This window comes from Lolium rigidum, chromosome 1, assembly GCF_022539505.1.
Source record: "Lolium rigidum isolate FL_2022 chromosome 1, APGP_CSIRO_Lrig_0.1, whole genome shotgun sequence".
NCBI classification, from domain to species: domain Eukaryota; kingdom Viridiplantae; phylum Streptophyta; class Magnoliopsida; order Poales; family Poaceae; genus Lolium; species Lolium rigidum.
Window position 1 is genome coordinate 356,868,915 of NC_061508.1, and position 72,089 is coordinate 356,941,003.

At 44.4% G+C, this 72,089-nt stretch overlaps 2 protein-coding genes, 1 long non-coding RNA gene and 6 other non-coding genes across 9 annotated transcripts; 1 reads left to right on the top strand and 8 right to left on the bottom strand.

The window, feature by feature from the left end:
* Positions 1-18,105: 18,105 nt before the first annotated feature.
* On the bottom strand, positions 18,106-20,813 carry LOC124665675. The gene is made up of 2 exons (XM_047203068.1): positions 19,059-20,813; positions 18,106-18,531 (listed from the first exon to the last, which is right to left on the bottom strand). Exons 1-2 carry the CDS (start codon positions 20,811-20,813, stop codon positions 18,106-18,108), a joined length of 2,181 nt encoding a protein of 726 aa, XP_047059024.1.
* A 15,882-nt stretch (positions 20,814-36,695) lies between these two features.
* On the bottom strand, positions 36,696-36,785 carry LOC124685546. The gene has a single exon (XR_006997529.1). It is a non-coding gene; the product is annotated as a small nucleolar RNA snoR20a (small nucleolar RNA).
* Positions 36,786-36,855: 70 nt separating this feature from the next.
* Positions 36,856-36,948, bottom strand: LOC124685505. The gene has a single exon (XR_006997491.1). It is a non-coding gene; the product is annotated as a small nucleolar RNA R38 (small nucleolar RNA).
* A 176-nt stretch (positions 36,949-37,124) lies between these two features.
* Positions 37,125-37,252, bottom strand: LOC124685548. The gene has a single exon (XR_006997531.1). It is a non-coding gene; the product is annotated as a small nucleolar RNA snoR80 (small nucleolar RNA).
* Positions 37,253-37,309: 57 nt separating this feature from the next.
* Positions 37,310-37,404, bottom strand: LOC124685527. Its single transcript, XR_006997514.1, has one exon. It is a non-coding gene; the product is annotated as a small nucleolar RNA Z157/R69/R10 (small nucleolar RNA).
* A 124-nt stretch (positions 37,405-37,528) lies between these two features.
* On the bottom strand, positions 37,529-37,619 carry LOC124685529. Its single transcript, XR_006997517.1, has one exon. It is a non-coding gene; the product is annotated as a small nucleolar RNA Z157/R69/R10 (small nucleolar RNA).
* Positions 37,620-37,672: 53 nt separating this feature from the next.
* Positions 37,673-37,767, bottom strand: LOC124685528. The gene has a single exon (XR_006997516.1). It is a non-coding gene; the product is annotated as a small nucleolar RNA Z157/R69/R10 (small nucleolar RNA).
* Positions 37,768-49,723: 11,956 nt separating this feature from the next.
* On the bottom strand, positions 49,724-52,183 carry LOC124684678 (uncharacterized vacuolar membrane protein YML018C-like). The gene is made up of 4 exons (XM_047218949.1): positions 52,032-52,183; positions 51,054-51,652; positions 50,525-50,945; positions 49,724-50,309 (listed from the first exon to the last, which is right to left on the bottom strand). Exons 1-4 carry the CDS (start codon positions 52,069-52,071, stop codon positions 50,023-50,025), a joined length of 1,347 nt encoding a protein of 448 aa, XP_047074905.1. The 5' UTR covers positions 52,072-52,183; the 3' UTR covers positions 49,724-50,022.
* Positions 52,184-63,490: 11,307 nt separating this feature from the next.
* On the top strand, positions 63,491-64,051 carry LOC124684679. Its single transcript, XR_006997109.1, has 2 exons — positions 63,491-63,581; positions 63,675-64,051. It is a non-coding gene; the product is annotated as an uncharacterized LOC124684679 (long non-coding RNA).
* Positions 64,052-72,089: the final 8,038 nt, after the last annotated feature.

Sequence of the window (72,089 nt, forward strand, 5' to 3'; positions counted from 1 at the left end):
TGAGTTTCCTACAGAGAAATAAACCCAGATTCGTGACAGATAGAAATCTGTTTCTGCGCAGAAATCCAAATCTAGTATCAACCTTTGATTAGAGACTTCACTTGGCACAACAAAACACAAAACTAAGATAAGGAGAGGTTGCTACAATAGTAAACAACTTCCAAGACACAAATATAAAACAAAGTACTGTAGCAAAATAACACATGGGTTATCTCCCAAGAAGTTCTTTTCTTTATAGCCATTAAGTTGGGCTCAGCAGTTTTAATGATGCACTCGCAAGAAATAGTATTTGAAGCAAAAGAGAGCATCAAGAGGCAAATTCAAAACACATTTAAGCCTAACATGCTTCCTATGAAAAGGAATCTTGTAAATAAACAAGTTCATGAAGAGCAAAGTAACAAGCAAAGGAAGATAGAACAAGTGTAGCTTCAAAAATTTCAGCACATAGAGAGGTGTATTAGTACCATGAAAATTTCTACTACCATATTTTCCTCTCTCATAATAATTTTCAGTAGCTTCATGAACAAACTCAACAATATAACTATCACATGCAGCATACTTTTCATGATTTCCAAACACATAATTTTTATCAAGTTCAAGAATAGTGGAATTAAAACTTTCAAACTTACTTTTATTAATAATATAACAAGGTAGTTGATCAATCTCAATAGATATGGGACTCATAGAATAAGTCAAGAACTCTCCAATCCCATTTTCATTAGTAGTACAATTAATATTATCAAGTAACATAGGACCATCATCTAGAGCTTTATCATAGACATTTGCCAAACAAAATTCTTTAGTACCATGCATTTCGACATCGAGGCACAAACAAAGCATTATCATAAGATTTATCAAAGTAGCATGGATTATCATATATAACAGACAGCATAATTATTCTCACAAGTTTTACTTATAGGAAATATTTCAAGAGAATCCACAGGAACATAACATTCAACCTCTTTCGGTAAGCATGGAGGACAATCAAATAGTGTAAGAGATAAAGAGTTACTCTCATTAGAAGGTCGGCATGGGTAGCTAATCCATTCTTCCTCCTTTTGTTCATCACTCTCCTCTTCTTTTTCATCCAATGAGCTTTCAGGTTCATCAATTTCCTCCTCTTTTTCATCCAATGAGCTTTCAGGTTCATCAATTTCTTCTTCCACCGGTTCCTGCAAATTGTGAGTGCATTCTTGTGCATTAATGTGTCTCTCTTTATAATCAAGGATATAAGGATTCCTACTGTAGCATTCTATGCAAGAATTAAGGATAGTAGAGACATAATCTTTAAGGCCCTTACAAACAACACAAGTTTCATAATTCTCAACCATGAAGGATTCTATCTCGGAGGCTCCCATAAATAAGACAAATTGTTCTACCTCTTCGAACCCATAATGAATATAGCAATTCCGATTATAGTTCTTAATTAAAAATTCCTCACTAAAGCCACATTGAAATTTAAGATGTTTAGTATCCTGTTGAGAGCAACGAGTTCATATTATGGCGTTCAAGCAAGATTTCAGCAATTGTATTCAATTTTTCTATCATAGCACTCATTATTTTACCAGTTCTTGATTCTCTATAATTATTATAACATTCTATAAGCTCCAAGTAGGTTGTAGGTTCTCCCATAACAGCAGTTTTTAATTTTTAGGTTTTTCAAATTTTTATGGATTTTCGGGTATATAGGAAAAATAAAACAAGACAAAAATAAACTAGACAAAAGTAAACTAAGCAAAGTAAAACTAGACAGAAATAAACTAGCAAGACAAAATAAAATAAAAGCGGAGAGAGAGGTAGAGTGTACTCCCCAGGTGAACTTATGAGTAGAGCTATGCCTCCCCGGCAACGGCGCCGGAAAATAGTCTTGATGACCCACAAGTATAGGGGATCGCAACAGTCTTCGAGGGAAGTAAAACCCAAATTTATTGATTCGACACAAGGGGAGGTAAAGAATACTTGATAAGCCTTAACAACCGAGTTGTCAATTCAGCTGCACCTGGAAAAGCACTAGTAACAGGGGTGATGTGAAAGTAGCAGTAATATGAGAGCAGAAGTAACAGTAACACAGCAGCAGTAATAGCAATATGAGAGCAATGGTACCAGAAAATAGTTGATACTACTTCCAATGACATGTAGAACGAGTATATGATGATGCGAGATGGACCGGGGTTCCCAACTATCTACACTAGTGGTAACTCTCCAATAACAAGTGTCGGGTGAACAAATTACAGTTGGGCAATTGATAGGATTGAAATAGCATTAAGACAGAATATCAAGATCATTAATCATGTAGGCATGTTTTCCAATTATAGTCATACGTGCTCGCAATGAGAAACTTGTACAACATCTTTTGTCCTACCGGCCGGTGGCAGCCGGGCCTCAAGGGAAACTACTGGATATTAAGGTACTCCTTTTAATAGAGCACCGGAGCAAAGCATTAACACTCCGTGAAAACATGTGTCCCTCACATCACCGCCATCCCCTCCGGTTGTCCCGATTTCGTCACTTCGGGGCCTTTGGTTCCGGACGAGTGACATGTGCATACAACTTGTAGATACAATCTAAGCAATAAGTATAGAGCTCAAATCTAAGATCATTCCACTCGGGCCCTAGTGACAAGCATTAAGCATAACAAGATTGCAGCAACAATAACTTCATAAACTTTGTAGATAGACAATCATAATGTAACAATCCATCGGATCCCGAAAAACACAACACCGATTACATCGGATGAATCTCAATCATGTAAGGCAGCTCATGAGATCATTTTATTGAAGTACATGGGGGAGAGAATACCAACTAGCTACGGCTAGAACCCGTAGTCCATGGGGGAACTACTCACGGAGCATGATGGAGGCGGTGGCGTTGATGGAGATGGCTTCCGGGGGCACTTCCCCGTCCCGGCAGGTGCCGGGACGGAGACTTCGTCCCCCGAATTGGAGTTTCGCGATGGTGGCGGCGCCCACGGAGTCCTTCCGGAGTTTCGTCGTGTGGTACGGTGTTTTTAGGTCGAAAGGGCTTAAATAGGCGAAGAGGCGGCGTCGAGAGGGCACCGGGCGCCCTCCTCATAGGCCGGCGCGGCCGAGGGCCTGCCCGCGCGGCCGTGTGGTGTCGGGGCCCCGGGCCTCCTCTCCGTCTCCCCTTCGGTGTTCGGAGCCTCCCGGGAAAAATAGGAGGTTTGGTCTTCGTTTCGTCGAATTCCGAGAATATTGCCCGAACAGCCTTTACGGAACCAAAAACAGCGAGAAACGAGAACCGGCACTGTGACATCTTGTTAATAGGTTAGTTCCGGAAAACGCATAAAAACATCATAAAGTGCAAGCAAAACATGTAAGTATTGTCATAAAACAAGCATGGAACGATAGAAATTATGGATACGTCGGGGACGTATCAACTGTCAAATAAGGGATACAATGCATGCACGCACTGCTTACATGAGACTGAAAGTGTACATTTGCAAAATTGTAAGAAGAAAGTGTACCTTGGGCATCGTCGATTTCTTCCGAAAATTCATCCAGTAAGAAAGAAAGGCAAGCATTAAAACGGCAAGGCAGATCACCGGCCAAAGCCTGCGGAACGTACTTGAGTGCTTGAGGTATTTGATATGGTCAAGGATTTGAAAGTCATCTTTGGAAAGGGTCTCGGCGGACAATCGGTTCCGAAGGGAGCCGACGGGCACGCAGCCATGTGGAAGAAGAAATCTATATTCGGGAGCTAGAATATTGGAAAGTCCTAGAAGTCCGCTCTGCAATCGACGTGATGCACGTTACGAAGAATATTTGCGTGAACCTCCTAAGCTTCTTGGGCGTGTATGGGAAGACAAATGATACAAAGGAAGCACGGCAGGACCAGCAACGTTTGAAAGACCACGATAACCGGCATCCGGAATGGTTTCAAGGTCGTGCCGGCTACGCTCCGACCAAAGAAGAGAAGGTCATCTTTTTTGAATGCCCGAGCGATATGAAGGTCCCGTCCGGATTCTCGTCCAATATAAAGGGAATAATAAACATGGCGGAGAAAAAGTTCCAAAACACGAAGTCTCACGACCGCCACGTGATTATGACGCAATTGCTTCCGATTGCTTTGAGGGGCTCTGCGGGAAAATGTTCGAGTAGCCATTGTGAAGCTATGTGCATTCCTCAATGCAATCTCTCGGAAGGTAATCAATCCGGAAGTTCTACCACGGTTACGAACGATGTGATTCAATGTCTTGTCAGTTTCGAGTTGGTGTTCCCGCCATCCTTCTTCAACATTATGACGCACCTCCTGGTTCACCTAGTCGAAGAGATTTCCATTCTCGGTCCTGTATTTCTACACAATATGTTCCCCTTCGAGAGGTTCATGGGAATATTAAAGAAATATGTTCGTAACCGTGCTAGGCCAGAAGGAAGCATCGCCAAGGGCTATGGAAATGAGGAGGTAATTGAGTTTTGTGTTGACTTTGTTCCTGACCTTAAGCCGATTGGTCTTCCTCGATCGCGGCACGAGGGGACTAAGTGGAAAAGGCACGATCGGAAGGAAATCAACGATATGTATGGACGGCCATTCTCTGATGAAGCACACCACACGGTTCGACCAATTCCGGCTTGGTGGATCCGTACTTTGAGAAACACAAGAATATTTTACGCTCGGACAACCGGGGAAGCCCGAATCCTGGATTAGGAAGGCCCACATGGAGACTTTCGGCGGTTGGTTGAGAAAACATTTAATGAGTGACAATAAGGTTGTAGATCAGTTGTACATGTTGGCCAAGACACCATCTTCGACTATAACGACTTTCCAAGGGTACGAGATAAATGGGAATACATTTTACACGATCGCCCAAGATAAAAAGAGCACCAACCAAAACAGTGGTGTCCGCTTTGATGCAGACAACCGAGAATGGGCAAAAGGTCACATATTATGGTTACATAGAGGAGATATGGGAACTTGACTATGGACCCTCCTTCAAGGTCCCTTTGTTCGGTGCAAATGGTTCAAGCTAACAGGAGGTGGGGTAAAGGTGGACCAGCAATACGGAATGACAATGGTGGATTTCAACAATCTTGGTTACCTTGACGAACCATTCGTCCTAGCGAAAGATGTCGCTCAGGTTTTCTATGTCAAGGACATGAGTAGCAAACCGAGGAAACGGAAAGATAAGAAAACGATCAGTACATCATGCGATGATCCAAAGCGCCACATTGTTCTTTCGGGGAAAAGAAACATCGTGGGAGTGGAGGACAAGACGGACATGTCGGAAGATTATAATATGTTTGGTGAAATTCCGCCCTTCAAAGTGAACACCGACCCAAGCATTAAGTTAAATGATGAGGATGCTCCATGGATACGGCCCAATCGTAAGCAAGCAGGGACACAAGGGAAGAAATGATGTGTAATAATTTATTGTACCAAACTATGTTGAATGGATCATGTGAATTATGTTATCCGTGATGTGTTCTGGTGTCCATTTTCGAATGATTTGATTGATTCGAGATAGCACTGATGATACATGAAATTTGGAGTGATTTAGTCATACTCCTGCCTAGGCGTATAATATGCATACTCGTAGTCTTCATAGTCGCCGCCGTTGTACCGGTAGTCGTCGCCTTCTAGGTTGCCGCCGTCGTCGTCGCTGCTGTCGTCGCTGTCGTCGGGCGGCGCTCGTGGCTCGAAGCGAGGGTAGCGCGGGCGGGGGATATCGCCGGCCGTGATGTAGTCCATGACGCTCTGCGCAGTCCGGCCGTACCACCATAGCCGACGGCCGGCCTCGTGGAAGTTCCCGAGAGGCAGACCGTCCTCCTCATACCTGGCGAGCGCCCTCTCACGCCGATTGTTGAAGAAGGCGTCCCAAGTATGCTGGTTATCGGGATGCCAGCGGGGATTCATCCGCTGCTCCGGCGTGAGGTCGAGGTAGTAGTGGTTCATGATGGCCGCCCGGCGCGCAGTACCCTGAGGGACGGGAGGGACCGGCACGCCGCCGGCGCTTAGGCTCCAGCCGGCGGGAACGCAGTAGACCGGTTGGCAAGGGTAGTTCGAGGCGCAAAGCTCCTCCACCTGCTGGTAGGTTAGAGTGGGTGCGGTGGAAGCCATGAGAGATTGATGAGAAATTGTAGAGATTATAATGCTGGCCAAGTCGGGCTACATATATGTAGTGACAAATGGCGGGAAAAATGGGAGCGGGAAGACAGGAGGCGGGAAGAAAGTGGCGGGAAGAAAGAGGCGGGAAGAAAGTGGCGGGAAGAAAGAGGCGGGAAGAAAGAGGCGGGAAAGAACTGGCGGGAAGAAAGTGGCGGGAAATGAATTAGTTTTATTTTTCCCAGTTTTTTGATATATTATTTGTATTTTTAACATTTTGAATTGAATTAGTTTTGTTTTTCTGAATTTTTTGATATATTATTTGTATTTTATGATTTTGAAATGAATTAGTTTTATTTTTCTGAATTTATTGATATATTATTTGTATTTTTAACATTTTGAATTGAATTAGTTTTGTTTTTCTGAATTTTTTGATATATTATTTGTATTTTATGATTTTGAAATGAATTAGTTTTATTTTTCTGAATTTATTGATATATTATTTGTATTTTTAACATTTTGAATTGAATTAGTTTTATTTTTCTGAATTTTTTGATATATTATTTGTATTTTATGATTTTGAAATGAATTAGTTTTATTTTTCTGAGTTTTTCTGTATTTTTAACATTTTGAAAAACAAAAAAGTAATTTGAAAAATACCTTTAGTCGCGGTTGGCCTCGCCAACCGCGACTAAAGGTCTGTGCGCGCGGGAACGAAAAACCCGGCGAAAAAAGCCAGTCGCGGTTGGTCTGGCCAACCGCGACTAAAGGGTGCCCTTTAGTCGCGGGTCGGCTCCCCAACCGCGACTAAAGGGGGGGCTATAAATACTTTGGCCCGAACCGTCGCCTCCACATCGTCTTCTCCGCGCGAACACTCGTCTCGCCTCCGTCTCTGCCGATCGAGCGCCGCCGTCAGGCTGCCGCGCCTCGCCGTAGCCGCAGACGCCGTCGCCGCCGCACTCTCGCCGTCGCCGCAGACGCCGTCGCCGCCGCCCTCTCGTCGCGTGCGCCATCTCCCGTATGTCGCCGCTCCGCCCCTACCGTTACGTGCGCCGCGCGCGCGCTGCGCGGCGCCGTGTTCTTCCCCACCGCCGCCGGACGCCGCCCTGCGCGCCTCCCGCACGCGCCTCCGCACGCGCCGCCGTGCCGCCGCGACGCGCGCGCCGCCGCCCGCACGCACGCGCCGACGCCGCCCGCTAGACGCCGCCCGCGCGCCAGAAAGGAGAGAGAGGGCCGGGCCGGATTTTTTTCTTTTTTTGTTTTTTTTTTGTTCTTTTTAATTTTAACTAGTTAATTAGTTTAACAAAAACGGTAAATTAACAAAAAAAAGTAAAACTTGATAATTTGTAACTAAAATTTTGTATACTTAACAAAAATTTGCAACTAAAATTTTGTATATTTAACAAAAATTTGTAACTAAAATTTTGTATACTAACAAAATTTTGTATACTTAACAAAATCTTGACTTAACAAAATTTTGTAACTAAAATTTTGTATACTAACAAAATTTTGTATACTTAATTAACAAAATCTTGACTTAACAAAATTTTGACATAACAAAAATTTAACTTAACAAAAATTTTACTTAACAAAATTTTGACTTAAGAAAAATTTTACTTAACAAAATTTAGACTTAACAAAATTTTAACTTAACAAAATTTAGACTTAACAAAATTTTAACTTAACAAATTTTTTAACTTAATTAACAAGAATTATTTTATTTTGGGTTATGTGTCCTCGGCACCGCCACCGCCCTCTCGGTCACCGCCACCGGTCTCTCGGTCACGCGCGCGGTCACTGCGTCCCCCTTTCGCCACCGCCCTCTCGGTCACCGCCACCGGTCTCTCTCTTTATATGTAGAAGAGATGTGATAATGCATATACACAATTAATTTGTTTTTACTACATGTTTTCAAGACTGACATATGGCGGACGATAGAGCTGACCCGATTATGGACAACTATGATCCGGACGTTGAAGACCATATGTTCGGCATCATAAACAGCGATATTCAATATGTGCCGACCGGACAAGAAGAAGATGATATCTCTTCTTATCTGAACCTTGACGGTGAAGATGAAGGGCGCCGTCAGCAAGATGATGCCGAAGAAACGTCGATAAACGACGATCTTCAATTGGAAGTAGCAACCACCTCCGACGCCGAGGTATATATATACATTGAGCCTCTGGTGATACAAACTAACTGATTTGAATAAATATGTGTGTGTACTAACGCGCGCGACTCTCTTTCTTATTTTAGCCCTCGGCCGGATCATCGAAACAATCGAGTACGTCGTCAAAGCGTGGCGCAACCAAGACGCTGAAACAAGGAGAAATATATACCATCGAGGTTGTCGACAGTGCAACCGGCAAGCCGCTGGAGCCCGAGAAGAACACCACCAAGTTTATCAACCAATGCGGAGCCGTTGTTAGAGACAACGTCTCGATCACCGTTCAGGAGTGGAATGAGCCAAAGAAGGCACGTCTTGGTTTCACTTTTGTCGAGAAGAGAACAAAAAAAGATTTCTTGCAAAAGCTTATGGAACATGTCGTCCTACCTCCGGAATACCGCAAATTCGATGAGGAGGGTAACAAGATTGAGGAAAACAAGAAGAGGAGGAAGTTACTCAAACAGTTCGCTCTTCAAAAGATGGCCAGTGCATTCCGGAAATTCAAGCAAAATCTTGCCCGTGACTATGTCAACCAGAACAAGACTCCGGATTTCAAAGGACAATATGAGAAACTGAAACATGATTGGCCAGAATTTGTGAAGCAAAAGAAATCGGAGCAGTTCCTTGAACTATCGAAAAAAATAAGGAAAATGCGGCTAAGAAGGAGTACAATCATATTATGGGGCCAGGAGGGTATCGCCTTTGGGAGCCTAGGTGGGAGAAGATGGAGAACGAGCTGAGGGCGCGAGGAATCCGTCCAGGTACGGAGGGATGGGACCCAAGGGCCAAAAGCTGGTGGTACGGGCATGGGGGATCGCCGAACCCGGAGACAGGAGAGTGTGTTTACCGGGGCAAAATAATTAAACCCACCGAAAAGCTTATTGAGGCAATGAGGGATGCTCAAGAGGGGAAGATCAAGTTCAACGAGAGAACGACGCGCCGACAAAAGCCCTCGGGAATCCCGAACACGGAGGACGTGTACGAGGCATGGGGCACATTCCGTGGAAAATAGGGTTCCCCTGAATGATGACCCGTACGGTTACGTGAAGCCGTAAGAGAAAGATGGATCGGGATGCGAGATGTTGTGGTGCGGTTGGCATCGGAAATGGATGTGATGAAGAAAACCGTGAGTGTACTAGTAGCCGAAAGAGATGCAGCTCGGGCGCAGCATGAAGATCATCCAATGGATCTCGGAAGCCAGGAGCAGAGAAGAAGCAGTGTGGCTTCCACGGAGGCCCCACCGGCTGGTGCACCGACGATCGAAATTACTGCACCGGAGCCTCTGGTGGTCGAAATTACTGCACCGGAGCCTCCTCGCTACCCCGTGGACGATATAAAGGAAATGAAAGAATGTCATCCGTATTATCCTATCGGGAACATGTCCATGAAGGTAGCCATCGCCAGTGCTTTACCATGTTTACCTGGAGCACTCCACCACAACAACCCCATTCAAGATGGCTATGCTCGTGTCACGGTGGAGGACATAGTCCAAGGGTTTGAGGACCTGGACATTGACATTGCTACACCTGAAGGGGCGAGAAGACTTGGAGATGTTAAGCGCCAGTTCATTCTATGGCAAAAGAAGTTTATCAAGTTTCCAGGCGAGGCGCCAAGGCGAACAAGTCCACCCCCCTCCGGTGGTGGTGGCGGCGGCGGCGGTGGTGGTGGTTCACCTACACCTCCTTCACGTCAGCCGACGCCGCCCCCCAATTCACCTCCGGCGGGTAAGCAGACGCCGCCCCCCAGTCCTCGTCCGGCGGGTGATCAGACGCCACCCCCCAATCCACCTCCGGCGAAGAAGCGTGAAGCAGTCTTGGGTTATTAACCCGGAGCCTTATGTACCTGCAACCACAAAGATACCAGAGCCATCACTAAAGCCTCTCACCCCGAGGCCTTGGGAACTTAGTGTCGAGGAAAATGCAGCGGTCGTGGCTGCTCAGCATGAGAAATGGAAGGCGGACTGCAAGAAGAAAAGAGAGCCCGAGCCCAAGCAAGTATTTTCTGAGAAGGAAAAGAGCTGGGCTAAGTCATTTTTGAACACACCGTCCCAAGCCGCGAAGAATCTTCCTGACGACTATGAACGTGAACTTCGTAGTCAAGCACTCGCGGTCAAGGGGAAACAAGTTGCTCAGCTCGGGGAACAAAGTAAACAGTCGATCGCCCCGCTCATAGTGAAAGCCGCCGGTCCGGACGATGCCCCCGATATCATAGCAGCTGCGGCAGCACAGGGATTGACTGTAGCGAGTGCCACAGAACAAGCGGCCAACTTAGGTCTGACTCTTCGTGCAGTGTTAGGCCTTGATGAGGCGCCAATGAAGGACGTAGTATTTACATATGTGCGGAATGGGCCTCTCGTCGAGCCTGCGCAGGAAGAGGATCTACCTCGACAAATGACAGGTCTGCTAAATTGGTACAAGGCTTACATACAACTTAAAAACGCCAAAGACTATATTTATGCGGAAGTTAGACCTGAGCATCACTTCAAACATTACTATATAACAATTCAACGGAGTGAATTGTTCCAGCTGTTCAATCTGCGCGAGCTCGACAAATCTATCATCAGTTGCTATGTTCTGTAAGTGATTTATTAATTTCTACCCCATCTCGTTCATTGCCTGCACTATAAATATATATATATATATATTGTCCTAACTATCTTGTTGTGTACGCTATTATGCAGAATGAAGAAGCGGGAAATGCGAATAAGGCGCATCCATGATGTTGGGTTCATTGACCCACAAATCGTTAATTCATATGTGTTAGAACACCACCCCACCGACGTGGAGGATGACCTGTGGCGGTTTCTTATAAAACAGGAACTCAAAAGTGATATTCTATTTCCTTACCATTTTGGGTGAGTGTTTCTGTCTTGAGCACATTCTCTTTTGTTTACTCCATGCATGGTATGTGGCTAATCGATGAGTTATGCATGACCGTGCATGTATCGTGTCCGCAGGTTCCACCGGATTCTCGCTAGTAATTCAAATTCAGAACTCCACGGTTCTCGTCCACGACTCTCCGAATATGGATCCGAAGCATTGGGCCGACATGAGAAAAATGATGCAAAAGTAATTATTTTCATTCGTTTGCGCTCTATATCGATCGGCCTATTTCGTTCATCATTTCCTAATATCAAGTAACTAATTAATAACTCTCTTGTTCATTTAATTTTCCTTGCCTCGTAGGGTTTGGAGACGGTTCGTAGATCAAAAGGTCGGTGAATTCAAAAAAGAGCTACATTTTAAAAGGGCAAAGACTCGCGACCGGGGATATTCAGCCACCGGGGACCAATCTATGTGGATACTATGTTTGTGAGAGGATCCGGAGATACACCACCGAGCGGCAGCCGTCTGAGAACAACATCAGGAGGAATAACCTCCGGACGACGCTTAGTCCAGAAGCTCGCTTCCGACCACTTCAAGAGGAACTAGCTGGATGGTTCGCGAGGGAAGTCATCGATCCTAGAGGAGAACACTATGTAGAGGACGTAGAACTTTATATGCACTAAATATGTATGGAAACTTGTTCAAAATTGTATATGGTCATCCGATATTGAATATATATTGTATATTCCTCTTGAATTCTTTTTGGTTCTAATTTCAAATTTGTTTGAAATTGTACATTCATATGCATGTATGTAGTACGGTAGAATATGTGAAACTCCTTCAAAATTAAAACCCAAAAGAAATAAAACAATACAAATTAAAAAGAAACCAGATTTAGGGGAGGGGGGCTAAACCCTAAACCCCTGCGGAGGCCTTTAGTCGCGGTTGGCCGGAAGAACCGCGACTAAAGGTCCTCTCGCCCCGGCGCCGCCTGCCGCCCACGTGGACGGGCCTTTAGTCGCGGTTCGTAAGGAACCACGACTAAAGGGGGGGCCTTTAGTCGCGCCTAATTGGTCGCGGTTGCGCAACCGCGACCAATGGCAGTTGCGAACCACGACCAATGGCCATTTTTCTACCAGTGAGAGGTGCCTCTGACAGTAGGTGGTCCTGCTATGAGCTATCAGTAGAGGTGTAGTAAGACGGCATTGGGATTGCAGAGAGGTTCTGCAACTCGATGGGGGTGCTGCTAGAAGGCTATATGGTAGTGTTGCAAAGTGTTTTCTGCGATCAGCGGAGATGCTACGAGCGTTGGGCTGGCCTGCTACAAACGGTCACGGGAGATGCTGGAAGGCGACGCCAGCAGTGCTGCCTGCCATGGACAGACGACAATGCTACCATTGTGCGAAGCTACGATGATGTTGCTGCATACTCTTTTACTCTTTGCTACATTAATGTCTCCAGTATGCTACCACTGGCGTCGTGTGGATTTGCTAAGATTTTTTTTTTACTAAAACCTTCTGCAATCTTCCTAGATTAGCATAAAACTTTTGCTACGAAATCTTCGACGATGTCTTTGACTATATTGGTTTTGCTATAATAGCATAATTGTTTGCTACGAGGTCTCCGACGAGGTTACTATTTTTTTTGTATTGTGGGGCAAAATAATTTTTGCTACGTCAAAGAAAAACACGTGCCGTGAGGAGGACCGGGGGTTGGGGTTTTGATCCTGGGAGAGAGACGCCCAGTGGTTTGCTTCTACTAGTATGCTACTAGCGAAATACTAGTTAAGCACAGAGTTTTGGAGATGGGGTGCGTCTGTTCTCAAAATCTCAACCACTAGACTAGTTCACGGTTCGAGCGAGCAGCTTGTTGGAAGGAAAGCCGCACTCAGCCTACTCCAAAAATTAACAAAAATCTTAGAAAGCGAACGATTTGTTTTAATGCTTAAATTCTAACGTTTGTTATTTTCTCACCCTCAAAAAATCTTATAAGTTCTTTTTTTTTGCAACTGGGTCCAAGCCGATAAATTATCATATTATTTGTGAAAAATTTATAAGGGTAAGTTTCTACTTAGACGGATCCAAGCCGCACCCTTAGGTCGTGGCTGTGAGGTTGCTAGATCGTTCAACAACACAGGCGTGGCATATGGCGATAAAAAGAAGCGTGACAGGGTAAGGCGTTGCATCCAACATGCCCGGAGCACCCCTAGCGGGCTAGCGGCAAGATCGGGGCGCATATATATGTTAATTATACAGATAGAGTGCGCTCAAAAAAGAAGTACTACATTCGTTTTAAAATAACTGTCTCAGTTTTTATCTAGATAAGAATGTATAGTCACATTTTAATTGTACATATATGAATATATAAATAAAAGTGTGAAAGAACTGACATGGTAGTCACAGAGGACACTTTTCATTTCTTCGTTTCATGTTATTTAGATCCAAATAAGCAAGAACCAAAATAGATTGAAAAAATAGGGAATATATGTGGCGTTTCCAGGATCAGCGGGCACCAAGCACGCCACCAATCAGGATAATAAACAAGAAATCTATCGATGAAGCTATGCACACGAAACATGGTCAATAAATCTTCCAATCTCTATTTAAGATGCAAGTTATGGCGGCATTGCCGTGTGAAATGTCTTGGCTAGACCGAGTGAGAAATTTTTGCCTATGAATTTGGTTTTATTTACCAGCCTTGACTTCTTAACATCTGAGCCTGTTTATGATTAATTTGTAAGTATGGTTTTTATGCTCTTTCTTTTTGTTGCGGTTTTATTGCTTATGTTCTCTTTAAAAAAATAAAACTAGTGCTTTCCTGAATTTGCGTTTGAAAAACAAGAGAAAACTAGTGTCGGCTAAATGTGACTTACTCCGGCTAAATGTGACTTACTCCGTCTCAAAAGAAGGTGCTATATCATACTATCTCCATCTCAAAACTTAAGGCCTATTTTCTTTTTCAGAAAGTCAAACTATGTTAAGTTTGACTAAGTTTTATCAAAAATCATTAACATGAAAAGTACAAAATCAATATCATTAGATAGATAAATAAATATATTTTTATATGGTACCTACAAAATATCATACAGTATTTGTTCATAAATTTTTCTAAAAGCTTGATCAAACTTTATTTCGTTTGACTTTCTGAAAAGAAAAATAGACCTTAAATCTTGGGATGGAGGTAGTATCATGGTGTCAGCATTGAATGTACAACTGTAAGTTACAACTCAATACTTAAATATTTGTCTTGAACTTCGGAGGGGTAGAGTACACACCGAACCAAATGGTTCTGCCAAATATTGGTGTCCATGTAAGAAAACCCACTACCTAACAAATATACACTCGATCTGTCGTACATATAGTACAACTATATAACTCAACCTGCCTCCGACCCGGACGTTTGGGACCTGGCAACGCGCGAGGTCGATATCCCACGCGTCCATGTCTGCCGCAAGATTAGCACCTAATATAGCGATTAGTCTATACGCGCTTTTACTCTCCTTTAGTAAGCCAGATACGCAGGTTTATACATCCCGGTGCGTATGCATGTGCCAGTTCTTTAATAGCAACGGTACGGTGAGGACCGTACCAACGATGCTGTTGCCAGTCTCCCCGTACAAGAATGATTAATGAGGGAGCTGTATAGCTTAAAGAGAAAATGTCTGCCGACAAATTAAGTTGGATTGCTTCCTTAACTACACATAGTATTAGTAGTAAACACAGATGGCTAAGAATTCTGCATCTAGATTTTTTCCCTCAAGGAATTCTCAAATAATTATTTTATCTCCGATATTTCACTAGCAGTAATTTGGACAATAACAAAGCATTATTTTTTTAGTATATGGAAAGATTTGTTGACAACTATGACAATTAACAAATGGTGGAGATAGTCAAAATGATTAGTTTGAAACACAAATTCTTAAACACACTTTTTTTTATCAATGGTACAGATGGAAAAAAAAATCCAAATCAAATATATTTTACTAGTGGTGCAAATAGTAAAAAAGTTAGTTTGGACAAATCTAAAATGAACATTTTTGTACTAATGGTGCATCTGGTAAAAAAATATGATTTTGTACTAGTTCAAATCAAGTATTTTGTACTAATGGTTCCTGTTATAACAATAATTTGTCAGAGTAGTACAATGTCCTTTTATTTTACATAGGAGTTGCTGAGGGCATGCCCAATGCACTGCCCTAGAGCTACTGCCTCACACCTTTAACTAGGTTCGGGTGGTCCAAAGTAGGTTCGGATGAGGAGGCAGCCTCTTCATCAGGAGGCAGCCTCTTCAGCCATAAAGGTGAAAATGTGAGAGAGAAAAAAAAAACCAAATCAGCTTTTGAGAGAAAGATGTATTAATGGACCATAACATGGCATGCATATGTCAAAAGTTTTATCCAATCCTAGTTGGACAGCTGCCTCCATTGCTCATGCCCTGAATTAGGCAGCGCCCCGCCGCTGGCCTCCGCCTCCAGAGCTAGATCGGCCAACAATCCCTCCTCCGCCACCTGACCTAGCCCACATCGCCGCACTGCCGCTGCGGCATCACCGCGCGCTGGAGCACTCCGGCCGCTAGATCCTGAGGGTCAGGGTCGCCCTCATCTCCGCCTGGTCTCGGGTCGAGCAGGAGGCGCTGTCGGTCGGCCTGCTTGAGGACGGCAAGGAGGAAGAGGGGGCCTGGTTGAGGAGGGCGAGGAGGCGCGCTGGAGAGAGATGGCGAGCAGCTGGTGGTGTGAAGTGGGAACGGAGGGATGGGGAGAGTGGACGGCCTGGGGGAGGAGTTGCTCGGGAGGAGGAGAGGGAGAAGTTAATGCGTGCTGTCAAACATGGTGGAAATACACTTCATATACGTACATATGTTGATACACACGTGGTGCTATCTGATTGGATGGTTTTCATCCTCGCGCGTTGCCAGGTTCCGTTCGCCATTTTCGAACCTGCCTCCTGTAATATTTCTTGACCGCTATACAAAGTAAAGGAGATGGGAGTACAAGAAACCGAGCAGAGAAGAGAGCATTTGAAAGGTTATATGCACAATTGCCCTGCGACCAATGGGGCATGTGAGGCAGCGGGATGGGTTCATCAGCTAGCGGCATAATGAGCAAGTGTATCTCCTTCAAGAATTATTTTGTGTATGTACAGAGGGACATTATTTCAATGTATCATGGCATCAGCAAAGTTTCTGGCACTAGTAGAGAACAGACCTTTTGTCCAACACCCTGGGAGCACTAGTCTTGGTTTTAAAACGAGCCGGGACCAACGGTTCGTTCGGCGCGGGACGACCCCACCCTCTAGTCCCGGTTTGTTTGGGGTCTTTGGTCCTGATTTATAATACAAACCGGGACCAAAGGGGCTGCAGCAGGCCGTGTCAGGCCTCGAAACCCTTTGGTTTCGGTTTGCCTTACCAACCGAGACCAAAGGCATACTCTTTGATCCCGGTTTGTCTTACCAACCGGGACCAAGTGCCCATCTGCCTACATATACCTTGCCCCTGCCCAAGTGTGAGCCACACTTAGCCATTTTACACTTCTTAGCATAAGAGGGGTGTATGTTGCTTTGTCCTTTTCATATGCACAAAAGTTGTTCGATGAAATGCCTAAGAGGTTTTGCCACTTGAGTTCACACAAAATAAGCCACACTTAACTGTCTTTTTTCTTCTTCATCGAGGTTAACAATTTTATCCTTCCATCTGTCATTGATAAAATGCATGTGTATATATATACATCGTTTCACTAATCATGATGTAATTTCAATCAATATCGTATCAGCATCTTCATCTGTTCTCATTCGATGATATCATCAACTAATCAATAACTCATTTACTCATTTTTTTCTTTGCTGGAGAGGGCTTGGAAATGGTTCATCAATACTGTTTCGGGCAAATAGAAACCGGAGCTTACATTTAAAGATCACCTTGTAAGTAGTACTATATATATAGCTATGTCCGCGAATCTCTTTGATATTTTGTTTCAATACCATGCTTGATTATTAGTTTAATCGAACTATTTTTCGTAAAGTGTTTGAAGCAGGAACCCGTGAATAACTTATGTGGATACTACGTCTGCGAGTTTATTCGCGAGATGACCTGTCACAGGAAACCGGAGGCGGCTATACAAGCCGTTCGTGTATGTGAACAATATTTCACAATCTTATTTTATTACCATCAATTGTATTGAGTTCCATTCATATATATTGATCTCCTTTTTAAATTTAGATGGAACGCCGGCGGGACTCTCTCCTAACGGAGGATTGCATACGAACAATTCAAGAGGAACTTGCGGAATTCTTTCTTAGCGAGGTTATAGCTCGAACTGGAGAATACCATCGGGAGTTCGTATATCTATGACTTAGGGATATGAATAGATATGGTACCTTTGGTCCCGGCTTTATATATTGTAAACATGCATTACTTGTACTGTATTTCATGACGATGTCTATATATACATGACGATGTTTGTGGTTTCTTAAATGATGTATGCATTGCAGAATTGAATGAATAATATAAAATCCTGAAACTCTGCCGTAGCAGAGAAAATGGATGTTTCTTTGCCGCGGCAGAGGTTTAGGGTGGAGCAGCGTTTAAACCTCTGCCGCGGCACGAGCCCCCTGGCCGCACCACGTGGCGTGGTCTTTGGTCCCGGCGTATATTTGAACCGGGATTAAAGGATTGAGCCTTTAGTCCCGACTGTTTGGTCCCGGTTCAAAAACCGGGACTAAAGGCCCAAATGAATGGGGACTGTGGGCCTTCTACTAGTGTGGAATGAGAGATATTCAGCCATTTTTGATATTGTACTTCATAGTAGGGCATGAAACAAATTGAGCTCTATATAGAGACCTTGGGATGAGACCTTTAACTATCAGACTAGATTTCCATAGCTTAGACAATTTTGTGGTTTGATTTCTACATGATTTGTCTGCAACCAAATCAAAACGCTTCAATTGAAAGACATGTATATGTAATACACAATATCAACAAATATAAGATTACACACGACAGCGGGAAAGAAAATATATGAGACCACGCATGCATCTGCTAGTCAAATTGAGGATTTCAAGCCTGCTTCATCAACTCCATTGCCGACTTGATGAGCGAGCAAACACTAGCGGCGCGACGGCTGAGCCCGACGCTCCCAGAGAACGCATTGAAACACTCAAGCTCTGATGTGGTGCCGGCAATGCGCTTTAGGTCCCCTTCCATCCCAATTTCCACGAATAGGGCCATGTATCGTGTGTCCAATCGCATCATGGCAACAACAAGTTCAATGGTGTATCGGCGGATCCGAGGCACGGCCATGCACGGAACGCTATACTCCCGCAGGATTTGCAAGAGAGTCCGCGCCAACGCTGTTTCTGTCACCCTCGCTGTGGCCAGGCTTGCCCGGAGGTCTCGAGGCTCCATGAACCGAAGCATCTGTGCGGCGAGGCCTAGAAAGATGTTCAGGATCTTCGTCTTCTCTACCATGATGGTACTCAACACCTAAGCAAGACGGTGATCATCAGTGATGTCATCAAAATAATGAGATATACTAAATGCTTTTATATGGCCATATTAAAGTTCAAAATAGCGAGCTATGCTTCTTAGCCATGGCATTACCACACACACTAGGAAAGCTATAGCTTCGCTAGAGCAAAGCTAAGCCATTTAGTGTTTTTTTGATTAAAATAAATTTAGGCATCATTTATCCATATCATCGAAAGAATATCGACATAAATTCAATAATTCAATTATACAAACAATTATACAAATGTCTATGCTGAACAATCGTGATGATTGTTGCAATAAAAAGAGCACGTAAGTGTATATTACATAACTAGGTCCATCTGCTTTTAAAATTCAAATCTTGGAATTTTTGAATCTGGCGGGCACTATTTTCTTGCCCAATTAACGTTCTATCGCTATTTAGCAAGATATTAGTGGGAAATTATATTTAGCTTTAAAACTGCACATATGGTTAGCGAGTCGTTGCCGCTATATGCAGATATATATGTGTGATTTGAAAGTACCTTGGTGGCGCTGGCGGCGACTCCTCTTAGGAGAAGTTGACACTCGTCCCCGACATAGGCGCAAAGGTTGCGCAGGATCCTGGCGGCGCCGATGATGATGACGGGGTCACTTAGCGCCTCCACCAGCCGCTCCACGCCACCGCCGCAAGCCATTATAATGGCGCCGCAGTTGCCCCTGCTCTCCAGCGCAAGCATCGCCAGCGCCTTGCCGGCCTCGATCCGGATCGCGTTCGTCTGCCGACCGTCCCCCCTCACCTCGTCCTTTCGAGGCAGAAATATGGCGACCAGCTCTCTCACCACGCCCCCAGTCCCACCTATCTTCTCCCTCGCCTCCTTATCGATGGCGAGGCTCGTCAGTATCTCTATTGCGAGCTGGTGTAGCTCGGACTGGATCTTCCCCTCGCGCTGTTGCAGCACCTCCCTGACGTTGCTCACCGTGAAGACGATGTCAGATAGTTCCCGCCGGAGAAGTTTCCCGGTGGCCCCCGTCGTACCCGCCAGCCTCTTCACGACGAGGAGCGCCTGCTTGACTGCCTTGAGCCGCATACTGGTGGGTGCCGCCTGCCCCCCGCCGGCGATGCTACAGTAGGAGATGATTTTGTCAAGGAGATTCCTGGTTTTGCCGATCTTGTGGCAGTTGTCATGGTCGTGCGCCAGCTTGCTGAGGATGGTGAGGCCGAGAAGGTTGAGCTCGTCGAGGTCTGCGTACAGCAGAGACGCGATGCACTCGATCGCCCCGGGGATGCCGGTGAGACGGAGGGCGATGATCTTCCTCCCGGTGAGCATGGAGACGACCACGGCGGCCGATCTGCGCACTTCATTCTCGGACGTGTTCTTCCAGCTGAGCATCTGGATGAGCTGCTCGATGGTGGAGGCGGACATGCCGATCTTGCGGAGCGTGGAGTCGGCAAAACGGTCGGACTCGGCGAGGGCGACGAGGATGCTGACCCCGAGGCTCTTCTCGTCGTGGGAGCCCGCGGTGAGCATTTCGTCGGCGTGGGAGACGAGATTCATTCGGAGGCCGTCGAAGATGCTGCCGCCGAGGCCCCGAGAGTAGGAGTCGTAGAAGAAGCGGCGGACGGCGATGACGCCGAGGGCAGTGCCGCTAAGGTGGCACTCCTTGGCGACGCGCTCGAGGAGGCGGTGGTGCCCCACCCTCCACTGCCAGAGCGCCTTCTCAACCAGGAAGAGCAGCGACTCCGCGAGGGCCAGCCCGTAGAATATGTCGAGCGCGGCGCGGCGGTTTGTCCACGGGTTGCCGCCGTCGACGCCGTAGCGCTGGGTGACAAGGCGGACGAGTGAGACGGCGGCGCACACGGACGCGGAGAGCAGCTGCAGCAGGCAGAGGACGTGTCCGACGGCCTGCGACACGGCCGAGAGGCAGGTCGCCTTCTGGTGCCACTCCAGCTCGTGGCTGCGGCCCTGGATGCGGGCGCCCTCGGTGAGCAGCAGCACGGTGATGCACCAGAAGTCGGTGCAGCTGAGCGTGATGGCGAAGCCGCCGAGCAGGACGACCGTCGCCCAGATGAAGGCCAGCGTGCCGAGGCGGCTCACGGCCTTCTCCAGTACCGCGAGCTGCATGGCCAGCACCGTGAGCTGGTGCTCCGGCGGTGCCACGTTAGGGTCGTCGGCGCCGGAGCAGACGCGAGGTGTCATCATGGCCTTCTGCGGCTCGAACGGCGTCGCCGGCAGCTGCAGCTGGTCAGGGATACGGATGCAGACTCTCGGGACAGCGAAACTAGCGTGGCGTTCCATTAAGTGGAAGGAGGATCCCTTGTGTTTCTGACAAGTGATGCCGATGTTACTATGTTTCTGACAAGTGATTGTGGTGTTTGCCCTGCAGATTATCGCGCGTTTCAGAGGGATTTTATATTCGTCCAATGTAATGCAAGTAAGCGCCGAATTGAGCCAACGCAGAGAAGGAGATATTTTCTTCTTCTTTTTCTTGTTAGAGAGAATATTGCTGTCTAAGGCAACGGGTGACGTTTCCAAAGAAAAGTCTACCAAGGAATTGGAGTTTTTATTTTCGTAAAAATGTACACGTGTGTATACGTTCGTGGAAACTTTTGTGCGTACAGAACTCTAACCACATTTTCTTATTTGGACGAGCCGCGAGCTACCTGTTAAACATCCACCGCTCACTATCCTTTCCGGCCATCGTGATTCGTGTTTAACTATTACGTCATATTTGCTTTTCATATTGATATGTCATATCTTTAAAATTTGAATGTAACGATAGTGAAATCTTGTTGTTTGAGAGACACTCTTCATAGACCCTACCCATATTTAGATTATTTCACTTGTTTTTCAATCAAATGGTGCTCAACCTTGGTCCGTTAAAATATTCAAAAAAAATCATTGCGATTTCATATTATAAGAGAATATGCCATATCGATATGAAACAGGCAGTCTTACACGTGAGAGGCCTCGCAAAAATCACGAGGAATACTGAACGGGGTATTCTTGATCAGTATCTAGTGGCTCCTCTAGCTAGAGAAATGCATTTTGGATACTCTAGCATGTTGCATGCAGAGAATGGCTTCTCTACCCTGGTCCAGTGCAAGCATCCATTAATGCATGTGTTTGGTTTAAGGTTAGCACAATAAAAGTATCGTGGGTTTTTATATGCCAAATATTTTTAACTCCGATGAACTAACCTCAAAAATAGTCAAACTAATTGTTTCAAAGAAAATTTTCACCATGTTTCATTAGGTTTCGTCAAGTTTCAATAGTTAAATTTCAAAAATTGTCCAAAAAATTCAATATTGCTCTTATTATGAATTTCACTTCAGTAGGACTCAAATATCTAAACGAATCAAAAATTAAATTTACGGTTCAAAAGCTACAGAAGTTTTAAGGTTTAGAACTAGATTTAATAGTGTGGAAGAGGAGAAAATCTTTTTTACAAAAAATCAGTAAAAAAAGAGGAGAGAGAAGGTGGACCATGCATGGGATGTCCCGTGCATGGTAGAGTTGTATTTCTTGTTGCATGCATGTTTCTCTTCTCTCCAATTTGAGCTCGGCTCCGAGGCGACTCAATCCGCAGCCTTAGCCTCCGTTTTTCAGCAGAAGTTAATTTTCAATATTGGCAGTATATGTTACAGTAGTATTTTTCTTATAACCATCTTCAATTCTTCATATCATATCCAATCTGTATTCAACTGAAGGCGAGAAAACATAGTCGAAGGAGAAGTGAACCGACCTTGTTGTTTATCCTTGCTTGCACAGCTGGTAGTCTCTCTTCCAAAATTCGTCAGCCTCCTCATGGTCACCAGGCTGTTACCGAATGTTCGTGTTCACGCCGCCGTTGTGATCAGCCAATCGTCTCCTCAATTATTTCCACAAGAGCAAGCGTTTATTCTGTTACGGCAGACTCGGCTTATTTTTCCTTCAGTTTTCATGCTGGAATCGTCGCCTAGTATGGTTCCTGCACGCCACATTCTTAATTATAATCATGTGTTCTGGTTAACGTGGCACTGCTGTTAGGATTTTACTTGAAATTGTCTTGCCAGATAGTCTGGCCGTCGGCTAGGCCGTTGTCCGGCCTCCTTGTACGGCAGTTGTGCGGAACACATGATGAAGCATTTGGCTGCAAGTTGACAAATATGAGCTTCAATCAGATTCATGGGACACCGAACATGAATTTTCTGATACCACGTTCGTGATATGATAGCTTCACTACAGAAAACGGTTAAATGTCTTCATCAAGTAGCTAAGAGCATCTCCAGTCGCGTCCCAAAACCATCCCCCAAAGGTATGTGGGGCGGGCCGGACAAAAAAAATTGTTCCCATCCGCGCACCCTAAAGGCCATTTTTGTCCGGCGCGGCCCAATACGGTGTCCAGCGTCCCGAGTGTGTCCCCGCTACACAGGGGACGCTCCGGGCACGCCGGACACAACGAAATGAGAGGCGAAGAGGCGAGGAGGCGCGGGCCCAATGCATTAGCGGCTCCGACTTTCAACCGTCGCCTACGTAGCGACAATGCAGGTCGGGAAGGGAAACTGTCGCATTGGCAACCGCGTCGATCGACGCGCCAACCGCCGAAATGGAGCGCGAACTCCTCGGAAGAGCAACCGCCGCTCTCTTCGACTTCTGCGCCGCCGTTCATCCGCGCTCAATAAGACCCCTATATATTCCGACCACCGCTTTCCATACAAGGGAATAAGCAGCGCTATATCTGCTTTAGTGGCTACTCGCTAATAAACTTGGCTTCCATAATATTTCAAACTTTATAATATGATTAAATTCTACATGTTCCATGTCAGTCAATGTGTAAACAAATTTTTGATATGTGTGCCTTTTATTTGCAACTTTATTCTAATTGCTTCCAGGAAACTACATAAGGAAGAAAAATGGAATGCACGTGTGACAGGAAAGTCACCTGAAATAGATGCAAATATCATGACCATTCTCCTAGTGGTACTAAAAGAGAATACATCGGCGAAACTGAGTAACACCCACCTGAAAAAATTAAGAGCAGAAGAAGACACAAAAGGAGGGAAGAAACGTGGTAGTCTAGTAACTGTGGCTATATTTTAATGTGCAAGTCGATACATCAGTTTACTAAATAGTCAACAGGGTTGTGTCATTCTGCAATACTGATTTCCACAACAAATGTAACTTTTCATAGTATAGCATCATCCATTCATTCCATAGTAACGATTGCCTGTGCTAAGACACTCACACCACCAGTCCATCTCCTTTTTGAGAGAGAACTTAGTTTGACCAAAAATTGAATATGATGTTTACACCACAAGCATGATAGTATCTCAAAGCCTTTCAGCATATGAAATGCAATTATGTGAAACAATATGAATGATGTGTCTACCATTGAAGGAATCTCTCAAAAAAACGTAGTTGCAGACATTAGTAGGCACCGAGAAATGACATTATGACACAAAAATTAACATGAAAAGAAAATATATATACTTGTAAGAACTAAATTCCAATAATTACATATGTCTATGTATAAGCAAAGTGACATTGAGCTAACTATAAACCATTTTTAGATAGCGAGCAAGCTTTAGATACAGCCTAATTGGTCCTTCCAAATTAAAAGAGAAAACTAAATTTGAATGATTCAAAAAAGAGTATGCTTCAAGTAATTATGACAAAATCTAAGTTTCTCAAGCTTCTGTTATGCAAGAAAAGACACAAATTGGTTCCTGAACCATGACATACTAAGAATCATATTCAGGTCAGGTTTTGAAGTACACGGCTACTGAACTATAAATCAGCTTCCAACCGCAGCAGTGTTCTTCAAAACACTATGCGATCTGATTTTTTAAGAGAATCCTTCCCAAATATAGTAAATTATCTAATTACAAACTTATAGTCCTCAAATAAGTTGATCGATAGTACGTGAATGGAAATACCAGCTAGCTAAATATTAGCAAACAAATGTCATAGGAAATTTGAACTGAATAGACTTTCAGTATTGAAATTACAGTGGACCTATTTACCATAGTTCAACAAAAGCATCTGTCACATAAAGATGTGAATGAGATGTGAAGATTTCTGCATACCAATGAAATGTGACACATTCACAATTAACTTAAATCTCTTAAGGGAAGGCAAATATCTAAAAAAATATCCAGATCTCTCCTATATAATTCAATTCAAAAATCTGAAATATTAAAGCTTAAGCAGATGCGTGTATGATGTCTACGGGTGCTTCTATTCTTGTAGACAGTGTTGGGCCTCCAAGAGCAGAGGTTTGTAGAACAGCAGCAAGTTTCCCTTAAGTGGATTACCCAAGGTTTATCGAACTCAGGGAGGAAGAGGTCAAAGATATCCCTCTCAAGAAACCCTGCAATCACAAAGCAAGAAGTCTCTTGTGTCCCCAACACACCAAATACACTTGTCAGATGTATAGGTGCACTAGTTCGGCGAAGAGATAGTGAAATACAAGTAATATGGATGAGTATGAGTGGTAATAGCAATCTGAATAAAATATGACAGCGAGTAAACATGCAACAAAACAGTAAACAAACGGAGATTCGATGCTTGGAAGCAAGGCCTAGGGATCCTGCTTTCACTAGTGGACACTCTCAACAATGATCACATAATAGGACTACTCTACACCCTTTTGTTGGATGATGAACACATTGCGTAGGATTACACGAACCCTCAATGCCGGAGTTAACAAGCTCCACAATTCAATGTTCATATTTAAATAACCTTAGAGTGCAAGATAGATCAACATAATTACACCAAGAACTAACATAGCATGCACACTATCACCATCACGCCATGAAGGAGGCATAGATCACGTCAATACTTATCATAGCAATAGTTAACTTCATAATCTACAAGAGATCACAATCATAGCCTACACCAAGTATCGCACGAGGCACACACTGTCACCATTACATAGTGCAGGAGGAATAGAGTACTTTAATAACATCACTAGAGTAGCACATAGATGATATTCAACTAGATCACATAAAGAGAGAGATGAACCACATAGCTACAGCGGAGCCCTCAGCCCGGGGGTGAATTACTCCCTCCTCATCATGGAGACAGCGATGGCGGTGAAGATGGCGGTGAAGACGGCGGTGGAGATGACTCCGGGGGCAATTCCCCGCTCCGGCAGGGTGCCGGAACAGAGACTTATGTCCCCCGAATTGGACTTTCGTGATGGCGGCGGCTCTGGATGGTTTTTTCTGTTTCCGTCGAACTATTCCGTAAGGGTTTTCGATGCAGGGGCTTTATATAGGCGAAAGGGCAGCCTCGGAGGGTCGAAGGGGCGACGACACCATAGGCTGGCACGGCCAGGGCCCAGGCCGCGCCACCCTATCATCTGGGGCCCACAGGGCCCCCCTCTGGCGGCTCTCGGGTGTTCCGGATGCTTCCGGGCAAAATAGGAACCCGGGCGTTGATTTCGTCCAATTCCGAGAATATTTCGTTACTAGGATTTCTGAAACCAAAAACAGCAGAAAACGAGAACTGGCACTTCGGCATCTTGTTAATAGGTTAGTTCCGGAAAACGCATAAATATGACATAAAGTATGCATAAAACATGTAGATATCATCAATAAAGTAGCATGGAACATAAGAAATTATCGATACGTCGGAGACGTATCAGCATCCCCAAGCTTAGTTCTGCTCGTCCCGAGCAGGTAAAACGATAACAAAGATAATTTCTTAAGTGACATGCCATCATAAACTTGATCATACTATTGTAAGCATATGTAATGAATGCAGCGATAAAAAACAATGGTAATGACATGAGTAAACAAATGAATCATAAAGCAATGACTTTTCAGGAATAGCACTTTCAAGACAGGCATCAATAAGTCTTGCATAAGAGTTAACTCATAAAGCAATAATTTAAAGTAAAGGCATTGAAGCAACACAATGGAAGATTAAGTTTCAGCGGTTGCTTTCAACTTGTAACATGTATATCTCATGGATAGTTGTCAATGCAAAGTAATATAATAAGTGCAATATGCAAGTATGTAGGAATCAATGCACAGTTCACACAAGTGTTTGCTTCTTGAGGTGGAAGGAAATGGGTAAACTGACTCAACATAAAAAAAAGTAAAAGAATGGCCCTTCGCAGAGGGAAGCATCGATTGCTATATTTGTGCTAGAGCTTTGGTTTTGAAAACATATAGAGAGCATAAAAGTAAAGTTTTGAGAGGTGTTTGTTGTTGTCAACGAATGGTAGTGGGCACTCTAACTACCTTGCCAGACAAACCTTCAAAGAGCGGCTCCCATTTTATTTTATATTTGGGTGGCACTCCTTCCAACCTTTCTTTCACAAACCATGGCTAACCGAATCCTCGGGTGCCTGCCAACAATCTCATACCATGAAGGAGTGCCTTTTTATTTTAGTTTTATTATGATGACACTCCTCCCCACCTTTGCTTTCTCAAGCCATGGCTAACCGAATCCTTCGGGTGCCGTCCAACAATCACATACCATGGAGGAGTGTCTATTTTTGTTAATTAATTTGGGACTGGGAATCCCATTGCCAGCTCTTTTTGCAAAATTATTGGATAAGCGGATGAAGCCACTAGTCCATTGGTGAAAGTTGCCCAACAAGATTGAAAGATAAACACCACATACTTCCTCATGAGCTATAAAACATTGACACAAATCAGAGGTAATAATTTTTGAATTGTTTAAAGGTAGCACTCAAGCAATTTACTTTGGAATGGCGGAGAAATACCATGTAGTAGGTAGGTATGGTGGACACAAATGGCATAGTGGTTGGCTCAAGGATTTGGATGCATGAGAAGTATTCCCTCTCAATACAAGGTTTAGGCTAGCAAGGTTATTTGAAACAAACACAAGGATGAACCGGTGCAGCAAAACTCACATAAAAGACATATTGTAAACATTATAAGACTCTACACCGTCTTCCTTGTTGTTCAAAACTCAATACTAGAAATTATCTAGACCTTAGAGAGACCAAATATGCAAACCAAATTTTAGCAAGCTCTATGTATTTCTTCATTAATGGGTGCAAAGTATATGATGCAAGAGCTTAAACATGAGCACAACAATTGCCAAGTATCACATTATCCAAGACATTTTACAAATTACTACATGTAGCATTTTCTGTTTCCAACCATATAACAATTAACGAAGCAGTTTCAACCTTCGCCATGAAAATTAAAAGCTAAGAACACATGTGTTCATACGAACCAGCGGAGCGTGTCTCTCTCCCACACAAGCATTTATTCAAACAAAAACAGAAACAAAAACAAACAGACGCTCCAAGTAAAGTACATAAGATGTGATGGAATAAAAATATAGTTTCACTAGAAGAAACCTGATAAGTTGTCGATGAAGAAGGGGATGCCTTGGGAATCCCCAAGCTTAGATGCTTGAGTCTTCTTAAAATATGCAGGGATGAACCACCGGGGCATCCCCAAGCTTAGACCTTTCACTCTTCTCGATCACATTATATCACCCTCTTCTATTGACCCTTGAAAACTTCTGCCACACCAAACTTCGAGCAAACTCATTAGAGGGTTAGTGCATAATCAAAATTTACATGTTCAGAGGTGACACAATCATTCTTAACACTTCTGGACATTGCACAAAGCTTCTGAAAGTTAATGGAACAAAGAAACTCATTCAACTTAACAAAAGCGGCAATGCGAAATAAAAGGCAGAATCTGTCAAAAACAGAACAGTTCGTAAAGACGAATTTTAAAATGGCACCAGACTTGCTCAAATGGAAAAACTCAAAACTAATGAAAGTTGCGCACATATCTGAGGATCACTTTCGTAAATTGGCCGATTTTTTCAAATTTTCTACAGAGACTTGTGCCAGAATTCGTGACAGATAGCAATGCTGTTTCTGCGAAGCGATCCCAAATATAACATCATCTTTAACATAGAAACTTTACTTGGCACAAAAACATGATAAGGAGAGGTTGCTACAGTAGTAAACAACTTCCAAGACTCAACAAAACAAAAATTGTTGTAGTAAAATAAACACATGGGTTATCTCCCAAGAAGTTCTTTCTTTATAGCCATTAAGATGGGCTCAGCAGTTTTAATGATGCACTCATGAGAATAGATAATGAAGCAAAAGAGAACATCAAGAGGCAAATTCAAAACAAATTTAAGCCTAACATGCTTCCTATGAAAAGGAATCTTGTAAATAAACAAGTTCAAGAAGCATAATGCAACAAGCATAGAAAGATAAAACAAGTGTAGCTTAAAAAAAATCAGCACATAGAGAGGCATTTTAGTAACATGAAAATTTCTATAACCATATTTTCCTCTCTCATAATAACTTTCAGTAGCATCATGAGCAAACTCAACAATATAACTATCACTTAAAGCATTCTTATCATGAGTCTCATGCATAAAATAATTACTACTCCCAACATAAGCATAGTCATTCTTATTAATTGTAGTGGGAGCAAATTCAACAAAGTAGCTATCAAATATAGGAGGTATATTGTAATCATAATCAAATTTATTCTCCATAACAGGTGGTAACAAAAGACTACTATCATTATAATCATCATAAATGGGAGGCAAAGTATCATCAAAGTAAATTTTCTCCTCAATGCTTGGGGGACTAAAAATATCATGCTCATCAAAGCCAGCTTCCCCAAGCTTAGAATTTTCCATAGCATTAGCAACAATAGTGTTCAAAGCATTCATATTAATATGTTCCATCGGTTTTTTAATTTTCGCATCAAACCATCCATGTCTTAAATCAGGAAATAGAATAAAAAGGTCATTGTTGTCCATTATGCCTAACTAGTGTAAACAAGAAACCAAATGTCGCAATTGCGCAGTCTAAAGGAAATAGCTTCGAGCACACACACAATGGCGCCGTAGAAAGTCACTGTTACTCGGAACCGGAGTATGAGTGCCTTTTACCTTTCCTCCTCAAGCAACGGCGCCAGAAAAGTGTTTGATGTCTACGGGTGCTTCTATTCTTGTAGACAGTGTTGGGCCTCCAAAAGCAGAGGTTTGTAGAACAGCAGCAAGTTTCCCTTAAGTGGATTACCCAAGGTTTATCGAACTCAGGGAGGAAGAGGTCAAAGATATCCCTCTCAAGCAACCCTGCAATCACAAAGCAAGAAGTCTCTTGTGTCCCCAACACACCAAATACACTTGTCAGATGTATAGGTGCACTAGTTCGGCGAAGAGATAGTGAAATACAAGTAATATGGATGAGTATGAGTGGTAATAGCAATCTGAATAAAATATGGCAGCGAGTAAACATGCAACAAAACAGTAAACAAACGGAGATTCGATGCTTGGAAGCAAGGCCTAGGGATCCTGCTTTCACTAGTGGACACTCTCAACAATGATCACATAATAGGACTACTCTACACCCTTTTGTTGGATGATGAACACATTGCATAGGATTACACGAACCCTCAATGCCGGAGTTAACAAGCTCCACAATTCAATGTTCATATTTAAATAACCTTAGAGTGCAAGATAGATCAACATAATTACACCAAGAACTAACATAGCATGCACACTATCACCATCACGCCATGAAGGAGGCATAGATCACGTCAATACTTATCATAGCAATAGTTAACTTCATAATCTACAAGAGATCACAATCATAGCCTACACCAAGTACTGCACGAGGCACACACTGTCACCATTACATAGTGCAGGAGGAATAGAGTACTTTAATAACATCACTAGAGTAGCACATAGATGATATTCAACTAGATCACATAAAGAGAGAGATGAACCACATAGCTACAGCGGAGCCCTCAGCCCCGGGGGTGAATTACTCCCTCCTCATCATGGAGACAGCGATGGCGGTGAAGACGGCGGTGGAGATGACTCCGGGGGCAATTCCCCGCTCCTGCAGGGTGCCGGAACAGAGACTTCTGTCCCCCGAATTGGACTTTCGTGATGGCGGCGGCTCTGGATGGTTTTTTCTGTTTCCGTCGAACTATTCCGTAAGGGTTTTCGATGCAGGGGCTTTATATAGGCGAAAGGGCAGCCTCGGAGGGTCGAAGGGGCGACGACACCATAGGCTGGCGCGGCCAGGGCCCAGGCCGCGCCACCCTATCATCCGGGCCCACAGGCCCCCTCCGGCGGCTCTCGGTGTTCCGGATGCTTCCGGGCAAAATAGGAACCCGGGCGTTGATTTCGTCCAATTCCGAGAATATTTCGTTACTAGGATTTCGAAACCAAAAACAGCAGTAAAACGAGAACTCGGCACTTCGGCATCTTGTTAATAGGTTAGTTCCAGAAAACGCATAAATATGACATAAAGTATGCATAAAACATGTAGATATCATCAATAAAGTAGCATGAAACATAAGAAATTATCGATACGTCGGAGACGTATCAGTGCACATCAATATGGCATGAGATCTCTTGGTAGCATGTTTATCTTCTGTTTTGAAACTGACACAAACAAAAATGCTAGTCCAAGTGATTGGACTGAACTTACTCCAAGTGATTTGACTGAACTTACATCAATTGGTGCACCCTAGCCTTCTTGGCCTCCCTCAGTCACTCCATGAGGCTCGGCCTTGCCGTTGCTTTGCTTCTGGGTCCTCCATTGGCGTACAGCAGCCCTATCCAGGCTCACGCCCTTGCCATCGGCGCCCGCCGCAAGCCAGGTCGGTCCTCAGCGGAGCCCCTTGGTTGTCCCTCCTGCCTGAGGGCATCCAGCTCCCACTCGACTCACCTCCGTAGCTCGAGGAAGGCCCGGTTGGTCACCTCCGGCAACATGCAAACAAGCTAAAGGCACCGCCCAAGGCACGCGCGCCACATATATCTTCGACATGCAAGGACGACCACACAGGGCCAGGCCGACCAGCAGAGAGGCATCGTTCCCATGGCACGGCTTATGCCAGCGATCTCACCACGGTTAATTGCTTTAAGTAATTTAGAGCATCTCCAACTAAAGGCCTCATGCAACATCTGATAGTTAACCTATAGAGACACTAAGGGAAACAATGTCGGAAACGACATCCGGCAGTTGAGCCATAGAGACACAAGGAAACAACGAACAAAAAGGTGGCACGCCGAGCTGTATCGCCCAAAGGGCTATTATTTTGGTATTAAGAGCAAGTCCTGCAGCTCCCCAATTTTTCCTCCCTATGTCGAATATTGCATTTAACACCAGTCTTTGTAGCATTTGTTACACCAAACACAAAAACAAAATATTTTTTGCAGCTAACCTAGGTTCTGCCTTAACTTTTGCACCTGGCCCAAGTGACAAGTTTAACCTGTTACTTGATAGATCGGACCTATAATTTTTGCTCGCCTGGCGACCAAGGTAGCATTCATAGGCCTCTCTCTCTGTGTGACAAGGAGATGTAGCCACGTGTCACCGAAACTCATCCTCGTCAAATGTCTTGCTAGACACCGGCCAATTTGTATGTCGCAGGCGGCACGGCGTCAACGTTTCCCATGGATTTCCAAGACCCTGGCCGCACGTCTGTATGTTCTCGTGCCTCCACCATCAGCCGTTCCCTCTGATTGTCTTCTTCTATTCTTTGATAGCAGTAGGGGAAGGAAGAACAAACCCTAGGATGCCTCCACGAATTTGGGTCCCGAATCAACATACAAATGTAATCATATTCGTAATTTCAGAGTCAATTTGATCTGAACGGACTGTGTATTTTGCTCAAACAAATTGTGAAGTGGGAAGATAGCTCGGTGTTGTCCTATGAACATTCCCATGTACTTTATGTACTTGCAGCGAGTGTGACCATTATGTTAAAATGTTTGTACATGGTAAGGTACTTCTGTTGCTCAAATAATATTATTTTTAAATGCTTGCTACCCAATTTTTATTATGTTACTAGTAGAAAGCACATGCGATGCACGTGGTGGCCTATGATCACAGTGCCGCTAATAATGTTAAAATATTATATATGCATATATTTATATATTAAAATTAAATAATAACTACTTTCATTTTAAGAGAACTCATTTTTTGTACTCCCTCCATACCGGTTTACTGGGTTTATTGTGAACTTGGAAATATACTAAGAAATTAGGCTCATTAGGTGATTAATGTGCGATTACTCCCTGTAAACCCGCACCCCTTGCATGCAAAACAAACGGAACCACCCAATGCATGCACTTATTTTGCGCTTAATTTTAGCCAGAACGTTGGCCTGACCCGGCTATTTCCTCTCCTCACCAGAGCGATACAAAAGACACTGTTAACAACGTTTCGAAACGATTAAGATCGTCCAATCAGTGATTACCTAGGTCGCAACGCTGGCTCTATTAAGCCCAATAAACCGGTATGGAGGGAGTATGAGCAGTGACGCTTAGACACTCGCGTTTATGTTTGTTAATTTTTTTGTTCGTTCCTGACAAAAAATTGCTAAACTTTACACTAACATGTTAGATTTTAAGAAGCTAACATGGTAGATTTTCTTCGTAACCAAACTCATGTACTCCCCACATTTTTTTTGGTCGCCGGTTAAGTAGGCTTCAACAATCACAAATCTTCCAAACTTTCCACTAGTAAATCATGAGATTTGCACCTTTAATTTCTCTCTCACGGTGAAGTTTATCTCCTCCAGGGAACGTCTAATAATAGCCCTTCCCTGAGTTCCCTCTCGGCATGTAACTGCTCCTAACTTGAGCTCTCACTTTCATAGAAGCCACACAAGATCTAACCATCGTGGCCTCATTTTGGCGCAACCTGGTACAGGGCGAATCCATGGAACGTCGGCCGTTAGATCAATTAGCTTGGGAATCGATGAGTGGAGATTTTCCATGTGAAACAAAACGACGGCTCATAGTTAGTTGCTCCGTGATGGCCAGTCAGAATTCAAAAACTTGTGAATTATACTAATATATAGATAAAGATATAGATGTGCTACAACTCTAGAAAACAATGGTGTTATGGTCAACAGAAATTAAATTCTGCATATGCACCTCATGTGCACCACGTTGGATGCCTAGTTAACAAAAAATTAGCTCCACATGTAAGAGATCCTGTGAACATTACAAATTACAAATAAAATAATTTGGGCTATCCGCTACAAATTAAGGCAAAAACTGTAACAGCTGCAAACAAATTTCTGCGCTTTGTGGAACAATTGCCACAGAGCAGTGCGAGCTGCAATTTTATAAGCTTGTCTATCAGTTCCACATTTCTCATAAATTCAATTCGGCTCCCGGATGCGTATGATCCCTCTAATAAAAAATTATATTTCGAAATGTCGAAAAATTTGGACAAAAATTCTACATGTACATCTTCATAATATACGTGCGTTTGTCAAGTTTCACGAAAAACCAATATTTTGTGCGATCTATATCAACAACAACAACCAAGCCTTTCAGTCCCAAACAAGTTGGGGTAGGCTAGAGTTGAAACCCATAAGATCTCGAAACCAAGTCATGGTTCCGGAACGTGGATAGCTAACTTCCACGCACCCCTATCCATGGCTAAATCTTTGTCGATATTCCAAACCTTCGAGTCTCTCTTAACGGACTCCTCCCATGTCAAGTTTGGTCTACCACGACCCCTCTTAACATTCTCATCACGCTTTATCCGTCCGCTATGCACTCTGGCGCTTCCGGAGGCCTCCGTTGGATATGTCCAAACCATCTGAGACGATATTGGACCAGCTTCTCTTCAATCGGTGCTACCCCAACTCTCTCCCGTATATCGTCATTCCGTACCCGATCCTTTCTTGTGTGGCCACATATCCATCTCAACATGCGCATCTCTGCTACACTTAACTGTTGGATATGTCGTCTCTTCGTTGGCCAACACTCGGCGCCATACAACATCGCAGGTCGGATAGTCTGTCCTATAAAACCTCGCCTTTTAGCTTTTGTGGCACTCTCTTGTCACAGAGTACGCCCGAAGCTTGGCGCCACTTCATCCAACCAGCCTTGATTCGGTGGCCCACATCTTCATCGATATCGCCATCCTTCTGCAACATGGACCCCAAATATCGAAAAGTGTCTCTCTCCGGTACCACCTGGCCCATCAAGGCTAACCTCTCCCTCCTCGTGCCTAGTAGAGCCGAACCGCACCTCATGTATTCAGTTTTAGTTCTACTAAGCCTAAAACCTTTCGATTCGAGAGTTCGCCTCCACAACTCTAACTTTCTATTAACCCCCGTTCGGCTATCATCGACTAGCACCACATCATCCGCAAAGAGCATACACCATGGGATGTCTCCTTGTATATCCCTTGTGACCTCATCCATCACCAAATCAAAAAGATAAGGGCTCAAAGCTGACCCTTGGTGTAGCCCTATTCTAATTGGAAAGTCATCAGTGTCGCCATCGCTTGTTCGAACACTTGTCACAACATTATCATACATATCCTTGATGAGGGTAATGTACTTTATTGGGACTTTGTGTTTCTCCAAGGCCCACCACATGACATTCCGAGGTATCTTATCATAGGCCTTCTCCAAATCAATGAACACCATATGAAGGTCCTTCTTTTGCTCCTCGTATCTCTCCATCAGTCGTCGTACCAAGAAGATGGCTTCCATGGTAGACCTCCTGGGCATGAAACCAAATTGGTTTTTGGTCACGCTTGTCAACCTTCTTAAGCGGTGCTCAATGACTCTCTCCCATAGCTTCATAGTATGGCTCATCAGCTTGATTTCACGGTAATTAGTACAACTTTGAACATCCCCCTTGTTCTTGAAGATTGGTACTAAAATACTCCGCCTCCATTTTTCGGGCATCTTGTTGGACCGAAAAATGAGGTTGAAAAGCTTAGTTAGCCATATTATCGCTACGTCCCCAAGGCCTCTCCACGCCTCGATGGGGATACCATCAGGACCCATCGCCTTGCCGCCTTTCATCCTCCTTAACACCTCCTTAACCTCAGACTCCTGGATACGTCGCACAAAGCACATGCTTGGTATCATCAAAGGAGTCGTCTAGCTCAATGGTAGAGCTCTCAGCCTCTCCATTGTAAAGGTTGTCAAAGTACTCCCGCCATCTACGCTTGATCGCCTCATCCTTCACAAGAAGCTGATCATCTCCGTCCTTGATGCATTCAACTTCGTTGACATCCCTCGTCTTCCTCTCCCTAAACTTGGCCATCTTATAGATGTCCCTTTCACCTTCCTTCGTGTTTAAACGTTGGTAGAGGTTCTCATACACCCGACCCCGCTTTGCAGCCTTCTTCGCCACCTTGTACGCTCCTGTCCAGATATAGGCATCTGAAACAGTCCTTTTTCTCCTTAATAACCTTCTGGACCTCATCGTTTCACCACCAGGTATCCTTAGCTTCCCTTCTACTTCCCTTAGTCACCCCAAACTCCTCTACAGCGACCTTCCGCAAGCAGGTCGGCATACTCGTCCAAATCATGTTTGCATCGCCTCCTTCCTCCCAAGGGCCCTCCTTAATAACCCTCTCCCTGAAAGCCTATGATGCCTCACCCTTGAGCTTCCACCACTTTGTTCTAGCGACTTTGGCGCGCTTACCCCGCTGGACACGGATCCTAAAGCGAAAGTCAGCAACCACCAGCTTATGTTGAGGGACAACACTCTCTCCAGATATCACCTTACAATCAATGCAACCACCAGCTTATGTTGTGCAGTCTATATAAAAAAGAAAAAATTTATCTTATGAAAAGCATTATTTTTAACACTAAATTTTGTCATTTTTACACATCACATGATAAGTCGATTTTTTATGAAACGACTTTGTTAGGCACGTGAAGGTATGTGCGAACTTTTAGTTTCAATTTTTTAAAAATTTAAAATGTATGGAAGATGCATTTCAAAATATAGAGAGCATATGGGCCCATATTCCAAAACACCACTACCCACATTTCTTTCAATTTAAGTGCAATTTTGACGAAATCCAATATTACTTACAAGATATAACAATCAGTACATACATTTCAAATTTCCGAAATTTTTGGTTAAATCGACTATGGAACGCATGGGCAGAAAGGTACAAATTTGATAACGAGTATCATAGGAAATTTGCAATTACAGAATGCAATTACAGGTGATGTAACAATCCTCGGTGTAAAGCTTCGCTCAAGTTTCAAAATGTATTCAACAGTACATCCTTCCCATAATTCAGTAAACCTCTAGAAGCTCCAGATAACTACAGTCAACGGTCACCTGAATTATCCTGCAATCACAAACGTTGGAAGCAAATGGAAAACAGAGTGACAATCAAAGTTTGGTACAGAAAAAAGAACAGGTACTAATCAGATAGCCTCAGACCGTCCTAGTCAAGTGCAAAGATATCAACAGATGCACACAATCAATGTGCCTGTTCAGTAACCAATACAGATCATCACCGGCTAAGAACACCTACACTTACAAAAAGAACCAAATTTAAAGGCATGATGAAACCAAGTGTCCAATGCGATGTAAATGTGTCAGATTAGAAGTATTCTCAGCACCCTTCCGAGGAAGTAAGACAGGGATAACTGTATTTTACTTGTGATTCTCATCATCCACAACCAAATAAACGTCTAAAATTAGTACTGAAAACCAAGAACAACGAGGTTAGAGGAATCTATCAGATCTTCCTATCAAAAATGAAAGAACTGACATGGTCGCCACATAGGCGCTTTCCCTTTCGTAGTTTCACATCATTTAGATCCCAACAGCAAAACAGAAAACAACAACAAAATAAGTGAATATATGAGGCGTTTCCACGATAAGCTGGCACCTAGAACGCCACCAATCAGGATATCACCACAGAATCGGGTTTCGCGTCCGAGCCATTACACCGTGAGGAACATAAATCATCCTCCGGAATTGGTAATGGACGCATGAAAGCAATAACAAAGATAAAATAGAAAAGCGCCGACTTGGGGAATTTGTGAGCTCAGACAGCCAAGGGTTTGTCTTCAAATACTACTGAAGTGGCAGTATCAGAAACTCTAGTCCACAAAGTATCATCACCGCTTGACAACCCTAATCGGCAGACGCAAAGAGAAAAGTAAAGAACAGCTTGGTAATGCACGGATGAAACGAAATCTCACAAATTAAGTACATGAAAAAAATATACCAAATCTAAAGATCCCGACTTGAGGAATTTGTGAGCTAAGACAAACCACGGGTTTGACTTCAAATACTACCTAGTGGCAGTATCAGAAACTCTCGACAATGTATCATCACCGCTCCAAACCCTAATCAGGAGGCCAAAACAGAAAAGAACCAAGAAGATTGATAGACGAGATCTGGAAGCTCAGACAGCCAAGGGGTTGTCTTCAAATACTACTGAAGAGGTAGTATCAGAAACTCTAGTCCACAAATTTGTCATCACCGCTACAATCTCGGATCAACAATAGAAAGGTACAAACCATTAAGAACAAAATCAGAAAGAAAAAAATCTGTATCAGAGGAGGAGGGTGGAGAGCCGCAGGCGGATGAATTGATGTGTGCAGGAGGCGGCGTTGGTGGAAATATATAGGGGAGCAAATGTTTCTAGGGTTTCTTTCCTGGGGTGTATAAACGGGTGGGCCGTCCCGCTAGACTACTGGGCTGCCAGGCAGATTGGGTCGAAAGGTAATTGGGACATTCGTGCTTACAGTGTCCGGCCTGGATCAATATGGGCCAGCCCACATTTAGCTGCAAACCTCAAGATTGATTTTTTCACTCCAAAATTCTTGCCAACGAAATTGTCATACCATGAGTGTCATCTCAGTTAACACTTTTTTTCGATAAAGGATGTTTTATTACTTAGATAAGCAATTACATCCAGCCTCTTTTTTCTCAGTTAACACTTAGAGAGGAGAGTAGCTTGGATTGAGGGCTCTGCGGCAACTTCGGATACTACTGCAGCGGAGAAGGAGTGGAAGACGCTTTGGCGTACACGAGTACAATCAAAGGTAGGGATGTTCTTGTGGCGTTTGGCCAAGCAGTCTATGGCGACGAATGAAGTTCGTCACCGTCGCCACATGGCTGAGGATGATCGCTGCCAACTATGCGGGGCTCAGGACTCCTGGCGCCATGCATTGTTGGATTGCTCGATGTCTAGGGCAGTATGGGCCCTAGCGGACGAGGATGTTACGGAGCATCTACTTTGCTCTAGGGAAGAGAAGGCGAAGGATTGGTTGTCAAACTTGATGGCCACTCTATCGCATGCAGATCAGACTACGGTGTTTGTCACCCTGTGGTGTATATGGCACGCAAGGCGCAAGGCAATACATGAGCAGGAGTTCAGAAGCCCTATGTATGTTCATCTGTTCGTGGAGCGGTTTGTGGCGGACCTGGGGCAAGCACACGCCCAACAGCCGCGGCGGGCGACCCCTAGTGACGGGGGCAGGGTGCCACGATGGCTACCTCCTCCGGCAGGGGTGACGAAGATAAATGTGGATGCCCCGGTCAGTAAAACACACGGGCCTCGGCGCGGTGACGGCGATGGCACGGGATGCGGAAGGAGTGTTTTGTGGAGCCTCGGCGGTGGTGTTTCCGGGGAAAACGGATGCTGAAACTCTAGAGGCACTAGCATGTCGGTAGGCGCTCTCTCTGGCGCAGGACATAAACACTCGACGAATTCGGGTGGCGAGTGATTGTCTGAATGTGACACGGAGTATGGACCAGGGAACTATGGGAGCTTATGCACACGCTGTGCGGGAGTTTAAGGAGACTGCTCGAGAGCTTGATGAGGTGATCGTCGTTCATGAGCGTAGGTTGTTGAATAAGGAAGCTCATAACCTGCTAGGAGTAGTGTGCTTCTCGAGCACGGTCGCCATGTTTGGCTGTTGGCGCCCCCGGAGGGCGTTTGTATCCCTACTGTAATCAAGGTTAAATGAAGTGATAGATTCTTTTAAAAAAAGTTAACACTTGGACAAGTTCTGACTAGGAACTTCTGGGAATTTTGTTTCTTCAAACTAACTTCTGTAAATTGACGATGACAAATCGTATGACTCACCATAGCATATTACTGTAGTTATGGGCCTCTCGGTTAAACGGCCATTGTTATCGTGTCGATATCCATACATCCCACTACCCATTTGTCCACTATTATTAACTTTAAAATGCAACAGAAGTAACTATATGCACCTAATATTATACCTGCAATAAAACTCTCGCCATTATTACAGACATTTTAAAGTTGAACTACCAGCTATATATATTTACACATTCTCCCTTTCCCTCCCATGTCTTTTTGATATGTTAATTTCCTAGGGATGGAAGAGCTACGTTGGTTGATCCGGTGTTGCTCTCCTACTGCTTTTCACTTGCTATCTTCTCAAGGTAGCCATTAGCTGCGAATGCTAGGTATCGGGAGAGAGGTGGCAACTTGAAAACTAGGTATTCCCTCGAGGCTTACTCGCACTCTACATGGAGGATTTTGAGTAGATACTATATTGTACGGTAACATGAATTAATTTTTTACAACGACATATGAGTTGCGGGAAGCTGGTTACGCTCTCCTGTTTGGGACCAGCAACTGATCACTGTCTAGCTTTGCTCTAAATGAAGCTCTACATATAGCTGATGCTACTCTCTCGTTGGAAGCTGTAAAGATACCTATATTTGCGGATTGTGCAGCCTGTCTGATCGCTGCTTACAGTAGTACAACTATGCCTAGTGCTGTACTGTATGATTCTGCAACACCGTGTGCTGGTAGGACTTATATGTACTTATAAAAATAATGATCAAGTAAGATAAATACCAGTTCAAAAAAATATTCAGAGGCAGAATTGCTTTCATCTAACCGTCAAAATATTCATAGGTGCAGTGAAAGTTAGGAATTCTGTACTTGCAAAAGATTGGTCAAAATTGTAGGAGTGCACACCTTAAGTCTCTAAAGGCGTGTTTGGTTCCCTGCACCCTTTTTCTACATCTGAGGATATGTTCTTCCTGTAGCCATGATTTATCGGGCCAAACCCAAGGTAATGTTGTGCAATTACTTTAGTTGCTAACAATTCATTTTCTCTCATTGTGCATATTGTTTGGCTGCCAACAAAGATGGATTTTGGGCTGGGGTGGAAATTTAGCTTGTTTAGTTGCATACGCTCTGGTGTTATGGTTACCACTTCTCGAAAGTGTGACATTACCACACACTACTGTGAACTAACATGTGTCATACTGAACTAATAATGAGCATATCTAACAAACAGGTTACACAAAATTAACGTTGTTTAGCCCGAGTTACTATCAAAAATAGCAGTTCGATCGAGATGTTACCTAGCTAATATCAAATAGGAGTCCACCAGAAGTACTAGTTATACACACAAATAGTAGTTCATATAACACGACGGCATGGTGTTGCCCCTTCAGTTCTTCTTCTTCTTCTTCTTCTTCTTCTTCTTCTTCTTCTTCTTCTTCTTCTTCACTTCTTCCTCTTTAGATCTCGGTGTTGCCTCTATCATCCCACATAGCATCAGCTCACTCCGGCCTCTTGTTCCTTCAGACCTCAGTATCGGTGGCACTCACACCTAGTCAGTAGTCACCATCAACCTCGCTAGGCATCACCTGATTCTCATCCGAGAAAAACTCATCAACACCCCACCTAAAATTCAGTTGTGCATAATGCAACATGCAAAAACTAGCTTAACTTCTGTGGGGAAAGTATGGAATGGCTCCTGATCAAGGATCTTAAACATGTTCTTGAGAGCAGCGAATGCTCTCTCGATGCCCACTCTAAGGCTTGATTGTCTGAAATTGAAAAGTTCCTTGGTAAGTTTGAGGAAGAACTTTGCAGAGAACTTATTGAGATGGTACCATAATGACCTGAAGGGTGGAAGAATTTCAGTGCGGTAAGCATATCGCCATTAGCTATGCATCTGAATATGCACGTTTCCTAATTTTCTCAGTGAATCGTGAAGATTATCAAAACCTCTATGTGCTGAAGTTTTTTCTTTACTTAAGCTTATACTAGGAAACATACCCGTGCGTTGCAACGGGATAAATTTATTTTATGACACACTACTTATTTAAATGGTTAATTAAAGTGGCCTATCTCGCACACACAATTATTGAACAAACTCCTATCCATCCCAAGAAAACCCTCTCCACTCGCCCTCCAAGAACTTTATCTACGATCGTCTAACCTCCTAGCTGGCTCTCGCCTGATCCGTTACTTCTCGCCTCACTCCCTACCACCAATGTTTATTGTGCTGCCCTGCCACGAATTCTGCACCGAGTTGCCTCCAAGGTGGTTCCTCCATCGCGCGGACGCCTGTCAGATTTTTCTATAAAAATTAAAGATACTTTCTTTTGCACGGTACTGAAGGTGATTTTTCAATTTTGTGTTTTTCTATCGGATGTCCCCAAAGGGACTCCACTTTGTGTTTTTCTATATATTGAAAATAGTTTTTTGGGGGAAATGCTTAACTGAAAATGAGAAAGAACAAGAAGCAGGTCCCAAACGTGTACATGTATTTGGTGGGATTGCTCTATTGCGATGGAATATGTAAAGAACAAGAAGCAGGTCCCATACCGTGTGATTTTTTTTTTACTCGTGTGATGGTGTGGTGCTAATGTACAAGCCCATGAGCACCAATTGTGCGTTTTTTTTTGAACATTGTATATATTAGACAAGCAAGCCGCCTCATTAAAAACCTTCCAGCCCCCTTCGGTACCCTGGAAGGAAAAGAGTGCGTCAAGAACTTGCTGTCCCCAATCAAAGTATAGTTACATCATCTACCAGCTGTGGATACAAGAAAAAAGGCGGGCTCTCGACCCAAAAATTACAATTTGGATCTTCTACAGATCTAGCTATTTGATGAGCCGCTTTGTTTTCTTCCCTTGAACAGTGTGATATAGATACTTCATTGAAGCCAACCATCATAGTCCTGCACTCATCCAAGTAGGCCACGCCAATAATCCTATTCTCAAGAGGGAAATTATACGCATTGACCACATCTAGGCAGTCTGTCTCGACAATCATATTGTTACAGCCAATGCGTTCCGCCAAACGTAGCCCGTCCCTTACCGCCTGAGCCTCTGCGGTAGTAACATCGATGACCCCTTCGATTTCTACTCTGCAGGCTGCCAGGAACTGACCTTGCGAATCTCTGATAATACACCCCGTGGAGGCCCTTCTCGTTGCCAGATCAACTGCAGCATCAGTATTTAATTTGACTTTACCTCCCGGGGGTTTAGTCCAGCCTTTTCTGATCGTCCCATTTCTATTTACTCTTGCTCGGTTACAGTATTACATAAGCTCCAAAAAAGCTGTGCGTTATTTTTTTTTCAGAGGAAAGGATAAGGCAATTGTCCTTCTTCGTTGCAACGCACAGATAGGCAGGAAAGGGGATTGCACCGCAAGATAGGCAGGAACTACGCGAGCTCATGCTCCGATTTCTTCCAGCTCCAACTCAACCGCCATCTCCTCAGCCTGGCTTCCCTCACCGCGGCGGCGCCTTACCCTCTCCCGTGCCATGAATATGCTCGAGCTCGCGATCCGCCTGTTCCAGCCCGCATCTCGGCGGGGACTGCCGAGCTATGAACTGTCGCTCGACTTCCATGTCATGGCCGCCCCCTCTCCCTCTTCGCACGCCACTCAGGCCCCTTCCTCTTCTGTCTATCCTCTTCTGCCGCGGCGGCCTCTAATCTTGGTCCGTCCTCCCAGTGCTTCACGGAGGAGCGCGTTATGGTCTCTGATTTCTTTCCTGCCTGACAATTACACATCTTGTACCAAGCTTTGCGGGTTGTTTTTCTCGGAGGAAACTTGCTGATTCCACCAAACTTTCGTATATAAACCAGCTCATCTCGGCTTAATTGAGCGAGGTGGTATTATTAGGTATAGAAATATCCAGCTTGTCATGTAGGTTTTGACGGAACGGACTTCATGATAACGGAATTTGTACCTCTTTTCGCTGACTCTAGGAAGCCCATTTACAAGGCCTACCAACGCAGGCACATGGCCCAGGTGCGAGCGGACAGAGCGACGAGTGCCTGCCGACGCGCGCTTCCATGACGCCTGGACCGACGGATTCCTCTCTCGAAACGTTATAACCTGAATCGGTACTGGGGCAATTATGTTGTATTATGCGATTTGGTGGGAAGGCAAAACGGTCCAATAAAAAAACGTTGACGAAACTTTTTGGCAGAAACCTTAGCTCCTTTATTGTTAGGTATAGATGGTGTTGTGTGGGACGAATTATCACTTGAGCCTTATGGTAGCTAAACATTTGTTGACTATGAACAAAGTTAACATGTTATTACATCAATAAATGATATTTGAGGACAAAATCTAATGGCTCAACCAAAAGGAGGCCATAATCTTGAACTCAGTCACCTTTTTTTCTACAGAAGAAATTATCGTTCTTTCATACTCAAGTTCACCCCGTGTGCCTAAACTGCTTATCATAGATTTTGGTAGGTATTCCTGTTATCTAAGAGCAATTATGTGGACATGTTCCATTGAGGTTTGGTGTTCCACCGAACTAATAACCAGAGAAACATTACAAAGAATGCTCACGTATGTATAAATTGACGAGAGATCCAGAACTTTGTATAAAAATATATTTTGCTGCTACAATCTAAAGAGGAAGATTTGTGCACGCATACAGGTCTCCCGGAGGGCTCCATCTCAAGCAGCTGGAGCTCATGCTTCAGCTTTGGCCGTGGCAGACTTTTCCCTCTCCTCACAAAGGAAAGACATCCTCTCCCCACGTGTCAGGAGGGCCAAGCTACAGTCAAAAAAAAAGGAGGGCCAAGCTGGTTAAACCCTGTCTGGCTCCAAACTCCTGGAACGGCATCGGCTGTTAGTCCTGTATCTCACCTTCTATGAGGGCTTCCTCCAAAATCTTCCAAGTCGGTACAAAATCAGTATATGCTTTAATCCTGAAAAATATATAGTCCCTTCGATCCAAATTAATTGTCATAGATTTAGGTTAATGAAACATGCAACAACTAATTTGGATCAGAGATAGTCCAACTATTGATAAGGGAGAAAAACACAAGAAAAAATATACAACTGTTCTGTACTCTGAAGACTTCCTAATCTAATCTTAGGCCCGTTTTTCTGAATCATAGCTCACCCCTATACCCCTCAAGAACTCAAAACGACAAATCATAGTCCACATTAGAAAAAAGTACAAAAAAGATTGAGTCCTCTAAATCTAGTATGCCAGTCTTTTGAATCAAGAGGCTCTTAACAGTTGCACTTCCAAATTGTGTTGATCAACACCACAAGTAACAAAGCTACACTGTGTGAAACTTAAGAGTTCAACACCAGGAGCATTATTAGTTCAACATAATACTTGTGTAACATCAGGTAATTCAGTACATCATCAACAAAAATTAACATTGCTTCACCTTGTACAACAAAATTTAGCTATATGCACCGACCTGCCCTCAAAGTCGCACAACACACCGACGGAAATTACAAATGAATTCCCTTCCTCCGTACAAGACACGGGAAACATGATTTGTTACACACACGTGCCGCTATCCATATCTTCTGCTGCAGTCCATGGCAAGGGGAAACAATTACAGTGACTCTACCGATCTGGCCAACGGTATACATTGCTTAGTACACTATGCACAAAAACTCCAAACAAAACAGGCTGCTACTATCAAACAGCATCAGTACAATGCGGGTCATCCACCATGGTAACAATGGGAGTTTATTGCTCATGCTGAGAAGGCTGTAACACATCTGATGGGATGTTGATGCCAGCAAAACCGACTAATACGGCAGCAGCTCCGATGTAGTTCAACAGATGGGGAGCATGTCCAGTGAGTGTGTCGACAAGGGCAGCAATTGGAACTTGGATTGTGAGACCAGCTGTTGCAACAGTGGTTGTTGTGAGAAGAATTGCTTTTGCCCACAAGTAGTCTCTCAAAACATTATCTAACAAACCTGCAAAAAACATTAAACAGCTCATGAACTAGATCATGAACTATTCTTCACATTAAACTGCAACAAGAGTAACTATTGTTGAATATAAATACACTGCCTAGTCTCTTTCCATCAGTTCGGACTTTTGGTTCAATTGGGCTAGTGCAACAATCTTTCGTGGTATCAGAGCCAAGAGGTCTCAAGTTCAAGACCCTGCTCACGCAGTTTTAAAAATAAATGAAAAAAAGATTCTGCGGCCCGCACCGAACCCACGCTAAGGACTAAAATAGCCTAGACGTGAGGGGGAGTGTTGAATATAAATACACTGCCTAGTCTCTTTCCATCAGTTCGGACTTTTGGTTCAATTGGGCTAGTGCAGCAATCTTTCAACTATATGCACCTAATAGTATGTGTGGAAGAAAACTCTCACCTTTATTACAAACATTTTAAAGTTGAACTACCGTCTATATATTTACACAACATCCCTTCCCTTCCCATATCTTTTTGACATATTCACTTCCTAGCGACGGAGGACTATGCTGGTTGATCATTGTTCCTCTTTTATTCCTTTTCATGATAGGAATGGTAGGTATCGGGAGGGAGGTAGCAATTAGAAAGGCAGAAGTTCATCCGTGGTTTACTTGTACTCTACTTGGATGATTTTGAGTAGATACTAAGCATTATGATAGGACGGATTAATTCTTTTCAGCGACATAGGAGCTGCAAGAAGATAGTTATTACACTGATGGATGTATTAGATTCAACATGCGAAGTTGCTTTCATGTAACCCTCAAAATATCCATAGGTGTAGAGCAACTTAGGAATTCATTGCTTGCACAAAGTTAGTAAAAACTTGAGAGCTTACCAACTTGTATTACCTCTTTCAGTATTTTGCATACATGTCAGCTTCATAATGAAGTTCTAGAAATCAGACGGAGCAAGTTCAGAAGTGGACCAGCGCTCCCTCCCTCTCTGCTCCAGAAAAGGCGGCGCGCTGCTCACCTCCGCCCTCTACAAGCTCTGCACCACTGGGGGTGTCGTCGATGCCCACGTCGACTTCGTTTGGAGGTGCAAGGCCCCCTCCCGGGTCAAGTTCTTTGCTTGGCTTCTCGTCAAGGGTCGCATCCAGTGCCGCGAAAACCTCCGACGTAAAGGGATCCTGGATGAAGCTGGCAGCGTCTGCCCCATCTGCGCCGCGCCCGCTGAATCCACTGGGCACATCATGTTTGGCTATCCCTTCGCTCGCAGTTTCTGGGCTGCCATCGGGGCTCCTGCCACTTCTGAACTTGCTCCGTCTGATTTCTCGAGCTGCCCCCTACCTCCTTCGGCGCCGCCCCAAACTGCTGCCACGCTCCGTTTGCTTTGCTTCTGGCACCTGTGGAAGCACCGAAATGGAGTTGTCTTCAACGGGCTCGCGCCCTCCCTGCCTCTCCTGCTCAAGAACTGCAGGGATGACGCCTCCCTCTGGCGAGCCCTTCTCCCCGAAGACCAGCGAGTAGATGTTGACCTCTGGCTAACCTACTTGGTCCCTGAACGACCCTAGTCTCTTTATTTTTCTCCGTTTCCCCGAGCTCGTCCCCTTGCGTTGGACGTTTTCTGCTCCCCAAACCCTCTTTGCTGATGTAATTTCGACGGGTTTCCACCCGATCTTTTGATGAAATGGAAATATTCAGGCGGGAGCGTTTTTGCTCTCCCCGGTGACATGTCAAAAAAAAATAATGAAGTTCTAGTATAAGTTTTCTGTAAGCAATCACTAATTGAATAGAACGGAAAGGTAAACTTATAAATTTGAGGTGTGCGTAGTAGACTCCACCCGTCACCTACAAGTGTGGCTTACCTTCTTTGTTTCTCAGCTTATACTTTTTAGTTGGATTCGATCGCCTTAGAAGTGTAGCAAAGAGGGCATGTTCTTGGTGGACACAAGAGAGGGAGAGAGAGATGGGCGACCCTGGTCGTGATGATGCGCCTGGCCGTGGTGGCGACAGTGCTGGCCAGGCCGAGATGAGAAGTCGCGTTAGTCTCATGCACGTTAGGGTCACCGTTCCAGTTACGCCAACTCCAAAACAACAATAAAATCTGACGAAGTTCAAGCGAACTAGATAATCCCTCGTATCTTCCGTTCACAAGAACAACACACTTTCTGTAGAGCTGTCCCAATTTCACTGGCAAATTGCTTGTACCTGGGCTAGCAACAACAGGAACATGTTAAAGAACTCGTTAGCAAACTACTAGGAATCATAGGCGGGGCGGCATGCCGCACCCGTGGAGTGATTGTAAGCTAAAGTGAAAATTCAGGAGGTAGGACACTGTAACATGCAAGAATATGATGGTATGTATGTAAGAAAACTGTGTGTAAAACTGCAATGAAATTTTCATTGTTAAGTCAAATTCTCTAACGGACAACCCTCAGACGAACAATTTTCTTGCAAACAAATAATTCAATTCTCAACAGAACTGTCTTGGTTTTTGAGGTCTGGAGAAAAGAAGCTATTTTTGGTTTTTGCTCAAACAGCAAAGTAACAGCCACCAATACATCCTGGAAAAAAGTGAACAAATGAAAACAAACAAAGAATTGGGCAACTGGCTCATCACCATTGGTAGGAATAACTTTATTGGATGTTGCACAATTAAGCCCAGCCACTAAACTGGGTGATTGGTTGACCAGAGGTGGTGGTTTGTCTTCATCAGCTACAAGCCGATGTGCATCAGTATTTGGAACACAACTGTCTGTGATGGCTGAATCTTTGTCTAAAATGCACGAAACGAAATCAGTATTGGTTTTTTGAAAATTGGCTGGTACCTAATCAGTTTCCAGTTGATAGAAAGCACATTATTTTGGCCAAATGAAGTTAAGACCAACTAATAAATTACTCCAGATACTCTAGGCTTCTCTTCATCACGGGACAGTCCACTTGACTCCATACTATATTGGGCATGTGGTGTTGGGCCTGTTGTATGTGCCATAGGTATCTCAATGAAGGCAACATGCAAAGCAGGAGTTGGTCCATCATGAGTTTAGGAATGTGTTCAAAACGGGGAACTCGTTGTTGCGTGGAAATTGAGCGAGTGATAGGTTGATCCTCGTGAGTGACATCCTAAAGCCTCGAACATATTCTGAACCTGCAAATGAGTCTTTCATCTTAGTTTGTGCGAGCTCTAGACACGGTAACAATAGACTGTTCTTATGTTGATTCGCTCAAGAAAGACTTTTGTACAGGCTGAGCACAATCATAATCTGAAATTTCAAAAAAAGAAGAGAAAAAGTCAGAGGAGTCAATTTTAAGAAGCGTTTTTGTGGAAAATCAGCTAGACTTGCTATTGTTCTCCACAATAAAGAAAACCTGATCACCTTTGAAGAATAGCTTCTATCCGGCAGGAGCTACTTCCCCTGGTGCACTACCAAGATGATTAACAGGAGTTAATGCTGAACCGATAGCTTCTTGATCTACATATGGTGGTTTTAGTGAGTTGGCTTTGCAATTCATTAATGCTATTCGAAAACCAATGTCCTTTCTCACCTTATATAAATGTGAAAAAAGCACACAAAAAATACTATGGGAATTTTGGCATGGCAGGTGGGAGGAGAATCTGGGACAATGCTTTGTAACTTGCAAAATAAATCTGCCGATAGCCTCATTTAATATAAGGTTTGTACATTCTACAAAAATACCTTATAGATGATATAAAAAATCAAATGGCTGAGGAAGAGGTAATATATGCAAAAATTCCTATTTGCTGATTTACTTTGAATCGCTGGATAAAAAACTGATAAATTTAACATGGATATTAGAAAGTCAACTGCAACAAATATCAGATACAAGTACAAATTCTAGTGGACCCATTGTGAAAGTGTGCCAGTTTACTATCCTCATGGGTGAAGTAAAAAACAGCAAAGTAAGAAGACATGGTAGTGCTGAGAGCACAAGGAGCAGCAATAATATGCAGCCTAGCTAGGCTTGAAACTAATGGATTATGCATTAGGTTGCACTGGCAAGCAGATTTTATGAAGCATATTGGACCGCCAATCCTGCACCGGGTGGATGATGATACGTAACCTGCATTAGACAAAAATGCGTATATGGTCCTGGTATAAAATTATAAACACATAACTAATATGCAAAGACCAATAATCTGAACTGGAGCTCCAAGTAGGACAACAAAAACATACAAATGCATGTAAGCTCCCTATAACTTTGTCGATTATTGTAGTAAGCCTATAGCTTCACTTATAAATCATTTCATTTGGAGAGTATGTTCACATGTAAGAGTGGATTTGTAGAGTTGTTTCAAGCAAGTAGTGTTTAGTTCGGTTGGGAACAGAGCTATAAGATATGATGAGAAGTATGCCAGTCTTTTGAATCAAAGAGGCTTAACAGTTGCACTTCCAAATTGTGTTGACACCACAAAGCTACGCTGTGAAACTTAAAGAGTTCAACATCAGGAGCATTATTAGTTCAGTATAATACTTGTTTAATATCAGGTAGTTCAGTACAGCCGCAACAAAAATTAAAATTGCTTCACCTTGTACAACAAAAATTTAGCTATATGCACTGACCTGCCCTCAAAGTCACACAACACAACACAACGACGGAAATTACAAACGAATTCCCTTCCTCCGTACAAGACAATTGACACATGATTTGTTACACACACGCCGATATCCATATCTTCTGTTGCAGTCCATGGTAAGGGGAAAGAATTACAGTGACTCTACCGATCTGGCCAACGGTATACATTGCTTAGTACACTATGCACAAAAACTCCAAACAAAACAGGCTGCTACTATCAAACAGCATCGGTACAATGCGGGTCATCGACCATGGTAACAATGGGAGTTTCCTGCTCATGCTGACAAGGCTGTAACACATCGGATGGGATGTTGATGCCAGCAAAACCGACTAATACAGCAGCAGCTCCAATGTAGTTCAACAGATGGGGAGCATGTCCAGTGAGTGTGTCGACAAGGGCAGCAATTGGAACTTGGATTGTGAGACCAGCTGTTGCGACAGTGGTTGTTGTGAGAAGGATTGCTTTTGCCCACAAGTAGTCGCTCAAAACATTATCCAACAAACCTGCAAAAAACATTAAACAGATCATGAACTAGTCGCAAACTGGCAATTCCCATATGGCAGTTTCCATGACATGTATACACTAATAGCAGGCAAAGTTTTAATCATATAATTATTCACTATTATAGTTGGCATCAGTGATGACTGATGAGCACCTCAGGTTTCTAAAGAATAGCAACAAGGATGTAAATCAGTAAATGTTTAAAGAGCAGACCTACCTTTTCCAACAATCAAACCAACTTGTTCCCATGTCAGCTTGTGGAATGGCTCCAGCTTGGCAAAATTTAGCACCAACGCAACAGGAAGAAAAAACAACATATTGAACAGTCCCAGGAATCCAAGAAACTGAGCCATACTTACTTGGCCTTGACCTTCTTTCTCATCAGGCAACTTTTTCCGTATCAAGGTGATATACACAGCATATAAGCCAGCTGAAACAATAGAAAGGAAGTCTCCTAGAAGAGGATTTGTGGCAATAGCATTCAGTGTACTGCCTGAATCAGCGAGGCTAACTATTATTGTTCCTGCTATGCACAGCAGCACGCTGATTAGCTTCAACCATGTGAACATTTCTCCAAGGAATACCAATGCAACCAGGAAAGTGAAGAGGGTAGACGTGCTGCTCAGGATCGTGTTTGACTGCAAGCACAGAAAACAGGGACATATTGTAGGTCAATTAGTAACAGAACTGAGGTAAAACATATGTTGATATGAAAGTGGTATGCTGCTTTTCTTAGTATCACTTACTGTTACAGTGGTGTATCTCAGAGACAGATTGAATGTAAGCTGTGCGAGAAACCAAAAAGGGCAGACTAGCATGCTGACTCTGGCCGTACGAGTACGTGTCCAGCGTCCTTTTGCATCAACTCCTTTGCTGCAGTCCGCAACAGCTACCTCTGCATGGACAGGGGAGTCGGCCTCTGAACCCACATTGTCCTCAGGCAAACTTGTCAGTGACTGAGACGAGGCAGCATTTCCCTCCTGCTCACTTCTCTGTAGAAGATTCACAGTCTCCAGATCAGCTGGCTTCTTTGAGTTTGCGCCACCATCCTTGCCTTTCAATTTTGCCCACATGCTGTCGATAGAATCCTCAAAGTACCGAGCAAACTCAACTATGGGGATGTACACAACAAACAGAGAATTGCAGATGTAGGTGATCAAGAACGGAGAAACACCGCCGTCCACGACAGACTGGACGATGTAGCTTGCAGCGATCCATATGCCCGCAATAGCAACGATGTAAATCAGCCCCAAACACCACCTCCACGTGTCCGTGCTCATCGTCTTGGCCGACTTGCTTTGGCTACTGCTGATGCTGCCAGGGTCATCAGCACACTCCACGTTTCCTATTAGAGTTGAACAAATTAACAGTTAGCGGTGACACCGTGCCACAAATAACAGTTTGGTGAGGACAGTGCAGCTTTGGTAATCCAATCCTGAAAGGAACTTGGGTTGCAGCTGCAGCAGGTAAGTGGCAGCATAATTTGATAACCAACGACCTTATCCCAAGTTATGCCTGGAGAACCTACTGCTATCGGTACAGCAACCATAATTCATGCCGGGTTTATGCCATCAATTTAGTAAGCGCTTCCTACCCATTTTTGCTACTCAAGTGGTGTGCCCAATTCCCCAACAGCAACGAACCATGCGTAAGCAAGTATACTAAACCAACCAAGGATGGAGACTTGCGCAGAAACTGGCTGCATTCATAGAGCCGTTCGATACCTGGCGAGGAGGCGGAGTCGTGCTGGATGGCGGAGCCCATGGACCCGATCTCTATGGAGATCGCCACCTCTCCGGCCAATTCGGATCCCGCTTCGGTCGTCTCCCCCGCACCTTGAGCCACCCCGACTCCTCAACGAGCCGCGTGCGGCATCCGCGCGGCACAGGAGACGGCGGAGCCGGTGGGGCCGCTCCGCGACCAGGTAACCGGGCGGGCGCACGGCTCCGGCGGCGAGGGGGACGGACGGCGCTCGCTCGCCGACGGGGCCACGTGGCACGTGGGATGTGAGCGGAGGCTACCTGCTCTACCCCTCGCGGCCTACGCAATGCGCGCCGTAGCTCGTCGGGGCTGGACTGCTCGCCGGAGACGCCGCGCCGGTCGCCGACGCGCTAGGAGAGGGCGGTGAATCTGGACGGATTTGGTGTCGGGTGTGCGATGGTCTCTGGCCCGTGGTGTGCGGGTCGCATCGTTCGTAGAGTGGGGCCCGGTGTCAGACTGAGCCGTGCCACCGAACTGGTTTTCTTTCTTTTTTGGCTTTTCACAAGTTGTGGAACACGTGGTGATGGTGTGATGGACATCGCCCAAACCCTATCCCCGCGCAAGGGTCCCACTAGTCACTCCACCCCACTCCTCCCTTTCCTTCATTATGCTCTACGGCGAGGGAAAAGAGGGGGTTTCTCGTATCAAGTTTGATGCTCGTTCGGTCTCTACCGAATGACGTGATGTTACTGAAAGATATAATGATATTAGTTGTTAAATGAAAATTGCGAACTTTAAAAGTGCGCAAATCAACAAGCAACATGTTTGGGTATGCGTTGCTCAAAACCGGCCCAATGCCTTGTCTAATAAAGATAATTTTGACACAATACAATGGATTGACGGTGCCAACCAGCTCCGCACTAACATGCCGGCATGTTAAGTGACCGGGTGGCCCTCTAAATGTACAAGAACGTCACCTAGAGGGGGGGTGGGGTGAATATGCAGGTTGTAAAAACTTCTACTTGAGAGCTAAACAAGGCTGAATAAAACTACTTAATATTTACTTGTTTAGCTCAAAGCCTATCAACTAGGGTTTGCCTATGTGCACCAACAACCTATGCTAAGCATGATAAGCAACAAGGTGATAACAAACTAGATATGTAACAACAAGCATAAGAGCTATCACAATGTAAAGCGTATAGGTAAAGGTGCTCGGGTTGAGAAGTAACCGGTGCACGAGTAGACGACGATATATCCCGAAGTTCACACCCTTGGGTGCTACGTCTCCGTTGGAGCGGTGTGGAGGCACAAGGCACTCCAATGAGCCGCTAGGGCCACCGTATTCTCCCCGAGCCTTTCCACCAAAGGGAAAGTCTCGATCCACTAAGGGACCCTTGATGGTGGTCACCGAACCCGTACAAGCTTAGAGCATGTCTAACAGGCCCCGTATTCCTATGCCCCGTATAACGCTCGCATTTCGCCCCGTATCGAAAAATTGCTAACGGAAGAGCCATTCCGTCTAGCTGACCCCATATTTCGCCCCGTATTTTCAAAAATTAAAACCCCGGGAAGTTCATCTTCATTGATCATACTACGGATCATACATACATTGCGATCATACCTACATCTATCCTACATCTATTCGTCAAGGATGACGAATGGGATGAACGCGATGGAGGCCGCCTCCTCCTGCGCCTTCCGCGCCAGGAATTCCCGGACGGCGGCGATGGCCGCCGCCTCCTCCTCTGCCTCCGCCCGAGCCTTCTCGGCGGCATCCTTCTCGGATGCGGCCACCGCCTGCAGGAAGGCCGCCTCCTCCTCTGCCGCCTCCGCTTCCTCCTCGCCGGCTCGCGGATCTCCTCCGCTTCCTCAGCCGCTGGTGCTGCCGATGCGCGCCGCCCATGCCGCCTTGGACGCGCGGTCACGCTCCCAGTCGGCGCGCCACTTCTCGAAGGCGACGCCGCTCATCGGCTTGAGGGGCGGGTCTTGTCGGTACCACCGCCCACCCGCGGCGAACTCCCGGAGCGAATCCGGCACGTAAAGCGCGCCGGCGTACCGGCACGCCGCACGGTGACTCCCCTGGGCGGAGCGCTTGCATTGGCGCCGCCACGCCTCCTCCATGGTGTCCGGCGAGCGGGATTGCTTCGATCCGCTCGCCGGCGAGGCGGTGCGGCCGCGAGCGTACATGCCGAACAGCGGGCGAAATGCGAAGCTGGGGTGGGCGGGATTGCTCGCCGGAGCTAACTACGGAGGCGGCGGCGCACAGCGGAGGTAGTTGCGAGTGAGGGGTTAACCCCTCACTCGCACCTGCGCCCGGTATGGCGGGGCCGATTTCCTGGGCCCCGTATTCCGCCGAAACGGGCCGGCCCGAATACGGGGCCTGCTAGACGGCCCAAATCGCTCCTGCCTCGTATCCCGCCGGAATTTTACGGGGTGGGCGGGTTATAAGGGGCCTGTTAGACATGCTCTTAGGGCAAACACCCAAGTATCAAGCTTGAGGCAAACTCCACAACACCGGAGGCTCTCAAGTACAAGGCCACAAAGGCTACAACACGCCACACACGGCAACAAGGCCACGAAGGCTCCAACGTGCCACAACCGGCTCCAAGACCACAAAGGCTGCCACAATCCACAAAGGCAACAACACCACAAAGGCAACAAGGCCACAAAGGCTACCACACCACAAAGGCGACAAGGCCACGAAGGCAACAACACCACTAAGGTCAACAAACCCTTTACGAGACCGAAATCCCGGAGAGAACCCAAACCGATGCACCTAATGCAATGGCTAAGAACACCACTAAGATGCCCAAGTTCTTCTCTCCCAAATTCCAACAAAGCTACAAAAACTATTGGGGAAATCAGGGAGGAGAAACAAATATGAGGAGAAACATCAAATTACTCCAAGATCTAGATCTAGCAAGATCCCCTCACTTGCTTGGAGAGGGATTCACTTGGTGGAGCACTAGATCTAGATCACATCTCTCCTTTCCCCTAAAAAGATGCAAGAAATAGTGGAGGGATCAAGAGGATAATAAAGCTCTTCAAGATCAACAATGGAGGAGAGAGAATAGATGAGAAGAACTAGTGTGGACGGAGGTGGGAGAGAGGTATATGTAGGGGGCCAGAAATATGACTATTGGGGCTCAAATTCGCGCCCGAAACAGTACTACCGCTCGCGCGCAAAACTATGCAGAAAAAAAAGTAAAAAGCGAGCCCTGAACTGGTACGCTTGTACAAAATCAGATCTGAAAACAGATAGAGAAAGGAATCAGCAGTGCGTGGGGCCAGCAGGAGCAGTGCAGCGGTGCAGATCAGAGCAGCATGCGGTAGCAGGCTATGCGGTCGAGCCAGAGGCTTTCCCGCGCGCGGGAGCGGGCGCAGGGATCGAGCGCGAGCGGCAACGAGGTTGGCCAAGCGTGCGGCGGCCCGGCGCTGCGGGAGCGGGGTGGGCCGCAGCGGCACACGCGGTTGAGTCGGGAGTGGGGCGCGGCCCACGCGGGGGCAGAGGGTGTGGCCCAGGCGGGTGGAGGCTAAGGCCTGGCTTGGCTAGCGCGGTGGCGGGCCGGTCTGGCTGCTGGGCGCTAATGGGCTGGAGGAGGGAGACGCCAAAACGGGCCGGCCGGTAATACCGTGCCCGGTACCGGTTCGGTACCGCCTGGGCTCCTGTACACACAGTTGGCCTGCCAGTACTGGGCCGGTACAGGCCCGGTAGTACCGCCCCACTTTTTGCTTTTTCTTTTTCCAAATAAGGAGCGGTACAGAAAAGGCAATAACTCAAGCTAGGAAACTCCGATTGAGGTGAAACCAATTTTTCCGGAAAGAGGATGACAAGAGCTACTCCACACATGGTAAAAACATGCAAATGAGTGGATGATGATTTTCTTATGGTCATAGAGGTGTAACCTCTCAATATGGTAAATCGGAAAAATCATCACCCTCGAACATGCAACATGCGATGCATCCAAAATCCGTTTCCGATGAGCTAGAGCTTGTCATGAGAATGAACACAAGCTCTAAAACATGTCATGGATCAGAACCAAGAAAAACCAACAAACACGATGCAATCCATGCAAGGTTTGAGCTCTCTCCGATGATGCGACCCACTATCCGATCGAGCACAAACCTTGTCCTTGCGCGTTCCACTCGAGTCGGCAGGCTCCATCTTCACCCTCTTTATCATTGTACATGCCACCATATTCTTCCAACATGCACGCCCCCATCCATCTTGTATGCACGCCATCGTCTTCATCTCTTCTATACCGTCTTTGCCTCTTTTCGACACCGTCTTCTTCCATCTCCATCTTCTACACCGTCTTCATCTCTCTTAGACATCATCTTCATCATTGTACTCGATCTTCTCCATCTTGCAACCGTAGCTCGTCGGGGCTGGACTGCTCGCTGGAGACGCCGCGCCGGTCGCCGACGCGCTAGGAAGGGCGGTGAATCTGGACGAAATCTCACGCGATTTGGTATCGGGTGTGCGGTGGTCTCTGGTCCGTGGTGTGTGGGTTGCATCGTTCGTAGAGTGGGCCCCGGTGTCAGACTGAGCCGTGCCACCGAACTGGTTTTCTTTCTTTTTTTTTGGCTTTTCACAAGTCGTGGAACACGTGGTGATGGTCTGATGGACATTGCCCAAACCCGATCATTTTTGGTTGGGAAATAAAACCAGCTAAAGAAGGTGGGAGTTGATCGGAATGCAACCAACGGGCCATGCCAACATTCGAGCAGCGGCTGTGCTCCAACTAGGTTGATGCAAAGGAGCTCGCAGGTAAGCAGGGTTTTGATGTACACCGACCCGATCGGTGGATACCGATTGTCGCACACCTTTGGTAGGTATTGGGCCGGCCCAACGATTTTTTTTGCCTATTTCGAATTTTCGTTTTTTCTACTGTTTCTTTTCTGGTTTTTTGTGTTTTTAAGTTTTGAATATTTTTAAATTCTGAACTTTTTCAAACCTCATTTTTTTTCAAAATTCGAACATTTTTCAAATTGGAACAATTTTCAAATTGGAACAAATTTTAAATTGGAACAAAATTTTGAACATTTTTTAGAATGAACATTTTTTCAAAAATTCGATTTTTCCCAAAATTTGAACATTTTTCGAAAATGAACATATTTTAAATTTGAACATTTTTTGATTATGACAATTTTTCGGATATGAACAATTTTTAGCTTTGAACAATTTTTGTTTTGAACACTTTTCAAAATTTGAACTTTTTCGAATTTGAACTATTTTTAAATTTGAATTTTTTTGATTTTGAACAAAAAGAAAAATAAACAAAAAAGAAAGGAAACAAAAAAGAAAACAAAAAAACAAAAAACAAAAACAAAAAAAAAATAAAAAATAAAAAAAGTGAAAATGGGCCAGGCCCAATACTCGACCAGGGTGTGCGGTGCCTGGTAGGCACCGACCTGGTTGGTGTAGGCCCATCACCTGGCCTGGCATGCTTCCGCTTTTTATTTTTTCGACGGTATTTTTGGTTTTCAGCCGGTGTTTTCGGTTTTCTGCTGTTTTTTTGTCTTCTTTCGGTTCTGCTGGTTTTTCATTTTTGGAAGTTAGTTTTTTGAACATTTTATTTTTTACTTTTAGCCTTTTCATTTTTTGAAATAATTTGAAGATTTGAGCTTTTTTAGCCTTTTCAAAATTTGAACATTTTTCAGTTTTGAACAATTTGTAAGTTCAAACATTTTTAGATTTAAGCATTTTTTCATTTTTTTAAGATGAGAAATTTTTGTATTTGAACATTTTCTAACTTCGAACAAAAAAATTGAAGTTTTCCAAATCTAATATTTTTTCAAAGAATAAAATTAGAAAATAGAAAAAACTGTTGAGAGGACAGTTACCTGGGGCGGCCCATGAGGTGAGCGATGCGGGCGGAGCATCCCTTCACTCCCGCGTCTAGCGAATACTTTCTTCTCGTAGCCACAAGTATAAATACCAATAGTCCATGAGATTGGTGAAAATAAATGGCTAAGGTTTATCCGAGGGTACCACGAAAGGTCTAAAAAATTAAGCCCATTGTTGATTGGTTTTGCAAGCCCATGGCTCTTTACGGTCTGGTCATTAGAGGGTTGGCGACTTAGGGGACCTGGTATGGTTATACCTAGCCATGTGTCGGGCTTCTGAAAATTAGGCCCAAGCCTTGCCCGGCCAAATACCCACAAAGCCCTGTTGAGCCGTCGGGCCATGGGCTAGGCCGCAGTGTTAAACACAATTTTCGGGCTACCTAGGCCCAACCTAACTTAGCTATCGGGCACATTTCAGGCCAAGACCCGGGTTTTTCGGGTCGAGCTGCCCATGGCCTGGAGTGGGTATGGTTATCTCTAAATGAAATGGAGAGCTAGATCCTAGAGTTAGAGACAAATGATAGATGCCGTTAAACTATGACAATTCAGTCACTTTGACATCATTTGTATCTATCATTGCCACCTTGTCCTGTTCTACTATTATATGGTCCAGGCTTATTTTCTCTTTTCATAATAGTAAGAGAAAGACATACGTATTATTTTGTACCAGAACTCAAAACCACCTTAAAAGGGGGAGAAGATAAAACAAAAATGAAAACTGAAAATACAAATGTAACTGAACATATTCAAACACGATCGTCCATGCGCGGCACCAAAGACACACACGTGCAGATAGACGCCAACTGTCACTTGCAACTGACGATGGCGCACTGCCGCCTGATCTATCCCTGACTGCCCACCTTGACGTCCACCATGCTCAACCTCACCATGGACCACGCGAAAATCTGGAAGAACACATCTGGATGGCCGCCCGCTACGCTCTCGATGTCCATCCATGCTGCCTCATCGGTGAGCAGCGCGACATCTGACAGGGAGATACCCCGGCGCTCATTGTAATCACAATGGTACACGACAAGCCATGCATGGAAGAGTTTTTTTTTTTACGTATTCCCGGTGCATCCTATTTCTAGAAGGTAATGCGCTTAATATGCTCTTTTTTCACAGAAAACAAAAGGAAATTGTGCCTGCTTGGAACTATCTGTCTACATTTACTAGTAGCTCGATCTGAAACAAATATCAGGAGAAACTGAGATGTTTATATATTAGGAGTACCTATAGATGGCATGATTGCAAGGAGACATCAGAAATGGGTAATATCATACAATGCAATAAATTTGTTAGAACTACAAAATCACATGTATATGTCCAGCGTTGTTTGTCAGTCTTGGTTAGAACTTGTGATAATTTACTCACGCATTAAATTACTAGATATATGGAGGTGGAGATAATAATATCAATGTCACTACTTCTGCCTGTCTATAAAGACATGAAGTTCGCAGTAAGACAAACAACTTACACACACACTATATTTCAGAGGAAAACATTGTGTGCAGCATCTAGGGCAATTAGAGCATCTCCACCAGTCTCCCCAAAATTAACTCTCAAGAAGTATATTTTGGGAGAAGAGGGAGATATTTGACAATGAAAAGCTACTCGTCCCCAGCAGAGCCCCTAAAACTTTTGCTGTGCTCTCACACGGGTCACACCTCCAAAAGGAAATGATCATGCATGTATTTAGTACTACCTGTAAGCACGATCATGATGTCGGTAAATGCTGTGGCTGTGAGTAAACCAATAAAAAAATGAAAACATGTCATTTCCATTCAGCTTATTTCACGGAAGAACATTACCTGGAAACATAGCTCAATATACATGCAAAACAAAGAATATTTGTAGTTTTGGACACATCACTATTGGTGGCATAACTGAAAAAATGGCACCCATGATTGTTTGGTTTCTACAAAAATAATGGGTTGAGATTACTGCGACTTCTTATATGCAATTAAATTGACTCGAGAACACTCCCACAGAACGAAATTACCAAACGTGCACCTGGTTGCTCTGCCTGCCAAATACCGGTTCCTGAACTCGAGTGGACAAATTCAAAACAACGATTCAGCACTTCCCATCCGTAGGTAAAATGAGTAAATAGAATGCAAGATCAAACTGATGTTCAAATCACGGTCCATTCCAGAACTGGTCCAAGTCCCACACCATTTTCGAGCAACTGGGAAAGGTGGCTAAATCTGGGTCTGTAACTCTGTATAGGAAACATGGAAAGAGAACAAATCACAAAATCCCTAGCTGGTTAAAGAAGTGTAGGCCGGTCAGAGGCCTGCGACCCAGCCTACTTTGCATCGCGCCAGACGGAGGTGCATCATCTTGTGCACCTCCCTATTACTTTGTTAATTATCTTGTTTGATAATATCTTTTAAAACTGAACAGCTAATAGCTTGTTGCTGTTAAGATTTTAACTGATAAAATTGAGATGAACTAGAATTAAGTCTTGAAGAATCACATAGAAACAGCTCAAGTTTGTAGGATTAAGTCTCTGAATTCGTCATGTTGCAGTTGTGTTCTTTTCTGTAAGATAGGACAGGTATCTGCATATGCATGATGGTTTTTGTTGTGAAATGTGTATGAAGCAAAAATAATGCAAAAAAAGCAAGAAAAACTAGGAACACCTGAGTTGACTGGGAAACTTCAGTGAACTAGTTTGAACTTAGGAATTGTCAGTTTCCCGGAAACATGTGGTTACCCGTTTTCTACCACTATTGCTCTTCGAATCCATATGATATTGAACAGTCTGACCTTTTTGAGCACTTGCATGTGATTTCTCATTGGTCTTAGCAAATGATTTCAGACATTGGTGGTGGTATTTAGCTAGCCGCTGCGACACGATGCTGGAGGGAACGGTACACATGGGGAGAAGTCAGCATGTTGCCATGGCGGTTGGTGGACGGAAGAGGTCCTGATGATAAAGCAGCAAAAAGTGACATCGAGGTTATAGTCTGGCCAGCCGTAAGGACATTCTTTGGTTCTGCATACTTCCACCGATGATGGATGTTGCCTGTTGTAGGGATATGGACCATATCATATGGTCATGTGGTGGGTCTAATTACGGTTTTGGTCTAAACTATTCAGTTGTTTCCTCATGTCGTACTTGTACATATGAACCGTGTATTGATTATTGCTCTCTTCAAAAGAGTTTCATGTATTTGTCTATCCAGAACAAATAATCTGTTGTTTAATTACTACAAGATCGCTGAAAAATTAAGCAACAAAGAGGCAGTTTGACAATTGCGACCGAAATGGTGAGCAGTTTGACAATTGGGGCACATTTAACTGGTGCTAGCCCAAGAAGAAATGGATCGTACAAAGGGCATGACCCAAAATAGAAAAATATGTAAAAGGGCTAAAGCCCAAATAACAAATGGAACAAAAAAGGCTAAGTGACAAAGACAAATCGATTGAAAAAGGCCAAGACCTAGGCAAAGAAAGGCTGGAATTAATGGGCTTCGCCCATGTAGACCCCATAAATGGACCGGGCTGATTTTGATCTAAGACGATTTAATTTTGTCATAATTTTGCCACATCAAACTAGCCACGTAGGATCTGATGTGGCATGGCCAGATCGCCAATGATGATATTGAATCGTCATAGAGGTTATGACGATCCAATATCGTCGTAGACAATCATGACAATTTCAAATAAAAGGTCATGTTAGTTGATTCCCGACGCCACGTTTTTTATGATCCGTTTTTCGTCATAGAATCGTCATAGATCGAATATAGTGACGATCCAGTGACAAAAATGGAGGGCTGCAGGTCAACACATTTCTTGTAGTGGTGGCGTCAAACTCGTCGGTTTTTACGTTCCGATTATCGACAGGTGGCTACTTGTGGTCGGTGACTACATCGAGTGCGTTAAGTTCCTCCCCGACCCCGAACTTGGAAGCGATCTTCTGGAAGTCTTTGTCGCAGTTATCAGAGCGCGATAAGCTTCCGTGGATGGTGATTGCTATCCCGTTATTGTCTGACGCCAGCGCAGATGTAGCTGGCATTATCGGAACAGTCGATTATGTGCCTTGGATGAGCAGGTTTCCCACAGACGGCGCCAATTATTGAGGGGGCTCCTCGGCAATGCCCATCACGAGGGGCTTAGGGTTTATGGAATCCTGCAAGTTAGCACGAGATATCGGATACCAAACGAACAGAAGGCGATATTTACCCATGTTCGGGGCCCTCGATGAGGTAAAACTCTTACTCTTTGTCTGATCTTGATTATTGGTGTAAAAAGGTTACAATGGGGCAGCCGATAGACTGTATGGTGTTGGTCTCGCCGAGAGGCAAGGTTTCTAGGATTTAGCGTATCGAGATTGTGAAAGTGTTCTCCGGCAGGCCCTCTCCTGGCCTTTATATAGGAGGCCAGGTACGAGAGTTCGTCACGGATCCAACTAGATTACAACAAGATCTAATCTATCATTTTCTTAAACAACGTATCCTTGCCTTGTCCGTCAAGAATCCACCTCCTTCCATATTTCCATCGCTGCAACCGACGTATTGGTCCATCGTGGACTGCAGTGATCCTCATGGGCCCCCTATTAGCCCAGAAGAGGTAGGCCAATGTCAGGTACCCGAAGGGTAATGCCCACATTAGAGTCGAGGCGGTTGGATCGCGTGGGTGTGGCTCAAGCAACGGGCTGATCTGGCGTGGCTGATGGCACAACGGCGGGGCCGGGGGCGACGCCGGGCGCCAGGCGTGCGGCGGACGAGAGGATCCGGGCAGTTGGTGCGGTAGAGCCCCCGACTCGATCTGGGCCCGCCCGGGCCTGATCTGGGTCAAAGGATGGTTGGCTTTTGCGTGGTGGCACTATGCTGCCGTGCGTGCGGCTCCTCTTGTGGGCCAGGGCTGCTAGCTACCCGCGCGCCTTTCGGGAGGTGCAAAGGGCTCCGCAACCATTGTCGGATTTCTGTGCTCGCCGTCTCCTCTGCGGCCGGCTAGTGGGGGGGGGGGGGTTGCTGGCCTGACATGAATAAAGGTGGAGGTCCTAGGGGACCTCTTGGACAAAAATGAAGACCTGCTTGAGGCATGTTCTTCTTGATTTGGCCAAAGTGGTGAGTTCCATAAGGCTCCACTGGCGAATGTAATAGTGCATCTATTGCCTGGAGTTTGCTAGATCAGGTGGTATTCAGTCGTGCGCATAAATGCTTTTATTCCGACTGTTTGATTCTGGAGGATGTGGAGCGAAACTCTGTTCTGTGCTACGATCAGGTGACATTATGGTCCATGGTGAAGTCAGTGATGGGGAATATCATGAAGGCCGAATTGGAGGACTAGCAATGGTGGATCAAGTCTTTGCCCATTTGAGGAACTTGCTTGGTGTTCTAGCCTCGTAGCACCAACTTTGGCTAGTGGGGTGGCAACATATCAGAAGTTCAAAGTGTGTGCGCACTGTTTTCTTTGTTGGAGGCGTCGTTATTGAAGAGGTTGGATTTTTGGTGTTGTCTTGGTGGTGTTTGTACGGCTGCTATTAGGTTTTAATCACTGTAGCGGGAGTTTTCTTTTATGTAATTTTCTTCTTCTTTTGTTAGCTCTTTGCATCGGTATTGCCGCTAAGCACTGCGTTGGTGTTGAGACAGGGTGTAATTGGTATCTCCACGATATTAATATGTACTCAGGCCCGGCGCTGAGGCAGTGCCACCGGTGCGGCCGCACCGGGCCCCCGATCGCTAGGGGCCTCACCCAGCTATGCTAATACGGTATGGTACAAGCGCAGGTGTAGCTCACGTTTGGAAAGAAAAAAAATCAATCAAAATCAGCTCACGTGACTGAAGGCATTGCCTTCCCTGTAGGCACACATCGACAAAGAAAAGGAAAGTGCATCGACTCAATCTGGCCGGTTCGCGTGAAAACATCCCTGCGCATCGTCTTCTCCACTTTGCTCCTCCTTCACTTCTCCGTTTCCCAACACCAATCCCTGTGCATTGACTCAATCTAACCGTTTTGGAGGAGTTAATGGAGGAGGAGATCATGATTCATTGATTCCCAAGAAATCTCTCTCGACTTTGTAAATGTTGGTACAATCCCCTTCTCTATATTCTTCAATATTAGTTTTTTCTTGCTCATCCCTTCCGATTTGATTTGATTTGATTTGTTCTCCACTTCTATATACTCCAAGATTATGTTAAATGATTAAATTATAATTAAATTAAATATCAGAATTTTTTTCTATTGCTTGTGTATAGGGCCTTTTTTTGATCTTGCACCGGGTCCCTGATATGTTAGGGCCGGCCCTGTATGTACTCTTTATTGAAAAAAAGCGAGAGACAGCTGGTACATGGCGAGTGCTAAGCACCTAAGATTAATTATGCCAGGAGTGTGATTCTTCTGTTCCCGAGCATGCTTAGTCTTGTAACATATCTAAACTTCTTGTTAATTAATGAATGGGGTAAAGTTTTTGGCCCCTTTAAAACATTAGTTGATAACAACATATACCTATGTAAAGAAATCTCCTCATAATGCCCCGATGAGACCCGATTATGGTGGATAATACGGGGTTCAACACTCGACATTGCCTATATGTGCATCATATTGAGGAGTTTGTGGCACTTTAGTCTGAGCTACGTGATACCAGTATACCACTCTCCTTGATAATGTTTAAGATGACATTTCTTGGAAGCTTAGGGACTCATGAGAATACACAACTGGAGTTACGTGTTTGGAGTAATTGGTCTACTCCCAAACACAATTTATTTTTCATGGCTCATCATGAACAACCGCGTTTAAATGGCCGATGGATTGGCGTGGTGTGGATGTCCAAACTGCAGGCGCCATGAACTTTGCAAAAAGGAGATGGAAACAGCCGGACATACTATCGGGTCCATCCCAAGTTTTAAAGGTTTATCTCCTAAGAGCTCTAAGCTCTCCCAGGGTTGGGCGCGCCTGGGAGCCATCGGCAGGTCGCTTTCGTCGTTGGTCCTACTTGCTAGGGATGTCGGTGTAAGACTATCCACAATGAGAGTATCATAGGTAGTATCATGCATTCCATGCATGTAAAATGCTGATGTGGCAGTGCAATTAAGGATGAAAAAGAGTGTACTAGTATCATAGGTAGATACCGTATCATAGCACATACTAGTAGAAAAATAATGTCAAGTAAATCTTGTACACATATTTGCATTGAGATTCTACGAAACAATTAAGATATGAAGACTATGATACTAGTATATGATACCATGCATTGTGGAAATAGTAACATGTAGTAATATCATGATACTTCTATATGATACTATGCATTGTGACTAGTCTAAGCCTTAGGCTTTTGTTGGACTAGTGGGCCTTTGGTTGGCGGAAGAAAACGTGCACGGCTGCAGGAGGTTGGCTCGGTCACCACCGCTCCGATCTTGCCGCCTCCTACCTCCTCCACCTTGCCCGTCCTCACTACTCCCCTCTCCCCACGAATCCCCCAAGACCAGCTACCCCATGCTAGAGAGAGGTCGGCTGCTCCTCCCTCAACCCCCAGTCGGCGAGATCAGCAGCGTGGCCATGGAGGTGGAGGTCGCGGGCGCCACATCCTATCCTATTGAATCCCCGGGACATCCTCGACCTGATCTATTGGACGACCACCCTGAGCTGCTGCTGGTCGCCTGCCCGATCTGTCCTGCTCTGACTCTAGGTTGCACACTTGCACTGGCCGGAGGTATGGTCTCCTATGCCTTCTCTCCTTCCCCATCTTTGCTTTTTTTTTTTTTGGTAATTACCATGGGCAAGCAGGAGGATGACGCCAATGGTTGTATAGATGGATCTGAACAATTATTTTGCATGGATTGTGCATGGAAACTGGCATGATTTGCTTTATCTAGTGTTTAAGTTCATTTGTGCCAATGAAGTGTAACGAGAATAATTAATTATATCTAATTTTCTCGCCAAATTTTTATATATCTCGTGATGTACTGATGTGTGTTCCGCATGACTTTAGTGCACAGTTTGTGGTTGGGTAAAATAGGAACTGCCCTTACTAATGTGGCTGCTATTAGTTATTACTTGCTACTGAATCCCAGTGTATTTATAGGATAGCTATTTGAGGACTAAAAAATGATGGTAAACTAGGCTGTAACAGTGATTAAGTTTCTGTCTTTTGAGCATTATCTGGGAATTGGTTGCCATAAGGAAAAGACTGGTTTAGATCTTCAGCTTTTCAAATAAGCAAAATAATCGTCCCTGCTTTGGTTTGTGATAACAGTTAAAGGATTTTATTTATGAATTTTTGGCTGGCATATGCATTGTTCTTGAGATGAAAATTTGGAGCCACACAGCGCCCTCTCTGTCTATGTTAGAAGCTTACAAGAAGTTCATCCCAATTGCTAAGTTATTTTGCATAGGGCAGACTAGCATACTGAATATGCACTTCATACACATTTAAGAATTAGGTTTTGTGATTTCTAATCAAGAAGGGGAGAAATCCTTACACGATTGCATGTAAAGGGAATACACCCATTTGGGTGCACTGTAAATTACCCTTTCTTATGTGTTCATAATTCAGTTCTTGAATTTTGTCTGGAAAAAATTCTGCACAAGTTCTAGCTTTTCTTATCGTGTCATTTGCTCTTAAGTATATGCACGAGTAGGAAATACTACTTGATGCTTTATATAGAAACTATATTGTACAACAAAAGTGGCATAGCTAGATTGGAATATCAAGGACATCAATATACACTTATGGAGTCTTAAGGGGCTCCGCGTGTCAAATGAGAAGAACGTTTGAGTCTGCCATCTACCGCCTATTGTGCTTTGTTTTTCCTCCCACACACACGGTTGTGTACATGAGGATTCACCCTCAAGCCTGTCCTACTCGCCCCACTCTACTCCCTTAGGCTTGCCGTTTGTCGTTCTTGACCACACTTCCGCTCTGCTCACTATTGCCGGCTACTGTAAAAAAGACACCAACAAAAGAAATTAGCATAGTTTAGAAATACTAATTTTTGAATGTTAGCAAAAGAAAGTAGTATAATTAGAATTAATCTTTGTAAATCTCCTTAAAAAATAGCATGTGAGTCAACAGGACTAAGAGTTATTTTTTTCTTCACCGAATTTTTAGTTTTTTATATGTTTTTCAGATATCCCTGACTCATTCTTAGTTCAGCATAACAGTTGGTTGCCACCTCATTATAATATACATAATTTTGAAAACTTATTCTTATTGTTTATCACCCTCATGCAAGGATAAATGACTGAAAATTAATTTATCTAAGAGTTTTATGTTTGCTTTCGTAGTTTATTCTGTAGTATTACCTCCCTACAAATTGCGCAAATGACTTTATGGATGCTAATTTTATTGCTTACAATTGAGCTTCAATATCCCTGAAAAACAAAAGTCGAGCTTCATTATCAACTATAATGTGTTGGAAAGGAGGCACAATATCTCTCATGTTGCTCTGCACACCGAGTTTGACCATTACATATTGATACTTTGTCCCCCATGGTAAAGATAGTACCTATCACAAGTTCATGACCCTTACTGTATTAAATCTGAAAATATTTGGTGTTTATTTTTCTAAAAACACACTTAAACTGTAGCAAAACAAATATGTATGTCACCTAATTAGAAAGTAAGGCAAGCCTTCTCTTATGTTGTCCATATCCACTCCTTTCTAGGTTTTCCTACCTTCAGTTTTATTATGCATATCATATTGTATGTTTTATCTCAAATGTACTGAACCACTTTGAGAGACAAAGTGTTTGTGATGATTTTACCCACAACTCAGTTTTCATACATTTTCAATTTGGTCATCACTATATTTTTTTACACAACATTTTATTTAGCCTTCTGTCCTTGCGTTTCAACCTACATGTATAACTAATTCAAGAGGAATTTTTTACTATCCAAGGTGGTCATGCACAGTTGCACACGAATTTAACATTGTTGCTTGAAGAGACAAGCAATACATTTTGGTTTAATGTGATTTACATCGTTATTTTTATATGATAAGTGTAAGTATTGGTCCTGCCACAATGCCACTTTTGTAATACGCTCCGCTAATACTTATTTTAGGAAGGCGTCTATCTTCCTTGAAATAATGCTCCAGTTCACCAAGCAGTATTAGGGTTGCTATATAAGTTTTGTCTGCTATTGCTACATTGAATAGTTTATAAAGAATACATCTACCTTACTGCTCTAATTCACGTTGTGGATCATTGCATAAGTTGCATTTTTTCCTGATATATTAGGTTGCAATAATATATGTTCTGCCAGCTATTGCTAGATCCAATACTTTATAAAGATCACATCTAACCTTACTGCTCTTATTCATGAAATTATGTGGGTTATTCCATAAGTTGTGCCGCCAATATAAGGGTATATACTGTTCTAAAAACTTGCATCTTTTGTTGTGTTGAAATTTATTTTCAGAAAATGTTAGTGCTCTCATATTTTATTTCTTTATCTAAAAACTAATTGCTAATGTGGAAGCACATTAAGCATGTTTAACATTATAATTGGAGCAATCAGATTCTTGGGGAGCAGCGGGAGAAGGTTCTGTGATATCATCTTTTGTAATTGCTAAATTATTATACCTTATTTGTAATCAGCTATTATCAGTTTCTAATGTCTTAATTGAGTTCTGGAGTTTGAGATGTACTATACTTACTGGTATGAGAAGTCAAATAGCTTGGACATCAGTGTGACTGTGCGAGGGGACATGATGTTGATATGCATCTGTATGTCCATGTAAATGCAATTAATAAGATGGCATTTTGAGTTATTGGTTTAAGTAACTAAGGGTTATTGAATAAAAAAAGTTGTCCAGCTGGACGTAGCAAATGATTTTTTAAGAAAAGTTGTAACAATCAATTATGTATGTGATACAATGTTGTAGTCATGAATTGACCCTGGATGAATGAAACAGAGTGAGAGAAGGAGTACTACCTACATCAATTATTGATCAAGCTCAGAAAAAATAAAATGTACTTCAGCGGAATACTTGAGCTGTTACACCAAGGGAACTTCTCCTAGCAACCCGGGTGAGCACAAATGGAGGCCACCCCTAGAAGGGGATATAAAATTCAATATTGATGGACCATATGTTGATGGTCAACAGAAAGGAGGTTGGGGTGTTGTGGCGAGGACGTCGGAGGGGGAAGTTGTTGCAGCGATTAATTTTTGGAGCAATTCATGATGCTTTAACGGCGGAATGAAGAGGTATGGAAGCAGCATTTGATCTCGCTGCACAACTGGGTCTGATAAAGGTGATTTTTGAAACTGATTCACCTTAATTTACTAGCTACGGCATTAAATAGCAGGAAACCAGATTTTTCTAGGCAGGGCATCGGTCATTGAAGATCTCAAAATCCAATGCCGTACATGGTTCTCCTCTTGTTCGATCAGGTTTAGTAGAAGTGCAAACAAAGTTGCCTATGCTCTTGCTCAAGAGGGTATTAATTGTGATGTAAACTCTTTTTTGTCCTGGGATTATGAGGTACCTGTGTGCGCAAACAATGCTGTAATGGGCGATTTAGCCCAAAATGTTTCGTAATAAAGTTATTTGTTTTTGGGCTGTAATGTGCAAACAATGCTCTGAAAAAGGGAATTGAACCTAGACATACTTTACATTTTATGGGGCCACACTGTACAGAAATGTGCTTTTGCCATACATCTCCATATCTATTTTCCTTTTTTGTCGCAGTTGAGTAAACAAGAAATACATCGTGTGGCATATGCAGCCAAATCAAAGATGCAAACACAAGAAAGTAGATTGCATGTACGAGGTTTTTTTTTTGTTTGCCAAAAACGAATTATATAGTTCCAACATGTAAAAAAGGTGAAAGAAAAAATTACTTGTTTTAGCGACCAAGAAATAACGCGCGCAGCAACGCGCGTGTGGTCCTTCTAGTACTTTCCTAAATTCTATTACGTGCGTGGGCACTCTGGTGTCCTCCACGGTGCGCCCATGTGTGCATCGTTGGATTAGAATCGCACGGTAAGTGAGGATAGATACACGTTATCGTCTCACCCTGATTAAAACACACCCTTATCTTCTCGTTCATACCGTTCACATCCACTCACGAAGTTGACCTCATCGCCTCCTCCTAGGCCGCCTCTGATTCCCTCGTCGCCGGCGCCTCACCGCCTCCGGCCTCCCATAGGACGGCTCTGGTCCCCCGCCGCCGGGAGGACGCTCACCTCCACGAGCGCACTGCAGTGTCCCGTCCCCATGGCGGGCCGTCAAGAGGATGCCCATCTCCTTGCGAGCGCTGCATGCCCTCCCTTCTCCATGGCGTGCCGCCGGGACGCCCACCTCCATCGCATGCTGCAGGCCCCCATCTCCACGGCGCTCCACCAGGAGGACGCACACCTCCACCACGAGTTGCAGGCCCCCTATTTCCATGGGGCACCGCGCGCTGCAGGGGCCCTCGCCTCCATGGTGCGTCGCCGGGAGGACTCACTACCGCACGGCCCCCTGTCTCCATGCGCTCCGTCGGGAAGGGCCTTGCCCCCACCGCGCGCTGTTTGGCCATCTCTCCCATGGTCCAACCCGTGGCTTCATCGCGGGCTCTGATGTCTACTTTCCCCCTCCTTTCCTGTAGACAGTGTTGGGCCTCCAAGAGCAGAGGTTTGTAGAACAGCAGCAAGTTTTCCCTTAAGTGGATCACCCAAGGTTTATCGAACTCAGGGAAGAAGAGGTCAAAGATATCCCTCTCATGCAACCCCGCAACCACAAAGCAAGAAGTCTCTTGTGTCCCCAACACACCTAATAGGTGCACTAGTTCGGCGAAGAGATAGTGAAATACGGGTGGTATGAATATATATGAGCAGTAGCAACGGTGCCGGAAAATAGCTTGCTGGCGTGTAGTTGATGGTGGTAGTATTGCGAGCAGAGTAACGCAAAGTAAAACAAGAAACAAGCAGTAGTAACTCAGCAGTATTTAGGAACAAGGCCTAGGGATTACACTTTCACTAGTGGACACTCTCAACATTGATCACATAACAGAATAGATAAATGCATACTCTACACTTTTGTTGGATGATGAACACATTGCGTAGGATTACACGAACCCTCAATGCCGGAGTTAACAAGCTCCACAATAATGCTCATGTTTAAGTAACCTTATAGTGTAAGATAGATCAAAGGACTAAACCAAGTACTAACATAGCATGCACACTGTCACCTTCATGCATATGTAGGAGGAATAGATCACATCAATATTATCATAGCAATAGTTAACTTCGCAATCTACAAGAGATCATGATCATAGCATAAACCAAGTACTAACACGGTGCACACACTCGTCACCTTTACACACGTGCAGGAGGAATAAAACTACTTTAATAACTTTGCTAGAGTAGCACATAGATAGTAGTGATACAAAACTCATATGAATCTCAATCATGTAAAGCAGCTCATGAGATCATTGTATTGAGGTACATAGGAGAGAGATTAACCACATAGCTACCGGTACAGCCCCGAGCCTCGATGGAGAACTACTCCCTCCTCATGGGAGCAGCAGCGGTGATGAAGATGGCGGTGGAGATGGCAGCGGTGTCGATGGAGAAGCCTTTCGGGGCACTTCCCCGCTCCGGCAGCGTGCGCGGAACAGAGACTCCTGTCCCCCAGATCTTGGCTTCGCGATGGCGGCGGCTCTGGAAGGTTTCTGTGGGTTTCGTCGAACGCATCAGGGTTTTCGCGACGGAGGCTTTAAATAGGCGAAGAGGCGGCGCAGGAGGGCTGAAGGGGTGGCCACACCATAGGGGGGCGCGGGCCCCCCCTAGGCCGCGCCAGCCTATGGTTTGGTGGGCCTGTGGCCCCCCTCTGACCTCTCTGGTGTGTTCTGGATGCTTCCGGGGATTCTAAGATCTTTGGCGTTGATTTCGTCCGATTCCGAGAATATTTCGTTACTAGGATTTCTGAAACCAAAAACAGCAGAAAACGAGAACCGGCACTTCGGCATCTTGTTAATAGGTTAGTTCCGGAAAATGCACGAATATGACATAAAGTGTGCATAAAACATGTAGATAACATCAATAATGTGGCATGGAACATAAGAAATTATCGATACGTTGGAGACGTATCAGCATCCCCAAGCTTAGTTCCGCTCGTCCCGAGCAGGTAAAACGATAACACAGATAATTTCTGGAGTGACATGCCATCATAACCTTGATCATACTATTTGTAAAGCATATGTAGTGAATGCAGCGATCAAAACAATGTATATGACATGGGTAAACAAGTGAATCATATAGCAAAGACTTTTCATGAATAGCACTTCAAGAC

Excerpts from the sequence above, each read along its gene's own strand:
- LOC124665675 (XM_047203068.1), bottom strand. The coding sequence starts at position 20,813 with ATGGAACGCCACGCTAGTTTCGCTGTCCCGAGAGTCTGCATCCGTATC. Across the intron at positions 18,532-19,058 it reads TCGCCGCCAGCGCCACCAAG|GTGTTGAGTACCATCATGGT; the intron begins GTACTTTCAAAT and ends CGTCTTGCTTAG.
- LOC124684678 (XM_047218949.1), bottom strand. The coding sequence starts at position 52,071 with ATGGGCTCCGCCATCCAGCACGACTCCGCCTCCTCGCCAG. Across the intron at positions 50,946-51,053 it reads TGAGATACACCACTGTAACA|TCAAACACGATCCTGAGCAG; the intron begins GTAAGTGATACT and ends CTGTGCTTGCAG. Across the intron at positions 50,310-50,524 it reads TGGTTTGATTGTTGGAAAAG|GTTTGTTGGATAATGTTTTG; the intron begins GTAGGTCTGCTC and ends TGTTTTTTGCAG.